Below are 72,089 nucleotides of genomic sequence, written 5' to 3' on the forward strand. Positions count from 1 at the left end.
ATGAATGAAAAGTTGATGGCACATTTTGAGCCCAGTCAGCAAATCAATTTAATTTATAAACTCGTAGCATATTTGATATTTAATATAATGATTAGAACTGGTTACCTGTGTGCGCATGCGTCTTTGTGAAAGTATTTAAAGGGCAGGATGAACCTTTCGAACCTACACCGATCAGCCATAACATTAAAGCCACCTCCTTGTTTCTACACTTACTGTTCATTTTATCAGCTCTACTTACCATATAGAAGCACTTTGTAGTTCTACAATTACTGACTGTAGTCCATGTATTTCTCTACATACTTTTTTAGCCTGCTTTCTTTCTGTTCTTCAATGGTCAGGACCCCCACAGAGCAGGTATTATTTAGGTGGTGGATCATTCTCAGCACAGCAGTGACACTGACATGGTGGCGGTGTGTTAGTGTGTGTTGTGCTGGTATGAGTGGATCAGACAAAGCAGCGCTACTGGAGTTTTTAAATACCGTGTCCACTCACACCGTGACACTCCTACCTTGGAGACTGGTCCACCTTGTAGATGTAAAGTCAGAGATAATCACTTTATAATCTATTGCTGCTGTTTGAGCTGGTCATCTTCTAGACCTTCATCAGTGGTCACAGGACAGTATTTTTGGTTGGTGGTCTTATCCACTCATACCAGCACAACACACACTAACACACCACCACCATGTCAGTGTCACTGCAGTGCTGAGAATGACCCACCACCTAAATAATACCTGCTCTGTAGAGGTCCTGGGAGAGTCCTGACCATTGAAGAACGGCATGAAAGCGGGCTAACAAAGCATGCAGAGAAACAGATGAACTACAGTCAGTAATTGTAGAACTACAAAGTGCTTCTATATGGTAAGTGGAGCTGATAAAATGGACAGTGAGTGTAGAAACAAGGAGGTGCGTTGTGCTGCGTTCAAGTACTGTACAATGCTTCATTTTAAACACCCGGTGGCAGTATCTTAATGTTTACAACCTCCGCTAAAAAAAAAGCTGTACTGACACGAAAACCCTGTAAAAGTGCTCTATCAGCAGGAGGCGTCCATTTCCCACTTAATGTTACTCAGTCGTTTAAAGTCAGAAGAAGCTAGAAACGCCTCTCCTCATCCTTTGTAGGTGAGAGCGGAAGTTACAGTTACCGCATCAGTTTAATGAACGCAGCACGTCTGGCTGTCACTGCTGTTTAACAACAGTCGCGAGTTTTTTAGTTTGTTTGTTTTATGGTTCGAATTTTGAGATAATTGGCAGATTAGACAAGATGAGCAGTTTTAATGAAAATAAAGACTTGGGGCCGTCTGGAGAGCTTAATGATGTGGGCTGCCCTGATGAACTGGAGTTTGATGACCTTTTTAACTATGAGCCACCTGACAGCAACTTTCACACTGGAGATCATTCAGGTCTGTCATTAATAACGTTATTACTCTATTTCTCTTATTCCTCTGTCTCTCTCTCTCTCTCTCTCTCTCTCTCTCTGTGTGTGTGTGTGTATGTCTGTGTGTGTGTGTGTGTGTGTTGATGGGTGGGTGTGACGCACTGATGTCTTCAGCAGGGTTGTAGCTTCACCCTCAACTATCATAAAACACAAGAGCTAAATAACATATATTTACTTAACAGACGCTTTTATCCAAAGCGACTTACAGTACTGTGACAGTATACTGTCTGAGCAATTGAGTGTTAAGGGCCTTGCTCAGGGGCCCAACCAGATCTCTCAAGTTTTCAAGTTTGCTTGGAGTGAGGTGGTGGTGGTGGTGGTTGGGGGGGGGGTTGTCAGAGGTTGTTCATTTTTTTTTTAATGAACTTTATTGAACAACAAATATATTACAAAAGAATACATCAATCACAGCCAAGATGTAACATACACAATGAAAATTAGACAATTATTAACTAAAAATTGCTCGAGGTTATAGAAATACAAATAAAATAAATTATCAATAAAATTAGCTAAAGCAGGAATTTTAGATAATACCATTTAATGATTTTCTAAAAAGACCTTAAGGGATAGAGACGTTTTCTAACAGTGTTAAAGTACGTCTTGCCTTCACATTTTTACAGTCTTAACGAATTAATGTACGATATAAAGGATGCCTTAAAAGTGTTGAAGTTTGGTCTATTATTCATAAATTTACAACAATTAATGTGATATTTGGATAATATTAAGAGAAGGTTGACAATATAAGTCTCATCTGAATTCAATATGTCACTTTTAGTTATTCCAAATAGAATAAATTCAGTTTTCAATTTAAAGTTATAGTAAATTTTTCTATTAATAAAATTATTTAAATCAGTCCACAAAAATGAGCAAAATGAACAATCGCAAAATAAGTGAGTAAGGGATTCTTCATATTTGTGACAAAATGAACATTCAGTATTTATATCTTTTTTTTAATTTAGCAATAATTTTATTGATAGGGTAACATCTATGCAGAATCCTTAGAGTTACTTCCCTTACCTTATTTGTGATTAAAAAATTATTTGGTAAAAGCCATGTTATTTTCCAATCTATATCATAATATAAGTTATTCCTAAAGAATACTGCAGCTGGTTTAGATATTATATTCCTTTGAACAATGTTCCTAATACACAGGTTAGGTTCTCTTCCACCTCCAGCACGCATTCAGAGCATAGGTTAGGTCCACTGCGCATTCATGGAACGTGTGCTTGCAGCTGAAACCTATTTCACCTATTTCTACCTCACCCAGAAACAAGAAATTCTATTTTTCTGATTGGCCGATAGGTCGCTAATTCAAGACAGCTGTATGAGCGCAGAGTAGTCTGCCTTTGACTCGTGTGTAGGATAGGCTATATTAATTTCTGTGCGGCAAAGTTAATCATTTCTCAGAGTGAGAAATACCATGTGCACCAATACAATGCGTGAGACTTGAGAGCCCTGGGCCCAACAGTGGAACCTGGCAGCGATCTCGATTACTAGTCCAGTACCTTAACCTCTAGGCTACAACTGCCCAATTCATTCAGGCAACGTTTACAGACAGGGAGGGTACGTCATTGCAGTTCTGGCACAGTTTTTCTGACACAACCCTCCCTATTTATCCGGGCATGGGACCGGCACTACAATGCACTGGTTTATGCATCCTAATTCAGTGTCTCCAATTAGCCTGGCTGCATGTTTTTGGACTGTGGGAGGAAACCAGAGCACCCGGAGGAAACCCACACAGACACAGGGAGAACATGCAAACTCTGCCCGCCTGGGGATCGAACCCGGGAACTTCTTGCTGTGAGGCGACAGTGCTACCCACAAAAAAGTCATTTAAGCAACTTAAAATGCTTAGTTCTTGGTAATGAATGTTCTATTGTGTCATTAAACTTGTGGTTTAATGACACTATAAACGTAGTGCATGGAACAGTTGTCCTTTTGCCACTTGTCACTTGATCTTGGAGAACACACAATTCATCCGGCCATTTGAACTTCTTCCAATACTCCTATGTTCAGTTCCGATGCCTGCATGCTCATTATGGGTGTGTTCAACAATCAAGAGATGACTGGCCCACACGTAAAAGGGTTGCACTGTGTTGTGATACATGATGTGGGCAGTGATAGCTTTTTGGTTAAGGTACTGGACTTGTAATCAGAAGGTTGCCGGTTCAAGCCCCACCATGACCAAGTTTTCACAGTTAAGCCCCTAACTCAATATGGGTATTTTCCAGTTCAGTTCAAAGATGCAAGAGTGATTCCTTTACATAAGAAGGGTAGTAAATTAAATGAAGAGAACTACAGGCCGATATCTATTCTGAATACTTTATCAAAAATAATTGAAAGGATTATCTTTGAACAGATAGATGGTTATTTGACTGGCCAAAATCTTATTTATGAATTTCAGTCTGGTTTTAGGAAGTCTCATTCTACTGATACATGTTTACTTTATTTAACTGATTTTATTAGAAGTGAGATAGATAAAAGGAATTTATGCGGCATGGTAACGTTGGACTTGCAGAAGGCTTTTGATACTGTTGACCATGACATTTTACTGACAAAGTTAAAAGCTATTGGTTTTAAGGATAAAATGGGTTGCTTCATATTTAAAAGGACGTAAACAGCAGGTGGATGTAGGGGGTGTTTTATCTATACCTAGATTTATTAATTGTGGGGTTCCCCAAGGAAGTGTATTGGGTCCACTCTTTTTCCTTTTGTATATCAATGATTTAAAGTCGGTATGTTCATGTTAACTTCTTTTGTACGCCGATGATTCAGCACTCTTATTTTCTGACAAAGATAAAAATATTATCGAAGGTACATTGAGCGATGAATTATTGAAGGTTAGTAGGTGGTTGTCCGAGAATAGGTTGTCACTTCATTTGGGGAAATCAGAATCAATTTTATTTGGTACGAGAGTGAAATTAAATAAGATCTCAGTTTTTAATGTGGTTGTGGGGGACACAGGGATTCAGTTATTTATTTAGGATGTATTTTAGATAGATATATATCAGGCAGGGATCAGGCAGATAAGATTTTAACTAAGATTAATCAAAGAATTAGGTTTTTTGCAAGAATTTCAAAGCTCTTAGATAGGAAAACTATGATTACCTTGTCGGGGGCTTTGGTTCAGCCTTATTTTGACTATGCCTGTTGTTCATGGTATAATGGCATTGCAAAACAGATTAAAACAAGGCTTCAAACATCTCAAAATAAATTAGTTAGGGTTATTTTAAATCTTCCTATGAGAACATTTTCAAATGATTGGGTGGTTAAAAGTTCAGGATAGGGATGCTTTAATAGAATTGTGTAATGTGTACAAGATTGTACATGGAGCTGTTCCACAATATTTTAAAAATTATTTTATTCAGGTGAGGGATGTTCATGCTCATTTTACAAGAAGATCATCCACATATTTAGTACTGCCATGCTGTAAAAGTAAAGTGGGTAGGGATTCTTTTAAGTAAGGAATTGTTTGCCAGGGCATTTTAAAATATGTGACAGTTTGCGAGGGTTTAGACGGGCCGTAAAGAAATGGTTACATGAAAAGGAAAATTTTGCTAATTAAAAAGCTCTAATAATGTTTATGAATTAAAATGAATACATTGTATTGTTATGTTTTAGTGACTGTATTATGATGTCAAGCTTGCTATGCTGCTTATTGTTGGACTGAATTATGTATAGGGACCACAATGGAAACAAGTTTTCTGACTTTTTGTGTTATCCCTGACTATTTCTGTTTTTTTTTTTAAGAGGCACTGCAGTTAGAGGCACTGTAACTATAAAAAAAAATAAAATGAAATGGTTTAATGAAAATCAATCAATCATTCAATCAATCAATCAATCAAGCAAGGCTTTAACCCGCAATTACTTAAAAATTGTGTTTAGGCTTAATTGTAAGTCGCTTTGGATAAAAGTGTATGCTAAATGCCAAAAATGTAATGTAAAAATGCATTCACCTCATCACCATCAAAATTATATATGCAAGTTATATGTCACACACCATAGCCTTCATGTCCGCTGGCATCAATGAGTCTTGGCTGCCCAACAACCCTGTCGTGGTTTTGTGGCTTGTTTGTCCTCAGACCACTTACCAGTGTCGGAGATACTCTAGCTCTTCTGGTCATAACAATTTGGCCCCAATCAAAGTCCTTCAGATCTTTAGGTTGCTCATATCAGCAACATTGAGCACATGTACTATGATTAACTACCATCATGATAAATGTTTGATCAAAACTTTTTGCCATGCATATTTTTAGGGGGTTGGTCCTCATTCAGTCAAAGGAATAGAACAGTTACAAATATAATTGAAATCCCAAGACTTCAGCCATATGTTATATTATATATATATATATATATATATACAGTACCAGTCAAAAGTTTGGACACACCTTCTCTTCAGTGAGAAGGAACACATATGGAATTATGTAGTGAACAAAAAAATGTTAAACAAACCAGAATATGTTTTATATTTTACCAACTCTACCTCTGCACAACACAACTGATGGTCTCAAACACATTAAAAAAGCAAGAAATTCCAGAAATTAACTCTAGACAAAGCACAAACATTAATTGAAAACCATTCCAGGTAACTACCTCATGAAGCTGATTGAGAAAATGCCAAAAAGTTTGTAAAGCTGTCATCAAAGCAAAAGATGGCTACTTTAAAGAATATAAAATATAAAACATATTCTGGTTTGTTTAACACTTTTTTGTTTACTACATAATTCCATATGTGTTCCTTCATAGTTTGGATGTCTTCATTATTAATCTACATGTTGAAAATTAAAAAAAGATCAAGAAAAACCACAGGAATGAGAAAGTGTGTCCAAACCTTTGACTGGTACTGTGTATATATATATATATATTTGTAATATTTTATTTCATATTTCATTTTTTTCAGTACCAGTATTTACTTATAACAGGGTATACTGGCAGTGCAGAAAGGGTGGCGAGTCAAATTAGAGTCCAAAGCATGATGGGTGTCATGCAGTTAGGCTACTTACATCTTGATTGGGCCTCATAAATCATTGCTTGGCATTAAAAAACACATCTGCTGCACATCAGGATATAATATTTCAGAAGATGCCAAATAGTGGCTGTCTAGATTAAAAAAGGCAGCAAACACAAAGAGATACAAGAACATATGTACCGGGGGAAGTGTCTTCAAAGGAATGGTAGCATCAGCATGGAGGAACAGTGGTCCAAATTGGGAGCTCAATGACTGAAGCAGGTAGAGCTTTACAAAAGAGTTGCTAAATGCCCCACAGAATTAAATGAACACACCTGGGTCTTAACAGAAACAGTACATAATGAGCTGCGTATAGATTATTTGAGGCAAAGTTGTGATCTGGAATCCTTCTTGTATCAAAAGCCAATGTTGGCAGATACTTACGTTGAAAAAACCTGGTCTGATGTGGTCTGAAAAAGCCATATGGTCTGATAACTCTATCTCTATATTTTCCAAATCTTAATGGACTTATCTGAAAGATGCCAACTGATGTTTCTAACCCACGGTCAAAATCATCAGGTTGAATAATTACAAGATGATAATTCCACAGTACATAGTTCCAGTGTCACTTTGAGCCACGCAGTATGGCATTAAACGTGTGTGAACATTTCTTCTATTTATTGGGTCCAGCTGTTTCAACCACACGTGTTACTAAAATAAATACATGACACGTCTTTAACTCTGTAACAGTGGTTTTGAAGGATCACATTGAGACGGCGATTGTGAATCATGCCGGCTTGTCTTCTGTAAGTACATGATCTAACAAAAGCTCTCCTGACTAACTGTGGGCAGTGATAGTTCAGTGGTTAAGGTACTGCACTAGTAACCAGAAGGAGAACAAGGCCCTTAACCCTCAATCACTCAAAAATCACTGGAGGGTCCAGCAAGCTTATGGTTAGGTGTTTAAATAGTCTTGGCCATAAAGTGTATTGTGTATTCTAATAAAAAATACATTGATCATTGATCCATGTTTGCAACCACATTACAGTAACTGACCATTTGACAGTTTGACGATTAGTTTCTTTATGCTGACAAGGTTTGTCTTGGTATAATTGATCCCATGTGTTATTAACCAGTTTACTTTCACTGCCCAGCTGATTGCTCGATGCAGAATGTATTAAGGTACGAAATGACTTGACTATTGCCTGACAATATACACCGATCGATCAGCCATAACACTGTCTACACTCACTGTCCATGTTATCAGCTCCACTTACCATATAGAAGCACTTTGTAGTTCTACAATTACTGACTGTAGTCCATCTATTTCTCTACATACTTTTTTAGCCTGCTTTCACCCTGTTCTTCAATGGTCAGGACCCCCACAGAGCAGGTATTATTTAGGTGGTGGATCATTCTCAGCACTGCAGTGACACTGACATGGTGGTGGTGTGTTAGTGTGTGTTGTGCTGGTATGAGTGGATCAGACACAACACTCCTACCTAGTTGGTCCATCTTGTAGATGTAAAGTCAGACACGATCGCTCATCTATTGCTGCTGTTTGAGTTGTTCATCTTCTAGACCTTCATCATTGGTCACAGGATGCTGCCCACGGGGTGCTGTTGGCTGGATATATTTTTGGTTGGTGGACTATTCTCAGTCCAGCAGTGACAGTGAGGTGTTTAATAACTCCAGCAGTGCTGCTGTGTCTTATCCACTCATACCAGCACAACACACACTAACACACCACCACCATGTCAGTGTCACTGCAGTGCTGAGAATGATCCACCACCTAAATAATACCTGCTCTGTGGGGGTTCTGACCATTGAAGAACAGGATGAAAGGGGGCTAAGAAAGCATGCAGAGGTACAGATGGACTACAGTCAGTAATTGTAGAACTACAAAGTGCTTTTATATGGTAAGTGGAGCTGATAAAATGGACAGTGAGTGTAGAAACAAGGAGGTTCAGTTGTATACATTTGTATACAATTAGTTGAATTGAATGATCCGAGAATCCAAGCCAATCTGGGTAGCCAATCTAACGTACTGGTTGATTTTCTGCATGAACGTCATATTATCCTGACAGTTTTTTACTAACTCTACAAAGACTTCACCAGGAAATGCCCAGCACTGTGGGCGCTGGTTCCTCATTTATATCTTCCCCATAACTATTGTGTAAGTAACTCTGTGTTCGCACTATCAGATTACAGATCACCGAGGTTGCTCATAGTGTGTCTGTCGTGAACGTGTAGAATTCTGCTGTTGTTGTTGCTTGTGGCTGGGCACCAACCAGGAAATGCTCATAGCCAAAACGTATCCAGTCTACTAAGTAGTTATTACACACTACTTTGCTACTACTACTTCTGTTCTAAAATGCACCTAAGACTACTGAATAGCGCTTCATTGAGAAAAGAAACAGGAGCTGTGCTTGGACGATTTGTCCATAAATGACCTCAGACCCTTGGACCACGAGATTGGTTTACTGTATGTTGGATATAATGAAACCAATTACTGGGATTTGTTGCTTTTCAGCACCATACCTAATTTGCATACCATTTAAACGATCTAAACGTACATGCCGCAATTAAATTGTATCTCAGTGTTGAGCTTTTACATAGGAAATCAATGGTTGTCTGTTGCTTTATGGCTCTATAGTGTGAAAACCAGTATGCTTGCCCAGCACCTCAAGATTTACACCCTGATTCTTTAGCAACACCATTTACAAAAAAGCTGAGACAGGATGTCACACAAATTTAAACCAAAAGCATTTATTTGTAAACTCAATTTTGCAGATAATTACAAACCCAATTTCCGAAAAAGTTGGGACATCTTGTAAAATGCAATAAAAAGAACGATCTGTGTTTGTTAATTCTCTTGATTGAAATGATAAAAAAAGGAAGAAAATATTTCCAATGTTTTCACCGATCAACTTGATTGTACATGGATTAGGCATAACATTATGACCACCTTCGTAATATTATGTTGGTTCCCCTTTTGCTGCCAAAACGACCCTGTAACTGAGATGCACTGTGTATTCTGACAGCTTTCTATCAGAACCAGCATTAACTTCTTTAGCAATTTGAGCTACAGTAGCTCGTCTGTTGGATCGGACCACACGTGCATCAATGAGCCTTGGCCGCCCATGATCCTGTCGCCGGTTTACCACTGTTCCTTCCTTGGACCACTTTTGATAGATACTGACCACTGCGCACAAGAGCTGCAGTTTTGGGAATGCTCTGACCCAGTCGTCTAGCCATCACAATTTGGCCCTTGTCAAACTCGCTCAAATCCTTACGCTTGTCCATTTTTCCTGCTTCTAACACATCAACTATGAGGATAAAATGTTCACTTGCTGCCTAATATATCCCACCCACTAACAGGTGCTGTGATGAAGAGATAATAAGTGTTATTCACTTCACCTGTCAGTGGTCATGATGTTATACCTAGTTGGTGTATTTTGTAAATATACTCACATTTAGAACTTAATGCCTGCAACACGTATTTAGGGTATTTAGGGTATTTAGGGTGTTCCATCACCTTTCCTATTAATGACACTATTTACTAGTTTGGGAACTGAGGACACTACTTGTAGCAGTTTTGCAAGTGAGACTTAAGCTGCTCAACCATCCGTGGTCACTGTTGTCTGATTCTTTGTTCAACAGACAAGATCACACAAACTCCATGTCACAAACTCTATGTGTTAGTGTGTGTATGAGTGGATCAGACACAGCAGCGCTGATGGAGTTTTTAAACACCTCACTGTCACTGCTGGACTGAGAATAGTCCACCAACCAAAAACATCCAGCCAACAGCGCCCCGTGGGCAGCGTCCTGTGACCACTGATAAAGGTCTATCAGAGATGATAAACTCAAACAGCAGCAATAGATGAGCGATCGTCTCTGACTTTACATCTACGAGGTGGACCAACTAGGTAGGAGTATCTAATAGAGTGGACAGTGAGTGGACACGGTATTTAAAAACTCCAGCAGCGCTGCTGTGTCTTATCCACTCATACCAGCACAACACACACTAACACACCACCACCTTGTCAGTGTCACTGTAGTCCTTAGAATGACCCACCACCTAAATAATACCTACTCTGTAGTGGTCCTGGGAGAGTCCTGACCATTAAAGAACAGCACGAAAGGGGGCTAACAAAGTATGTAGAGAAACAGATGGACTACAGTCAGTAATTGTAGGACTACAAAGTGCTTCTATATGGTAAGTGGAGCTGATAAAATGGACAGGGAGTGTAGAAACAAGGAGGTGGTTTTAATGTTATGGCTGATCAGTGTGTATATATTTGGAATTGGGGTTGCAGTGGGGTTATATTTATTGTAAATACACAATATGGCCAAAAGTTTTTGGACACCCGGCCATGAGCTTGTTGGATATCTGTGTATGTGTGTTATAATCCGGGTATGTCCAGGCATTCTAGTAGTGCAACATCTGGAGCTCGGGGGATTAAAGATACGGTATGAAATGTCTTTCCTGACCCTCTGTCTTCCTCTCTTTTTTAGATGAAACCAATCTACCCCCACACAAAGTCCTCACACACCCTTACCTTTTGGAGGAACCCTCTGCCTACTCTGAAACCAGTTCAGAAGCTCTGTCTGCCTATGAGCTTCTGGAGCCTAAAAATTACCTAGACTATGCCAGGCCTGGTGCCCAAGCAGTGAGCCCCAGGATCGAGATAACACCATCACGTGAGTACCACAGCCACGGGCACAACTCGCTCCTCGACCAGCTGGTGAATGCCAGCACCAGGCCTACACTCACCGTGCCCGGCCTGGACTCTTCGGCCTACCGCGAGCCTTTGTGCCTCAGCCCAGCCAGCAGCAACTCCTCGGCCTCGTGTCATTCCGAATCCTATTCGCCCTTCACTTCACCCTGTGTGTCTCCGGGCAACGGGCAGGTTGTGTCTGGAGAGCTGTGCCCTCGATTCCAAAACATCCACACGGGTTCGCCTCGTACCAGCCCGGGCACCTCACCTCTCACCAACCAGGCCGAGGAGAGCTGCTCGTCCCCGAGGCCCGGCTCCCGCTCCACGTCACCTCAGGGCAAGCGCACCTACGAGATGTACAGGAATCCAAATCTGGTGGCCTCAGCTCGATCGAGAAGTCCTTCGCCGATCAGCGGGCATAACGAGCGCCAATCGAACAGCCATTATGTTTACAGCATGCCAGAGGTTGCTAACGGGCTCGGCCAGCCAGCTTCAGTGCCCACGAAGATAGTGAGAGCCAACCACCAAGCCTACACCATGTACCCAGATGGCCATGCCGAGAACTACCTGGTGGAGCAAGACATCAAGACCAAAACAGAGCCTTTCTATGTTATTCCGTCAATCTGGTCCAAGCAGTTGGTGCCTGGAATCTGCAGGTAGATAAATAATACAACATTTATATTGTAGTGGCTTTTACACCTTAAAGAATTGATTTATTGGAAAATTAATGGGATTTTTTAAACCACAGTATCCCGGTGACCTCGCTGCCTCCTTTGGAGTGGCCACTGCCCAGCCGCACCGATCAGTACAAGCTACATATTGAGGTGCAACCCAAACCACACCACAGGGCACACTATGAGACCGAGGGCAGCCGCGGGGCTGTCAAAGCCCCCACTGGTGGACATCCAGTGGTGCAGGTGAGTGCTATTTCTTATTTATCAAGAGCAGTTTCTTCCCACAGGCGACTGACAATACAGACTTTAGCGTGGCAATATTCACCTGCTGCCAATTGACTAAATATTGTAGTACTCATCCTACATGCTGCTACTTAACTGTTATTTATGTGAATATTCCACACACTGCTAGCTTACATTATCTGTATATTACCGTATACTGCCATCGGTATGTTACCATATGTTGTGTACCGCTGCTTATATGTACATACATACATTGGTCACTGAATACTGTACATACTTACATGCACACGTCCATACATTTTCTATATATTGCCTGTATATAGTCTTATAGTTTGTATAGTTAGTCTGCAACTTGTACATTGCTTGTGTACTGGATTTATACTAGAGAGATCCCATCAGCCGGAACCTGAATACTATTTAGACCCAAGGCACTGTGCTTTGTGAAAACGCCACAACCTGGACATAACTGTCTAAGCAGAGCTAAAACCTGAGCTCTGAATTACCACCCGCACTAGTCAAGGTGTGCCATGACTAGCACCCGTCATTTCCAATGTATAAGACTGCTGCGCCACCTGAATGCACCTCACACTTCATGCATTATTCTGGTTGGGGTCGGGTGGCTCTGGTTTCCTTGGAACCACTGGACGTAATGCAGCAATCCATCGCAGGGTCTTGATCATTTCCTCTCAGGCACAACCAACCATGTCTGTATGTAGATGCCTGAATGGCTGATAGCACCAGTGGGGATTTGAACCCTGGATCTCAGTGGTAGTGGGTTAGCATAATTTACCACTGCATCATTCACACGTACTGAGTTTCAGTTGCATCACTTTTCTACGTAGTCAGGAAATGCATAAACAATACGTATATATATATATATATATATATATATATGTAAATATATATATATATATATATACTGTATATATATACTGTATATATACAGTGTATCACAAAAGTGAGTACACCCCTCACATTTCTGCAAATATTTTATTATATCTTTTCATGGGACAACACTATAGAAATAAAACTTGGATATAACTTAGAGTAGTCAGTGTACAACTTGTATAGCAGTGTAGATTTACTGTCTTCTGAAAATAACTCAACACACAGCCATTAATGTCTAAATAGCTGGCAACATAAGTGAGTACACCCAATATTCAATATTTTGTGTGACCACCATTATTATCCAGCACTGCCTTAACCCTCCTGGGCATGGAATTCACCAGAGCTGCACAGGTTGCTACTGGAATCCTCTTCCACTCCTCCATGATGACATCACGGAGCTGGTGGATGTTAGACACCTTGAACTCCTCCACCTTCCACTTGAGGATGCGCCACAGGTGCTCAATTGGGTTTAGTCCATCACCTTTACCTTCAGCTTCCTCAGCAAGGCAGTTGTCATCTTGGAGGTTGTGTTTGGGGTCGTTATCCTGTTGGAAAACTGCCATGAGGCCCAGTTTTCGAAGGGAGGGGATCATGCTCTGTTTCAGAATGTCACAGTACATGTTGGAATTCATGTTTCCCTCAATGAACTGCAGCTCCCCAGTGCCAGCAACACTCATGCAGCCCAAGACCATGATGCTACCACCACCATGCTTGACTGTAGGCAAGATACAGTTGTCTTGGTACTTCTCACCAGGGCGCCGCCACACATGCTGGACACCATCTGAGCCAAACAAGTTTATCTTGGTCTCGTCAGACCACAGGGCATTCCAATAATCCATGTTCTTGGACTGCTTGTCTTCAGCAAACCGTTTGCTGGCTTTCTTGTGCGTCAGCTTCCTTCTGGGATGACGACCATGCAGACCGAGTTGATGCAGTGTGCGGTGTATGGTCTGAGCACTGACAGGCTGACCTCCCACGTCTTCAACCTCTGCAGCAATGCTGGCAGCACTCATGTGTCTATTTTTTAAAGCCAACCTCTGGATATGACGGCGAACACGTGGACTCAACTTCTTTGGTCGACCCTGGCGAAGCCTGTTCCGAGTGGAACCTGTCCTGGAAAACCGCTGTATGACCTTGGCCACCATGCTGTAGCTCAGTTTCAGGGTGTTAGCAATCTTCTTATAGCCCAGGCCATCTTTGTGGAGAGCAACAATTCTATTTCTCACATCCTCAGAGAGTTCTTTGCCATGAGGTGCCATGTTGAATATCCAGTGGCCAGTATGAGAGAATTGTACCCAAAACACCAAATTTAACAGCCCTGCTCCCCATTTACACCTGGGACCTTGACACATGACACCAGGGAGGGACAACGACACATTTGGGCACAATTTGGACATGTTCACTGTGGGGTGTACTCACTTATGTTGCCAGCCATTTAGACATTAATGGCTGTGTGTTGAGTTATTTTCAGAAGACAGTAAATCTACACTGCTATACAAGCTGTACACTGACTACTCTAAGTTATATCCAAGTTTTATTTCTATAGTGTTGTCCCATGAAAAGGTATAATGAAATATTTGCAGAAATGTGAGGGGTGTACTCACTTTTGTGATACACTGTATATATATATATGTATGTATGTAAAAAGTATTTAGTATTTAGTCAGCCACTGATTGTGCAAGTTCTCCTACTTAGAAAGATGAGAGAGGTCTGTAATTTTCATCATAGGTACACTTCAACTATGAGAGACAAAATGAGGGAAAAAAAATCCAGGAAATCACATTATAGGATTTTTAAAGAATTTATTCGTAAATTATGGTGGAAAATAAGTATTTGGTCAATAACAAACAAGCAAGATTTCTGGCTCTCACAGGCCTGTAACTTCTTCTTTAAGAAGCTCTTCTGTCCTCCACTCATTACCTGTATTAATGGCACCTGTTTGACCTCGTTATCTGTATAAAAGACACCTGTCCACAGCCTCAAACAGTCAGACTCCAAACTCAACCATGGCCAAGACCAAAGAGCTGTCGAAGGACACCAGGAAGAAAATTGTAGACCTGCACCAGGCTGGGAAGAGTGAATCTACAATAGGCAAGCAGGTTGGTGTGAATAAATCAACTGTGGGAGCAATTGTAAGAAAATGGAAGACATACAAGACCATTGATAATCTCCCTTGGGGTCAAGATCTCATCCCGTGTGGTCAAAATGATCATGAGAACGGTGAGCAAAAATCCCAGAACTACACGGAGGGACCTGATGAATGACCTGCAGAGAGCTGGGACCGAAGTAACAAAGGCTACCATCAGTAAACACACTAAGCCGAGAGGGACTCAAATCCTGCAGTGCCAGGCGTGTCCCCCTGCTTAAGCCAGTACATGTCCAGGCCCGTCTGATGTTTGCCAGAGAGCATATGGATGATCCAGAAGAGGATTGGGAGAATATTATGTGGTCAGATGAAACCAAAATGGAACTTTTTGGTAAAAACTCAACTCGTCGTGTTTGGAGGAAGAAGAAAAACCCAAGAACACCATACCTACTGTGAAGCATGGGGGTGGAAACATCATGCTTTGGGGCTGTTTTTCTGCAAAGGGGACAGGACGACTGATCCGTGTTAAGGGAAGAATGAACGGGGCCATGTATCGTGAGATTTTAAGCCAAAACCTCCTTCCATCAGTGAGAGCATTGAAGATGGAACGTGGCTGGGTCTTCCAGCATGACAATGATCCCAAACACACCGCTCGGGCAACGAAGGAGTGGCTCCGTAAAAAGCATTTCAAGGTCCTGGAGTGGCCTAGCCAGTCTCCAGACCTCAACCCCATAGAAAATTTGTGGAGTCCGTGTTGCCCAGCGACAGTCCCAAAACATCACTGCTCTAGAGGAGATCTGCATGGAGGAATTGGCCAAAATACCAGCTACAGTGTGTGCAAACCTGGTGAAGACTTACAGGAAACGTTTGACCTCTGTCATTGCCAACAAAGGTTATGTCACAAAGTATTGAGTTGAACTTTTGTTATTGACCAAATACTTATTTTCCACCATAATTTACAAATAAATTCTTTAAACAATGTGATTTCCTGGATTTTTTTAAAAATCATTTTGTCTCTCATAGTTGAAGTGTACCTATGATGAAAATTACAGACCTCTCTCATCTTTCTAAGTAGGAGAACTTGCACAATCAGTGGCTGACTAAATACTTTTTGGCCCCACTGTATATATATATATATATATATATATATTTTTTTTTTATATTTATATATATCTATATATAAACACATACATAATATATATACATATATACATATATATATATATATACATACGTATATATGTGTGTGTACATATATATACAGTATATATATATATATATATATATTAGGGCTGACAAACGATTAAAAATTTTAATCGCGATTAATCTCAGAATTTCATAGTTAATCGCGATTAATCGCATTAAAAAAAATCTGTGTAAATGTTATAGAAAACAAGGATTTTTAAGTGAAATGTTAAAGTTAAAATGGTGAACACATTTTATGCTAAATGTACTGATGTTAAAAACTGCTGGGACAAGAGAAAACTGTAAGGGAGTTTTATTCACTCACATACTAGGCAGTAATACTATCCAATGGTTTAATGGACGTTTCTACACGAAGTGAGTGTGTTTTGACCCTTTGGGGCTTCCATAGTTCATGGACAACGTGCTTGACTCAGCTGTCCGGTATTCTTTACCGTAACAGAATAAGTTTATTAAAGTGTTCTGCTCCCGACAACTTGTGAATATAGCGTGTATTTATTATGCAAGTGCAGATGCTACGACGCGCTTTTACATTTTGTTAACAAACCGCAAATGAAAAACGGTGACATGTCCGACATTAAAACGTTTGTTCTACCAGTCAAGTCTCAACATGAACTAGAATTTGCGTTAATGGCACTATTTTTTTTAATCGCGTTAAATTGAGATTGCGTTAATGCGTTATTATCGCGTTAACTTTGACAGCCCTAATATATATATATATATATATATATATACATATACGTATATTGTTTATGTATTTTCTCCCCCTTTTCTTCCTCTTTACTGATGCTGATCCCACCCTTATTGAGGAGAACAAGACTGACACACGCCCCCCTCCGACACGTGTGCACTAGCCGACTGCATAGTTTCGAGTTCATATGCGGATCAGCTTTGTGTACAGAGCCACACCCTGATCAACACGTTATTCCTCGACTCTTGTGCAGGTGCCATCAATCAGCCAGCAGAGGTCGTAATTGCATAAGTTATGTGAGTCCCTTTCCGGCTCCCATCCTGTATGAACAACAGCCAATCGTTGTAGGCACCCACCCTAGCCAGAAATTCCGAACCCGACGAGTTCGAAAGTACCAACTTTTTAATGCCATCAGCAAAAAATGTTTTTGGTTGAGCGTGTAGTCACTGATGCACCACTGCTTTCACATCAACACATGAAAATCTTCTTCCCCTTAAAGCTTCTTTGAGCGTCCAAAAAGGTGGAAATCAGATGGCGCTAAATCCAGACTATAATCTCTCTCAAAGTCTCTCAGACATGACCGATTACTACTCCTCCCGCCCTCACTGTTTCCAATCAAAGTATAAAAGTGTGGAAACTTTGAAAAAGCTTTACTAAACCCGATCTTAATCCCGATCTTTTGTGTTACGTCAGCATGTCCGCTGTGTGGAAATACTTTAAATTGAAAAGTAAAACAAGTCCAACAGTGAAGTGTAACGTCTGCAATGTGAGCGTTTCACGAGGCGGTGGGAGCAGAGCTGCGTTCATGTGTGAGAGTGTGTGTGAGTTAAGGATCACACCGGTTTACAAAACAACGTAGTGATGCACTCGTTTAATAAAGAAATAAATGCACGGTATATTCACATATTGTCGGGAGCAGAACACTTTATTAACTTCTTCTGTTACGGTACCGAATAGCCGACAGTTGAGTCAAGCACGCGGTTTCATGTTCTATGGAAGGCCGAAAGGGTCAAAACACACTCACTTCGTGTACAAACGTCCATCAAACCATTGTCACAATACAAGCACTTTAAGAACTGGCTTTCCTTCATAACAAAAGAGCCTTTCCATTTTATTTTGGTATTCAGGTTTTACTGTAATGCTTTTAAGTAACTTTTTTTCTTATATTCAAGTTAAGCTGCTACACAGATTTCTGTTAATTTTTAGTGTATCACTCCATGAAACATTTTTTTTCTTTGAATGTAAAGTTTAAAGTAAAACTGTAATTATCTCACTCATTTTGATTGATTTTGTAAAAATACAAAAACATTAAGCAATAGCTTGGATGCAGCATTTTTCCCTTCAGCACTGCAGAGCTATTTAGTTGTTAAACGTATACACTGGATTAATTTGAATAACTGTAATGTACTTGAAGTGTGCACTGTGTGAACAGTATTATCTAGTTCTTATCTAGACAATATCTAGAAAATACAAGTATCGGTTTGAGAATTGGTATCGGATCGGGATCAAAATTAATAATCGGGATCGGGATCGGGAACAAAAAAACGTGATCGGGACATCCCTAGATAATAGGGTAGAATTGTCACGGCTTGTGAACTCTCCCAAAGCTCTGTCACAATCTGGAGGGTCGTAATCTGAGTATGCAGCATTACACAGACTGTAAGGAATTCGATTGATTTGCTTTGTAAACACTTACTCATTTTCAACCTTTAGTTTAGGTGAGCTGTCATAAAATGTTTAAGATACATCCTCTAAAAGAACTTCATCCTTGAGTGCTTGTAGACGCTCGTCCTGACAGCTTTATTCTCATCTGCCTCTGATATCATCATCTTCAGTTTGTTTTTTTGCTGTAAGCTTGGGTTCCCCACAGCAACAGCTTCCCTGAGCAGTCTTCTGGGTTATTTTTTTATCTACCAGTGTAAACCTTCTTTCTGTTTGTAAGCACAGTTTGAAGAAAGCTTTTGATGTAATATCTAGGCATGTGTTATACAATCATCACCGTCATGCTTTTTTTTTGTTTAATTGCTGTCTGGGCTGTGCTAGGTCTGCCACCTCTTCAAAACTCTGGGTTTTTTTATCCAAAGCGACTTACAGTACTGTGACAGCATATTGTCTAAGCAATTGAGGGTTAAGGGCCTTGCTCAAGGGCCCAACATCAGCTTGAACCAGCAACCTTCTTATTACTAGTCTAGTACCTTAACCACTAGGCTACGACGTCCCTTAATACAACATAGAGGACCACACGTTTACCTTTTCACTATTTGAGAAGTTAAGAGTGTCCAGTCTATTTAAGTAGAAGATGTACACCGACCAGGCATAACATTATGACCACTGACAGGTGAAGTGAATAACACTGATTATCTCTTAGTGGTGGGATCTATTAGGCAGCAAGTGAACCTTTTATCCTCAAAGTTGATGTGTTAGAAGCAGGAAAAATGGACAAGCGTAAGGATTTGAGCGAGTTTGACAAGGGCCAAATTGTGATGGCTAGACGACCGGGTCAGAGCATCTCCAAAACTGCAGCTCTTGTGGTGTGTATCTATCAAAAGTGGTCCAAGTTAGGAACAGTGGTAAACCGGCGACAGGGTCATGGGCGGCCAAGGCTCATTAATGCATGTGGGGAGCGAAGGCTGGCCCGTGTGGTTCGATCCAACAGACGAGCAACTGTACATCTTGGTGTCAGATACCACAGCATACCTTCTGGGGTCTAGTGGAGTCCATGCCATGACGGGTCAGGGCTGTTTTGGCAGCAAAAGGGGGACCAACACAATATTAGGAAGGTGGTCAGAATGTCTCCTTTGTTTTCATTTAGCCAGGCAGTTGTAGCCTAGCGGTTAAGGTACTGCACTAGTAATTAAAAGGTCGCTGGGTCAAGCCCCACCACTGCCAGGTTGCTGCAGTTGGGCCCTTGAGCAAGGCCTTTAACCATCAATTGCTCAGACAATATACTGTCACAGTACTGGATGTTGCTTTTTTAATTCTGGTTTTATGTGACAATAGCAATGTTCCTATCTGGGGGATGACCTTCCACTGATTGGCATACTGCAGACACCCCAAGTCTCCCGGAAGTTCCGGGAGTCTCCCGCATATACATAGCGGCTCCCTGATGCCCGCAAGTCAGATAAAATCTCCCGGAATCTAGAACGAGCGGCCAAGAGCGACACACACACACACACGCGCACACAGGCGACACAGACTTTTTTCCCCCGATCGCATATTAAATCCGTTATTTGATATACAATCAAGTGCACTGTGTAGGGAACATAATTAATTATGTAATACACTATCTAGTGCACTATGTAGGGAACATAAATCCGTTATCTGATATACAATTTAGTGCACTATGTAGGGAACATAATTAATTATGTAATACACTATCTAGTGCACTATGTAAGGAACACAAATCATCATCTAGTTATACTTTCTAGTGCACTATGTAGTGAAGATGAATTCATATCTAATACACTATCTAGTGCACTATGTAAGAAACATAAATCCGTGATGTGATATACAATCTAGCGCACTGTGTAGGGAACATAAACCAATTATCTAATTCACTATGTAGTGCACTACGTAGGGAACATAAATTCATATCTAAAATACTATCTAGTGCACTATGTAGGGAACATAAATCCATTATCTGATATACAATTTACTGCACTATGTAGGGAACCTAAATCCGTTAACTAATACGCTACCTAAAGCATTATGTATGAAACATAAGTCTATTATCTAGTACACTATCTAGTGCAGGAACATAAATTCTTTTCTGATATACAATCTAGTGCACTATGTAGGGAACATAAATCTATTATCTTTCACACTATCTAGTGCACTATGTAGTACACATTAATGTGTTTGTGACGCGAACAGTTAGCTTAGTAGCTCAGTTAGCAGCTCCTAAAAGTTCTGTTATCACCCATATCCTTTGGTGTGTGCGAGAGGTTTTTTAGCTTTTTTTTTTTCTTTTTTGGGGTTTAGGGGGTTGGGGTCGAGGTCCGGGTCTGGGGGTACCTTCCTGAAATGAGTTTTTGCAACTTGGGATGTCTGTATACTGTCCGAAGTGCTGCTGCATTGTGCCCAGTGATTTTGTAAAAAATGAACCCATAATGACCCTGACCAGGATAAATCAGTGGCAAAAACATGAAAATGTGATTTCAAATGTAATGCTTATGGTAAAAAAGGGAGTATGTAATGTTTTGGGTGTCCATATACTTTTCACACAAATGTATAGCGTCGTTGATAATATTCCTCGTCTATGGTACCTGGTTCCTGTCAGTATTCATGCTAATCGGTGAGCTACTGTACATTTGTGCTTTTGGAGGGGGGGGGTTTGGATAAATATAGTCACTTCTTCATGCTTTGTGGTTTTTGCACACTTCCTTCCGATGTCATCTCTCAGTTTTTGTTGAGTGTTCATGTTGTTTGTGTATAAATGTGTCAGGGGGCATCGCAGTAACAATTTTTTGCTTAGAATTTACGCTACATGTCTAGACTTGTTTCATGAATGAAGGATTTTTTAATGGTTTGTTTTGTTTGAACCTGCTGACATATTAACAGTGTTGGTACAAGCACATTTATTTAAAATGAAATAGAATTTAAGGCACGCTTGCATGGATTTCTTGAGTGTTTAAAAAAAGAATCCATTAAAATCACTTAATACACTTACATATGAAAATAGGTGCACAAATAAAATAAACGCTAACCTACCAGTGGTGAAATCTCGAGCTCTCAAGTTTAAATATCAGCTCTGATATCAGCCATTCGAGGGCTTACACGGTTTACACGACAATTGCTAAACAGGGTTTTCCTCATAACTAATGCAATTGTGGCCTCTGATTCTGTCTGATTGTCGCCTGCACAGTGAGATGGGGGATAATGGGGATCAGTGCGTGACGCCGTCAACCTACTGTTTACTAGTCCATTACCTTAACCACTGAGCTATCACTGCCCATATGAACTGATCTCGTGCAGGTGAAAAGATGGGTCGGTGCTGCAGATGTGTCGGAGGGTGTGAGGGTTGCAACTTTCCTCGGATACTTTCCTGCAAGTATAATAAATTAATAAAAATTATAAAAAAGTGAAGGTGTCCGCTGGAGCACTGGTCTATTTTGCTTGCACACCACTGCTGAGATCTGGGTTTGAATCTCAGCTGTGCTACTGGCCAGCTATGTGTATATATACACAGACATGATTGGCACCATGATCGCACCTCCCAATGCCTTGGCTGTTTAGTCAGACATAGCCAATCATGTGCATGTAGACTCCCATCCAGCTGATAGCACTATACCTAGCTCCAGCACCCGAACTTCAATGCTGGGGTCATACGGCGAGTCTCGTATACTGCAAGAACGTCTAAACACACATGTATAAACCGGGTGCTGCATTCTGATTGGCTGAACTGGATGTCACTCACATAACGCCGCTACAATATTGTAATATAATATTAACGACCTTGCGAATGCAGCCAATGGGGAGACCGGTTGGGGGTTGAGTTCATGTTGTGGAGGGCACCCCCCAACCCTGGGCCCCAGTGCACCTGCCCCCATGGTAGTTACGCCCCTGGCTCAGAGTAACTTGTTCAGTGAGAATTTTTAGTGAGTTTCATATTTGATCATGTTTGCATTGCTTCGTAACTATGGTTATTTTCAGATCTGAACCAAATGATGCTTCCCATAACCTGTAATATCCCCTTCCGCCCTACATAATTATAGCTGCCTCAAGGATTCTGGGAATGCGTTTCAAAAGATCTTTTGGAATTCGTGTCCATTCAGTTAAAAAAAAAAACAGTAGTGCGGTCAGACTCTGATGTTGCCACCAATTTGGAAGCATAAAATGTCTTTTATTGACCTGAGAATTCATTTTATACACCTGCTATGACAATGTGGACAAATGTGAAGTGCAAGCTGTCAACATCTGTGGAAAACAAAATGCATAAAGGCAAAGACGGACCAACAGCACAGAATATATTGCTGACATTTCAAAAATGCATCTTAAACAAGTGGTTAAACCAAAAATGTACCCTTAATATAGCCTCTTTCTCACCACAGTAAGTGCGACCATGGTGCGAAATGCACAGCAGATTACTATCTGCTGGTTGTTTGAAGTTACCATGTGTTTTTACACACGTAAAGTTGATAAACCAGGACCTAAGTTTCCATTCTGGTCGTATTCTGGGTTTAGTAGTAATAATAATAAAAAAAAGGCACTCGGGTGGTGCAGAGGTAAACACGCTGGCCCACTAATGCTAGGATCCAGGGCTGATCAGGCGTCTACATACAGACAAGCCAAGTGATATATTGGCGTCCTGATTGGGATCTGGGGAACACAAACATATCACGACCCAGACCGTGATACAGTAAATAATAATTATAATAATAATACCAGTCATATGTTATATGCTGTCTCTCATGACTCATGTATTTCCTGCCAACTTTGAAAGATTAAAGCGCTGTACCTTCTAAGACAGCACAGGCGCTCTTGGCCAGCATTCAATGTTGCAGAAGATACGAAAGTTTCCAGCAGTGCTTCTGTGCAACCAAGTGTGCACTGCTAGGGCTAAATTAGTACACTACTTAGTAGTAGAGGAAAGTGAATTGCATTTGATTGTGCTTTTGCACTCCTGATGATCTTGAAAGGATATAGTAAGAAGTAATAGCTGTTGAACATATTTTTGTTGTTCAAGCTAAATTATTGCACACTTTTAACATAATTATGGGATTACCAGTATTACAGACATCCCAAGTTGCAAAAACTCATTTTTTTTGCAACTTGGACACACACACACACACACACACAAAAAAAAGGAAAAGGAAGCTAAAAAACCTCTCGCACACACCAAAGGATATGGGTGATAACAGAACTTTTAGGAGCTGCTAACTGAGCTACTAAGTTAACTGTTCGTGTCACAAACACATAGTGCACTAGATAGTGTGAAAGATAATAAATTTATGTTCCCTACATAGTGCACTAGTTTGTATATTAGAAAAGAATTTATGTTCCTTACTTAGTGCACTAGATAGTGTACTAGATAATAGACTTATGTGTCTTACATAATGCTTTAGGTAGCGTATTAGTTAACGGATTTAGGTTCCCTACATAGTGCACTAAATGGTATATCAGATAACGGATTTATCTTCCCTACATAGTGCACTAGATTGTATTTTAGATATGAATTTATGTTTCCTACGTAGTGCACTAGATAGTGAATTAGACAATTGGTTTATGTTCCCTACACAGTGCACTAGATTGTATATCAGATCACGGATTTATGTTCCCTACATAGTGCACTAGACAGTGTATTAGATTAACGCATTCATGTTCACTACATAGTGCACTAGAAAGTATAACTAGATGATGATTTGTGTTCCTTACATAGTGCACTAGATAGTGTATTACATAATTAATTATGTTCCCTACATAGTGCACTAGAAAGTATAACTAGATGATGATTTGTGTTCCTTACATAGTGCACTAGATAGTGTATTACATAATTAATTATGTTCCCTACATAGTGCACTAGATTGTATATTCGATCATAGATTTACGTATGTTCCCTACTTAGTGCACTAGACCGTATATTAGACAATTAATTTATGTTCCCTACGGATTTAATACGCGATCGGGAATGAAGTCTGTGTCGCCTGTGTGCGCGTGTGTGTCGCTCTTGGCCGCTCGTTCTAGATTCCGGGAGATTTTATCTGACTTGCGGGCATCAGGGAGCCGCTATGTATATGCGGGAGACTCCCGGAACTTCCGGGAGACTTGGGATGTCTGGTATTATGTTATATAGACTTTGTCTCAACAAGACAGTATTTGGCAAAATTAAGCTTTTTTTACATTTTACTCAGCAACAAACTCCCTTAACATGAGTAAAACTTGGGTCATGTCACTATTGTACTACAAATTGCTTGAAACAAGAATGCCTGTCAATTCATTGTGTGGAAAAGTCTCCTTAGACCCAAGGCTGTGTCCCAAACCCCATACTTCTTACATAAAAGTTGACACTGTGGACTGTAAATCTGTTAAAACTGAACAACAGATGCCGCTCAGGTGGCGCAGCGGTAAAAAGCACACGCTGCAACCAGAGCTGGATCTTGAATACATCGTATCGAATCCAGCTCTGCCTTACCGGCTTGAGGCCGAGTGGCAATATGAACAACGATTGGCCTGTTGTTCAGTTGGGGGGGCGGGACAAAAAGCCGGATGTGGGTCTCTCTCTGTCAGAATGGTGCAATTACGACCTCTGCTGGCTGATTAGAGGCGCCTACGCAGAGATGAGGAAGGAGTGCTCTTAGGGTGTGTCTCTCGGTGGCACAACACTCATCAATGTGTGGGTGGCAAGATACATACGGCTTGCTGCTCATATGTCGGAGGGGATGTGGGTTGGCTTCGATCTCCTCGGTCAGGGCAGGGTTCGGCATAGGCAGAGAGGAAATAGATGCAAATTGGACAATTGGACGCGCTAAAGGGGGAGAAAAGGGGGAGAAAATGCAAAAAAAAAAAAAAAAACAGACCACAGTACTCGCTATTTTAGAGGAGCTTTAAGCCCAGAGAAGTCACAACAAATCTGAATGTTGTTAATATATGGTTGTCACTTTGTGTAGTAGAGTCTTAACTTGCATTTGTAGAGGAAAATACAAAGTGTGTTTACTAACGATGGCTTTCTAAAGTATCCCTCCATGTGGTTATAATTATTTATTAATGTTATAGACTGTAGATTCTGAAATTCCAAAATTACTTTCAGTTGTGCATTGAGAGATCTTGCTTATACACTATTGGACTAGTTGCTTATGCACTGGCTGCACATATGCGTTAATGTATAGAAATAAAAAGCTTATAGCATATAAGGACAGGTGGCAATTCCATGTGTCGTCAGACTGCTTAGTGAGGTTTTGGACGCTTTATATTTGTCTCTTTATTTGTATAGCGAGAATCCAGGACCCGCAGACCTAAAACTCCTGTTGAGCAAGCCAAGGGTGTTAGTGGCAAAGAAAAACTACCCTAAAATTACAGGAAGGAACCAGACTCAGCATGGACCCCTATCCTCCTTGGGTGTCCTGAGGAGAAGTACTACATGAACCCATTTACACATTCATACCGAACAGTCAGTAGAGAACGTAGGCAACAATTCGATAGTAGAGCATAGTGAGTTTCCAACCACCCGAAAGCCTTAAAAGTCAGTTTGGAAGAAAGTGTGAACGAGGGTCTTGGATCCAAGGTACCTTCAGTGTTTCTGGTTTGAAATATTGATGTAATGATTGGTCTGTATGTTTCTCCTGTTGTTCAGCTGCTTGGATATAGAGGCAAAGAGCCTCTGGGCTTGCAGATCTTCATTGGGACAGCAGACGAGCGGATCCTAAAGCCCCATGCCTTCTACCAGGTGCATCGTATTACAGGCAAAACTGTGACCACGACCAGCTATGAGAAGATTATCAATGGCACCAAGGTCTTGGAGATTCCCCTAGAGCCCAAGAACAACATGAAGGCAATGTAAGTTAGTTTCATTTATTGCTGCATTTCATTATAATCTGGTTAAATCTGGTGTAGGAATATAAGGTACAATTTTAAGTGTAGATGGATTGTGGAGCTCTAGTGTAGATGGAACTCTAGTGCCAAGCTGATGAATGACCAAAGAAAACTGGACATCTTTGTCACCTCATATACACCGATCAGGCATAACATAATAACCACCTTCCTAATATTTTCATCTTATGACCCGTCAAGACATGGACTCCACTAGACCCCTGCTCATAGTTGGCGCTTTTGGTGGTGGACACGGGTCAGCATGGGACACCCATACGCAACAAACTGCGATGACTGTGTATTCTGACACCTTTCTGTCAGAACCAGCATTAACTTCTTCAGCAATCTGAGCTACAGTAGCTCGTCTGTTGGGTCGGACCACACGGGCCAGCCTTCGCTCCCCACGTGCATCAATGAGTCTTGGCCGCCCATGACCCATGACCACTTTTGATAGATACTGACCACTGCAGACCGGGAACACTCCACAAGAGCTGCACTTTTGGAGATGCTCTGACCCAGTCGTCTAGCCATCACAATTTGGACCTTGTCAAACTGGCTCAAATCCTTACCTTACGCATTTTTCATGTCAGTGGTCATAATGTTATGCCTGGTCGGTGTGTATACCTCATTAAGACAGCAATCCATGGATTACTGCTTGAATGTTCCTAGAACTCAGATTAGCCTCATTTCATTTCCAAAAACTCCTTTATACTGGTCAGGGTCATGGCGAATCCATCGCAGGGCTTCGGCCACACCTCCTCCCTTCAGACATGGCCAATCATGTCTGTGTAGATGCACAGCCGGCTGATAGCCCACCACCGCTGAGATTCGGGTTTTAATCTTGGCAGGGTTATCAGCCAGCCGTGTGTGTACACAGACATTATGCCTGAAGTGGAGATGGACTGGCACCCTGTCAAGGGTGTTTCCAAGTGGAACCGGGCCCATTAAATAAATTAACAAATGCAAATGTGGATTAATATGTAATTTCAACACTGTACATTGATTTTACATTGATATTAACATATCCTTTAATGTATTCTTTCTAGAATTGACTGTGCTGGAATTCTGAAGCTTAGGAACGCTGATATAGAGCTGAGGAAGGGCGAGACGGATATCGGACGGAAGAACACTCGCGTTCGGCTGGTTTACCGCATCCACATACCCCAGCCAGGGGGGCAATATGTGTCTCTCCAAGCAGCATCTCATCCTATTGAGTGTTGTAAGTAACTATAGGTCTTGTTTTACTGTATTAAAATAATTTTTTAGGTGCTTGGGGGGATCCAGGGTTTGAATCTTTAATGGTCTTTGGGGGGAAGGTTCTGGCCCCACAGGGGTTTGGCGTCCTGTCTAGGGTGTGTTACTGCACCCAGTTATTTCAAGGAAACCGGAGCCACCACAACCTTGACCAGAATAAAGCGGTAGTAAAAAAAAAATAAAAAAATGAATCTGTGCTGTCATCATTTATCAAGGTTAATAATATTCACCGTACAAGTGAAGCAAAATATTTTAACGTTCCTAAACTTACACTGAGCTACTGTGCTTAGATAAACAAGCTTTAAAAGTTGTTGCCATGGAGAGTCCTTGTTCAGGAAAATATTTGCTTTGCTATCCTAGATTCAGATTTATATTTTTACATCCGTCTTAAATGTCTCATTTTCTCATTTACAGTATCCTGTGTCATTGAGGAAAAGGCAGGATCTGGCGGGGGTAGTTCCTCCTCGGTTAGAAATGATGTGTTTTCGTTAGGTTTGATGTGAAGTAGAAAGTAAACACGATCTGGGCACTGAGTGGTTCCTCCTGGTCACTGCTTATAGGCTCCCTTTTGTGTCCTTTTCTTTATTAACTGCTAGAAAATGCAGATGAAGAGTGAAACAAATATAAGCTATTGACTCATTTACAACTAAAACTGTTATAGTATTTTTTTAACCTATAAAACTGAAGTTGTCGTCGGCTCGAAACTAAGCTCTGCTATCCGGCTGGGCTGGGCGGCTACATGAACAACATTTACATTTACATTTTCAGCATTTAGCAGACGCTTTTATCCAAAGCGACTTACAGTACTGTGACAGTATACAGTCTAAGCAATTGAGGGTTAAGGGCCTTTCTCAAGGGCCCAACAGTGGCAACCTGACAGTGGTATGCCTTGAACCGGCAAACCTTTGGATTACTAGTCCTGTACCCTAACCAGTAGGCTACAACGCTTGGCTGTTGTTCATACAGGGTGGAGAGCCAGATAAGAACCTCATAACTGATGCAATTTGGACCTATGCTGGCTGTTTGATGGCACCTGCACAGAGTCGAGGCATAATGCAACGATCAGGGTGTGGCTCTCCGTACACAAAAAGGCTGATCCACATATGAACTCGCCTCGTGCAGGTGAAAAGATGCAGTCGGCTACTGCACAAGTGTGTCAGTCTCGCTCTCCTCAATCACAAGTGGGGATCAGCATCAGTTGAGAAGAATTGTAATGCGTTGTCTACTAAGCTAGACCACCACTGCTGGAATCCTGGTTTGAATATCAGTGGTTCTATTAGTTGGCCAGGCATCTATACAGACATGATTAGCTATGTCTGAGCTTCAGCATATTATCTTAAAAGACTACAGGTTCTAGTAGTTGCCCAAGGTGGCTTAGCTAAGTACACAATGGGGCAAATACTTATGATTTGGTAATATTGCTTTGATTACACTATATATATACAGTATATATATATATATATATATATATATATATATATATATATATAATGTATATACACAGTGGGGGAAAATAAGTATTTGATCCCCTGCTGATTTTGTAAGTTTACCCCTTTACTTGAACAGTCTATAATTTTTATGGAAGGTTTATTTTAACAGAGAGAGACAGAATATCAACAAAAAATCCAGAAAAAAAAACATTAAATAAAGGTTATAAATTAATTTGTATTTAATTAAGGGAAGTATTTGATCCCCTACCATCCAGCAAGAATTCTGACCCCCACAGACCGGTTATGTGCCCATGAGGCACACAAATTAGTCCTGTCCCTGTATAAAAGACACCTGTCACAGAATCAGTTTCTTCCATTCAAATCACTCGAGCGCCATGGGCAAGACCAAAGAGCTATCAAAGGACGTCAGGAACAAGATTGTAGACCTGCACAAGGCTGGAATGGGCTACAAGACCATCAGCAAGAAGCTTGGTGAGAAAGAGACCACTGTTGGTGCGATAATTCGAAAATGGAAGAAATACAAGATCACAGTCAATCACCCTCACTCTGGAGCTCCATGCAAGATCTCACCTGGTGGGGTAAGAATGATTCTGAGAAAGGTGAGGTCAGTCCAGAATTACACGGGAGGAGCTTGTCAATGATCTCAAGGGAGAATCATTAAAATAAACCTTCCATAAAAATTATAGACTGTTCAAGTCTTTGTAAGGGGGTAAACTTACAAAATCAGCAGGGGATCAAATACTTATTTTCCCCACTGTATATGTATATATATATATATATATATATATACTCTGTATATATATATATATATATATACGTATATATATACTTATTTACTTGATGATGGATTGGTGTCCTGTTTAGGGTGTGTTATGCCTAGTTGCATTGAGCTTAGTGATTCCAGGGATGCCAGACCCACCAAAACCATGATAAAGCAGTAATAAAACATAAAAAACATATATATTTTTTCTATTATTTTAGCATTTAGTTCTCACTGGAGCAAAAAAGATGAATAACACAATCTGAATAACACAAGTCTGTGTAGACCAACCATGGCCGGGACCATGATGTCACGGCTTAATGTAAGAGCAATGTTTTTTTAAAGAATTATCCACCTGACCGACTCCTGTGGTTGTGCACCTCACTACATCTGTCCAAAGGTCATTGTTATTTGGTTGAATTAGGTTCAGCGGATATTGAATCAGAGTTGCTAGATGATAAGCCTGGAGAAGGTAGTTCATGATTTTATGGTTTCGACAGTTGGCGGCTTGTTTTTGTGATTGTTCAAATAAGACTTACACTGATCAGCCATAATATTAAAACCACCTCCTTTTTTCTACACTCACTGTCCATTTTATCAGCTCCACTTACCATATAGGAGCACTTTGTAGTTCTGCAATTACTGACTGTAGTCCAGCTGTTTCTCTACATACTTTTTTAGCCTGCTTTCACCCTGTTCTTCAATGGTCAGGACCACCACAGAGCAGGTATTATTTAGGTGGTGGATCATTCTAAGCACTGCAGTGACACTGACATGGTGGTGGTGTGTTAGTGTGTGTTGTGCTGGTATGAGTGGATCAGACACAGCAGCGCTGCTGGAGTCTTTAAATACCGTGTCCACTCACTGTCCACTCTATTAGACACTCCTACCTAGTTGGTTCACCTTGTAGATGTAAAGTCAGAGACGATCGCTCACCTATTGCTGCTGTTTGAGTTGGTCATCTTCTAGACCTTCATCAGTGGTCACAGGACACTGCCCACTGGGCGCTGTTGGCTGGATATTTTGGGTTGGTGGACTGTTCTCAGTCCAGCAGTGACAGTGAGGTGTTTAAAAACTCCATTAGCATTGTTGTGTTTTATCCACTTATACCAGCACAACACACACTAACACACCACCACCATGTCAGTGTCACTGCAGTGCTGAGAATGATCCAACACCCAAATAATACCTGCTCTGTGGGGGTCCTGACCATTGAAGGACAGCATGAAAGGGGGCTAACAAAGCATGCAGAGAAACAGATGGACTACAGTCAGGAATTGTAGAACTACAAAGTGCTTCTATATGGTAAGTGGAGCTGATAAAATGGACAGTGAGTGTAGAAACAAGGAGGTGGTTTTAATGGTATTGTACTGTTTCAAATGTTAATTTAATTTAGTAAATATCAGTAACTATTCATTATTTAAGCTCTGGTTGACAATGCTGCTACATTGAAATGTATTTAGTACCCGAATATAAAAAACCCAGAATCACAGAATACAGGAACATCTCCTTCAGTACCTATCCAGCGAATACAGCAGTCTCTACGTCCAGAGGTCAGCGAGTTTGTTTGAACTCAGTCTGCACTGTGTAATGTTGTGGTACAAGTACAGACTTTTCCACTGAAAAGCAAAAAAATGACCACCAACATATTCAATTCATGTACTTAAAACAAATAGAAATTAATAATCATCCAAATGTGCTCGGTCTGTTTCTTCTCCAGCACAAAGATCAGCACATGAGCTGCCTATGGTGGAGAAGCAGGACATGGACAGCTGTTCGGTGCTTGGAGGACAACAGATGATCCTGACCGGGCAGAATTTCAGTGCTGACTCGAAAGTGATTTTCACTGAGAAGACACATGGTGAGTTAACATCCTGGATACTAATGCAGCACACTGATGTAGCTTAAGTCACATCTAAAAAATTATTAGTGATCAGTCAAGGTGTTGATGATAATCGCTGGTCAACATTTAGCATTTAACACCATTTAATGATTTATATACTCATATTTTATACTAACTTTTAGTTAAGTGACATATTATATTGAGTCAGAGAAATCTTCTTATATTAATAACCACACTGTAGAGACTGTATATCTAACTCTAGTGTCTTCATACATACACCGATCAGGCATAACATTATGACCACCTTCCTAATATTATGTTGTTAATATTGACCTACAGTAGCTCGTCTGTTGGATCGGACCACACGGGCCAGCCTTTGCTTTTGCTCCACCCATGAACCTGTTGCCGGTTTACCACTGTTCCTTCCTTGGACCACTTTTGATAGATAATGACCACTGCAGACCGGGAACACCCCACAAGAGCTGCAGTTTTGGAGATGCTCTGACCCAGTCGTTTAGTCATCACAATTTGGCCCTTGTCAAACTTGCTCAAATCCTTTTTCCTGCTTCTAACACATCAACTTTGAGGATAAAATGTTCACTTGCTGCCTGATATATCCCACTCACTAACAGGTGCCGTGATGAAGAGATAATCATTGTTATTCACTTCACCTGTCAGTGGTCATATTGTTATGCCTGGTCAGTGTATGTTTATATTGTGGTGTTGGATTTGCAGCAAGTATCCAATATATTGCTTAAGTTATCCAACAAATATATAAAGTTCAGGTATCTTTCAATCTCGGTTGATATCCATCTATCTATATATCTATTCCGTATTCTGTATTCCGATATTTTTGGTTGGTGGACTATTCTCAGTCCAGCAGTGACAGTGAGGTGTTTAAAAACTCCAGCAGCATTGCTGTTTCTTATCCACTCATACCAGCACAACACACGCTAACACACCACCACCCATGTCAGTGTCACTGCAGTGCTGAGAATGATCCACCACCTAAATAATACCTGCTCTGTAGTGGTCCTGGGAGAGTCCTGACCATTGAAGAACAGCATGAAAGGGGGCTAACAAAGCATCCAGAGAAACAGATGGACTACAGTCAGTAATTGTAGAACTGCAAAGTGCAGGAGGTGGTTTTAATGTTATGGCTGATGGGTGTATACAATTAGTATAATAGAACTGAATTGAAAATGCATTTATGAACATAACCAGAAGCCTGACTCTTGCATATCAGCATGAGGAATATTATTTGAATCGTGACCTTTTCTAATTTGCCTAAATTACATTTGCATGAGATTTAGATTTTTGAAACAATGCAGCGTTATGTTCACCACATAAGCTTGTTTGGATATTGGATATTGGATCTTTTCAGCCACATTTGCAAATATTGAACAGAGCTCTTACTACTCAACAATACTACAATTTTAACGTGCCCGGTTGGAGCGAGTGTTTGCAATCAGCAAGGCGTAGGTGTTTATGAATGATGGAGCAGGTGTCAGTGTTATTGTGTAGACATATTGGCCCTTCATGCATGATGAGAATGGCTCAGAAACAGATGGTCTGTCACCGCTTCGCCCTGGTCATGTGACAATAGTTAGATTTTTGTTTGAACGGTGGCAGCTTTGCTTATAAATGTGGGTATCTCAGGTCAACTTAAGTGCAAGTTCCAGTGTTGACAAATGTCGATTCTCTAGACCATACAATGCCTGTTTTGTTTTGACTCCTTCGTAGCATTGCTTTTGAGCTACTCATAACGTTGCTTCAAAAATTCCAAAATCCGTCTGGCGTATCCAAGGTGCGTCGTCTATTTCTTGTTTGTTGTTTGGTTTATGTCTAGATTTTGTTTATGGATGTCTTTGGTGTCTGAGGATACAGCATTAGGGTAAGGTAAGAGTAAGTCTGTCAGTGTGTAGGTGACTCAGAGAATCCAGAGACCGCCCGTTCTACACAAGGCCTGCTTTCAGTAGTTTAGACATGAACTCTCTGGGGTCTTCTCTAACAGGAACTCTTTCACTCTTCTGTGTGCGCTTACTTGCTTACTCATATTTAATAAAATAGCGGGTTCCCTGCTGTATCATTTTACTCTTCTGTGATGGATGATTAAGAAGAAAGTACGAGATCCAGGAGGGGTTTCCTTTGTTTTGGAGGGTTTCTCAGAATGACAAAATGTGTTGGAACGGTATACCTCCGAAATCCCCCTAAATTTGACCCAGCTGTCTTTGGCCAGAGATTTTTTTTGGCGTACACTTATGTTGCTTCATGCAGTAGGCCAAAAAACGATCCCAAACTGGGCGTTCATCCCTAAAAACATTAATGCTGAATTATCTCAAAGGGAAAATTGATCTCCTGTAAATAAATGAGTCCGCAAAAGAACGCAAAAATGGCCAACGGTCATTAAGAATGACCCTGCATCATATCATCAGATCATCATATTGATTGTAATTATGGTCTCGAGAAGTGAACCTGGCAAACCGCGTGGAATCCCCCTGTCTTCTGCTGACTCATTTGAGACACATGTCTCATTTTCAACCCGAGCAGGGGTTTCCCAGAATCATAAAAAAGTAAAATTTATTATTGCCGGTTGGGATGTTGTGTGTGGTTAATTTGGAGCATTTACAAAAAATGTGTTAACAATCTAACAACTACGCTACACTTGGACGTCACATTCCAAACTATAGTCAGATATACAGTATATAAAGATATCCCCAACATCTGGAATAATAATAATAATAGTGGGGATTCCCTTCTGGTTGGCCACAACTGCATTAATGATGGAAGGCCTGGCTTATAGTCAGCATTCTGATTATTATGGCTAGATCTTGAAATGTGATTTATTACTTCATTGAACATATTTCCGCTGCTTTGGAAAATAACAACAGTGTAATTTATACCACGTTTGCCAACTTTCTGATCTGATCTTCAGATAGCCGCTTAGCAAGGAAAGTTTAAATCGTAACGTTTCTTGTGTTCAGTGTATTAACTCATATTTAATAAAATAGGGACAGTGATAGCCTAGTAGGTTGAGTAGTGGCTGACCCTGCGCTATGATCCCAGCTTCTAAAACAAGTTATGTATATACACCTATCAGCCATAACATTAGAACCACTTACTGTGCATTTTATCAGCTCCACTTACCATATAGAAGCACTTTGTAGTTCTACACTTACTGACTGTAGTCCATCTATTTCTCTACATACTTTTTTAACCTGCTTTTACCTTGTTCTTCAATAGTCAGGACCACCATAGAGCTAGGTATAAGTTAGGTGGTGGATCATTCTCAGCACTGCAGTGACTGCAGTGCTGGTATGAGTGGATCAGACACAGCAGCGCTGCTGGAGTTTTTAAATACCGTGTCCACTCACTGTCCACTCTATTAGACACTCCTACCTAGTTGGTCCACCTTGTAGATGTAAAGACAGAGTTGGTCATCTTCTAGACCTTTATCGGTTGTCACAGGACATGCCCATGGTGTGCTGTTGGCTGGATTTTTTTGGTTGGTGGACTGTTCTCAGTCCAGCAGTGACAGTGAGGTGTTTTAAAACTTCAGCAGTGCTGCTGTGTCTGATCAACTCATACCATCGATCCCAGGACCTTCTTGCTGTGAGGCAACAGTGCTACCCACTTAGCCACTGTGCCGCCCTAGATGATTTTCATTTAAATTAAATTTTCATTTAATTCTATACACATCACGCTAATACATTGTTTGCCCAACAAATACAAATTGTCAGCCTTCAACCAGTTTGAACCGTATTAGACTTTTTCTTATTTATAAATCAGATATCTTGTCACTTTGCCTTGAGTTCTGCCAGGCACATTAGAGGAAGTGGTTGAGTCTAAAGATAGGATCTCTTACTGCGTTTTCTGTATTGTAGGGGGCATATAAGGTAAACTATGCATGATGTTAGCAATCTTTAAGCTATGGTAACACACACGATTAAAAATCGCTTACATTTACGACTGATTTCATTGTTTAGGAGTTGATTTGTTAGTTTTAAGAAAAAAAGAGGATGTCAGAAAGGTCAAACCACTTCTGAGGATATGAACAAACCTGTAAGGTGAACATGTATTTCCCCATACTGTTATAGCACAATATCAGTATTAAGTATCTAAGCTCTTGAACAAAAAGTTGACACATAATAAATAAAAAAATGTCCACTGATTTATCTTATGAACTTTGATTTTAATTTCTTTCTCTGTCACTCTTTGCTTTTTAGATGGACAGCAAATTTGGGAGTTGGAGGCGACAATCGACAAGGATAAAAGTCAAGCCGTAAGTGCAGTGATAAAAGTGAAAGCTTTAAACGCCCGCTACCAACATTAGATCAGCTTCCTCTTAACTGACACCTGTCCATTGGTTAATGTTTTGCTTTGCATTTGAATATTTGAAGCCGCAAAACTGAGTCAACCCATATATAGATTTGCTTATTTATGACTGTCACTATGCACTATGAGTCCATAGTAAATTCTAGAAGCCGTCACATAGCCTGGTGTGTAGAATAATGACATTTGCATTAAATAATAGACTGCTCATGACTGTTCTGCTTATCACACTATCTGTCAGTGGTTTGTTTAACTAGGTTCACTCAATTATTATCCTGTTAGATTTCACAACCACTCTTGCTTATGCCTAGTTTAACAGACTCAACTCATAATAATATACACACATATATTGACGTTTTAGAGCCTGCTGTTTATTGAGGTGCCTCCTTATCGGGATCCATCCATTTGCCATCCAGCTAAAGTGAACTTTTATGTAATCAATGGGAAGCGGAAACGCAGTCAGCCTCAGCACTTCACGTATACACCTCTTCCAGGTACACGCTCTCTTTCTTTCAGTAACATTTATGTTAAAAGACTTCTAACAGTAACATTGCATTTACTGTCACTAATTATACATGGGCTTTGAGCCAGCTTAAAAAAGCTGCCCAAATTACAAGAAAATAGTTTTTAATTTATTTTTTACTATGATATTTATTGTCATTAATGAAGTATATGTAGGATTGGGAGAATTTTAATGTATTTTATTATACTTCCAGCTAGGTTTAATAAACCTAACTGATGGGCAAAAGTATTTAGAGCCTTCACATGAATGTATGTATTATTAATTTTATTTATTTATTTATTTCTTTAAATTCAAATTACAGTTATATCTGCAGCCCCGTGTCATGATGCTTCCACCTCTGTAGTATATACACCGATTAGACATAACATTATGACCACCTTCCTAATATTGTGTTGGTCCCCCTTTTGCTGCCAAAACAGCCCTGCAACTGTGATGCACTGTGTATTCTGACACCTTTCTATCAGAACCAGCATTAACTTCTTCAGCAATTTGAGCTACAGTAGCTCGTCTGTTGGAACAGTTCGCTCCCCACTTGCATCAATGAGCCTTGGCCGCCCATGACCCTGTCGCCGGTTTACCACTGTTTCATCCTTGGACCACTTTTGATAGATACTGACCACTGCAGACCGGGAACACCCCACAAGAGCTGCAGTTTTGGAGATGCTCTGACTCAAGTCGTCTAGCCATCACAATTTGGCCCTTGTCAAACTGGCTCAAATCCTTACACTTACACTTACATTTTTCAGGTAATCAGTGTTATTCACTTCACCTGTCAGTGGTCATAATGTTATGCCTGTTCGGTGTACAATTATCTCTAATTGCCCAAACCTCTATAAAAATTGAACATATAATTTCATTTGCCATAACATTTTGAACATCTCTAATATTTTCACTCCTTTTAGTTGGTACTTAATGGTTTTTGTGATTATACTCTCATAATGTGTATGCATAAGGGATCTGCTAAATGAATTTGACAAACCACACCTTAGGCAATATAAATAAATGTAAAAATGAAGTAATTGTTCCACATGTTGAATCTGTTTTCGAATATACCTCAGTGATTTCTTTATTTTCTTACATCCCTCAGTCTCATCCATCAAAACAGAACCAGTGGATGAATATGAGTCTAGACAGCTGGGCTATCCAATTTCCCAGACCATGGGTGTGTCCCCTCACTCCTATTATCACCCTCGATCCGTCCTCAACTCGGATACTAACCTGCTCCCCAACATGACATCCTGTCCTCAGAATCATTCGGGAATCTCCCCTTCAGAAGCCTGTTTCCAGCAGCACATCGTCTATTCCCGTGCTGAGAAGAACATAGGGCCTAGCTTCTACATCCAAACTGGAGTCATGATGCCAGAAGCCCATCGTTCAGTCCTGGTCCATACCGGTTCCCCAGCCAAATCCTCTCACCTGATTGGCCAGCATCCTGTCATTCAGTTCTCTCCCACCAACCACCACATTTTACGAGGGGGAGATTCCATTCCTCCACCACCTCCGGAGAATCAAAATGTCTACTGTGACAGTTACAACCAGCCTGAGACTCAAGCAGCACCAGCTACACGTTCACCTGTTCCATCGCAGGCCCCTGAAACCCAGAATTACCCTACAGTCATCCAGCAACAGCCCTACTCACAAAGGCTTCCCAAAGACAGATCTCCTCCCAGCCAGGTCCATCCACAAAGGTGTTCCTCCGCTGAAGAACAGAAAGCTTCTGTTCCTGGACGAGTCACCGTCAAGCAGGAGAACCTGGATCAGGCCTACCTGGATGATGGTGAGTCAATCTGGCTTTGATATTCTACTGATATGTCTTGTACCTATATTACGCTTAGCAGTTTACCACCATCAAAAGGTTTCAGAACTGACACAGTAGCAGGAAATGTGCAGATTAGGTTTGTCTCCTCCAGACCTCAAGCATCTCTTTTTTAGAGACCACTTCTGCATTTTTACCTTTTACCACACACATCTGCAAGAAATTGCTGTTAAAAGTGGTTTATTCTTTATTTAAGTTAGTTATGGACTAACACAGTCTATTTAGTCTAAATTTAGAAATTATGTGAACCTGTAGACTACCAACCTTTAAAAGTTGGGGATATATTAGGCAGCAAGTGAACATTTTATCCTCGAAGTTGATGTGTAAGAAGCAGGAAAAATGTCCAAGCGTAAGGATTTGATCAAGTTTGACAAGGGCCAAATTGTGATGCCTAGACGACTGGCTCAGAGCATCTCCAAAACTGCAGTTCTTGTGGGGTGTTCCCGGTCTGCAGTGGTCAGTATCTATCAAACGTGGTCCAAGGAAGGAAGGAACAGTGGTAAACCTGCAACAGGGTCATGGGCGGCCAAGGCTCGTTGATGCACGTGGGGAGCGAAGGCTGGCCCGTGTGGTTCGATCCAACAGACGAGCAACTGTAGCTCAAATTGCTGAAGAAGTTAATGCTGGTTCTGATAGAAAGGTGTCAGAATACACAGTGCACCACAGTTGCAGGGCAGCAAATTGGCAGCAAAAGGGGGACCAACATAATATTAGGAAGGTGGTCATAATTTAATGCCTTATTAGTGTACATTTCAAAGGCAAAGAGAGATTAGTTTGTATTATCCATGACCCAGAAACATGTAAGACCACCTTATAAGACTTATACAGAGAGAAATAAAGCTGGAAATGCCTACAAAGGCAGGTCTGAAGACCTGGGTGTTTAGTCAGTAATAAGACAGATTGTATTTATGTCCAGGAAATTAGCTTCCTGTTTTTTTACGCATTTTCTCCTGCACTGGCAACCCTGATTGCATCCAAGGAAGGCATATTTGCCTGACACATGCTCCCTCTTATATTTTACATTTACATTTTAATGCACAATGAGCTGAACACGATGAGCAATTGAGGGTTAAGGGCCTTGCTCAGGGACCCAACAGTGGCAACTTGGTGGTGGCGGGACTTGAACCGGCAACCTTCTGATTACTAGTCCAGTACCTTAACCACTGAGCTATCACTGCCCTTCTTATTCGCCCATATTGTGGTGGATTCACGTGTGAGACCAGTCTCACGCATGGAGAGTCACACATTGATCTCCAAATTACTCTACTTACTTACGTACAGCCACGTACAGTAGCCCGCTATTACCTAAATGTCAATGACCCCACCCTCTTTTTAGCCTGGTTATTTCCCACCCAGCAGACTAGTGGTCAATTTTGTCTGCTGCATGAACTGCATTAGATGGCATTGGATGACAAAACAATGACCCAAAACATATTGGAAAGTCAATGGCAAAGTGTTGCTCTTTTGCAATATGTTTTGTACACATTTATGTATGTGTACAAAGGGTCAGGGGTCAGGCGCCAACCAAAACCACTCTGCGTAAGGTGTGAAGGCACCCTGGATAGCATGCCAGTCCATCGCAGGCTCAGTTTAGTTTAGATATACACCGATCAAGCATAACGTTATGACCACCTTCCTAACTTACTGGTCTGCGGCTATGCAGCCCCATACACAACAGACTGTGATGCACTGTGTATTGACACCTTTCTATCAGAACCAGCATTAATTTTTTCAGCAATTTGTGCTACAGTAGCTCGTCAGCTTTCGCTCCCTACGTGCATCAATGAGCCTTGACCGCCCAAGACCCTGTCGCCGGTTTACCACTTTTCCTTCCTTGAACCACTTTTGATAGATACTGACCACTGCAGACCGGGAACACCCCACAAGAGCTGCAGTTTTGGAGATGCTCTGACCCAGTCGTCTAGCCATCACAATTTGGCCCATTTTTCCGTCTTTTAACACATCAACTTTGAGGATAAAATGTTCCCTGGCTGCCTATCCCACCCACTAACAGGTGCCGTGATGAAGAGATAATCAGTGTTATTCACTTCACCTGTCAGTGGTTATAATGTTATGCCTGGTCGGTGTCATTAATGCACTGATTACTTCTTAGCTTCTATCTTTGTTCATTAAGTTTAGATGATTACTTTATTTCTTTGTGGGTATCCAAACTGTTAAACCCTTTTTGTGGGTACTTTTAAAAAGCTTAAAACTCTTTGGATATGTTAACCCTGTTATGATGTGCAAAACAACTTCCATGGAAACCATTGTTGACCAGTGGAATGAACTGCTTGGCAGGGCTGAGGGAAGCTCTTTGTTTGTTATACTTGGCCAGGGCTTTCCCTTGGCCTTACACCCCTCAGTTCTGCAAGGGGAACCCAGTGAAGGATTTTTTTCCACTGAGCGTGCTCCTCTCAATGTGGCATGTCGAATTCTTATTTGCAGCTGTTACACTTCTCCAGAAAGCCAGTAAACTCTGTCAGATAGTGATTGCTTGGAGAAGGAAGAGGGGAGGGCATGCTGGATGGAAAATATGAACGTTTTGAGGAAAAAAATGACAAGAGATGGAATTTCTTCTGGATAGCTAAGTAGGATTTCCTTCGCTAAACAGAAACAGAGATGCCGTTGCTGCATTAATGCTGACTTATTATATCAGCCGCACTTCAACTGTTTATGTTCCTATTACAATGCTTGACCTGGGAACTCCCACCAAGCGTTTCATGACTTTCTGACTCGCCGTGGTTTTATGTCCGAGTGAATCTGGTAGCAAAGTTTGGATTTTATCACCGCTTTGGAAATGTCATTAAACCACTAATTGGGGAATTCCCTCATTAAGTAGATTTTATTGCTTTTTAAAGCGAGGCTGTATGCCAGTGCACTGTAGACCGAATGCGAATGCTCACTAGAGACACGGTAGCACGTACAGTATGGGGGAGGTCTGGGTCATAAGGGACGGGAAGCATAAAAATAAAAAAAAGTCCCAAGTGCAGGGGTGTCAAGGTATTGGTTTCACCTACAAACATTTCAGTGTTTGATGTCTCCAAAGCTTGAGACGAACACTCACTTTTAATATGAGTCATCCATAACGCCTTTCTTATCGTTCACTCTATTGGCGGCTCTGCTAAGGGGCATGAGGGTTTCTGTGGTCGCCTCTGATATGAATCTTTCTGCAGAAACTTTCTTGACACACATTTCAGCAAACAATGACATTACTTAAACAGGATTTGATCAAATATCCATCTAACAATTCATGACTTTAGTAAAAAACAGCATGGTGATGCAGCTGGCTAGAATAAGTTTGTTGGTAAGCTCCGGCTACTTCGGTTTTCTCCCCTCTCTCAAATCAAGCAGGTAGTGGACTAGCAGACGGTGGGTTCTAAATTGCTCCTATTGTAAGTGAGTGTGTGCTTCCCTGTCCTGCCCTGCAGTGGTTTGGCTTCATACACTATATTGTCAAAAGTATTCCCTCGCTCATCCAAATCATTGAATTCAGTTGTTCCAATCACTTCCAATTGCCACAGGTGTATACAACCAAGCACGTAGGCATGCAGACTGCTTCTACAAACATTAGTGAAAGAATGGGTCGCTCTCAGGAGCTCAGTGAATTCCAGCGTGGTACCGTGATAGGATGCCACCTGTGCAACAAGTCCAGTCGTGAAATTTCCTTGCTACTAAATATTCCACAGTCGACTGTCAGTGGTATTATAAAAAAGTGGAAGCGATTGGGAATGACAGCAACTCAGCCACGAAGTGGTAGGTCATGTAAAATGACAGAGCGAGGTCAGCGGATGCTGAGGCACATAGTGCGCAATGGTCGCCAACTTTCTGCAGAGTCAATCGCTACAGACCTCCAAACTTCATGTGGCCTTCAGATTAGCTCAAGAACAGTGTGTAGAGAGCTTCATGGAATGTATTTCCATGGCCGAGCAGCTGCATCCAACCAAGCGCAATGCAAAGTGTCGGATGCAGTGGTGTAAAGCACGCCGCCACTGGACTCTAGAGCAGTGGAGACGTGTTCTCTGGAGTGACGAATCACGCTTCTCTGTCTGGCAATCCGCTGTGTACGGAGAGCCACACCCTCTACCGCACTCCTTTCCCATCTCCGTGCAGGCGCCACCAACCAGCCAGCAGAGGTCGTAATCGCACTAGTCTGAGAGAGAGTCCCCATCCGGGTTAAACCCGCCCCATCTGGCTCGGCCGCTCAGCCTCAGCTGGCAGGCAGAGCCAAGATTCGATACGATGTATTAGAGAGCTCAGCTCCGGTGAACAGCGTGTGTCACTAGGCACACTGTAGCCTAGTGGTTAAGGTACTGGACTAGTAATCAGAAGGTTGCTGGTTCAAGCCCCACCACTGCTAGGTTAATGCTGTTGGGCCCTGGAGCAAGGCCCTTAACCCTAAATTGCTCAGACTGTATACTGTAATGTAAGTCGCTTTGGATAAAGGCGTCTGCTAAATGCAGAAAATGTAAATGTAAATGTTTTTACAGCTGCGCCACCTGAGCCATTTTTTATGGCCATTGTGACCTCCACATCTCCCTTCAGTTGTGTAATTGTTCATGTCATTTATATGTAGTGTATAAATGTGTATAAATCTGGATCTGTTGCTGTAGAGCATTCTACCAGCCGCACCACTGGGCTGCCCAATAGTTCATAATGATTCATTAACATACCTGTATTAGCTCAGCACGTCTCTAGTTTTTTCTATTAGCACTTCAGTTTTTATGGTAATTTTGGTCCCCATTTGGCACTTAAACACACCAGTCTCTGTCTACCAGTCAGAGTCACTGTCATGCACTGTATTTCACACAGTTTGCTGCTTAATTCTGCATCCACACAGATGGATACCTAATGATTATTCTTTTTTCCATTCCCCCACTAAGGCACAGTGGCCATCAGGGAATGAATCAGTCCCCCTGTTTCAACTTTCCACCACTGCTTAGTAAACAAATGTTTTTTACTGCTTCTCAACTCTCTGGCATGTCCTCATTCCTCCTTTTCCAATATTTAATAGTGAGCCCTTGCCAAAACTTCATGCCTCTCCCTGTAGCCCCTTTGTGTCGTACGTTAGTCAGTTATGCCCTGGCTCGACCATGGCTCGTTGCCCTGTCTGCTTTGCATGTTGGAAAATCCTGTGGTCATGGTCACTAAGAAGAAAACCTTCTTTTTGGCTGGGAGGTAAGAGAGGGACTTGGCAGCAGTAGCTATTCAAAACAGGAATCTAAGGACTGTGATGACAGTAAGGCCTTTGGATTTACTTTCTTGATGATTGTGGTCATAAAACTGCACACAGGGAGGCATTTGCCAAATAATTAAATTACAGATTACATAAACCAGGCTGTACTATATTGCAGCTGGTGGACATAGATTACTTTCTTGGCTTTAGTCACTTAGTTTGGAATTCTGCATGTTGTCCTTGTGACTATGTGGGTATTCGCCGGGTACTCATTAATTCCAGGTTAAAAAATGACATAGTTGGATTAGCTTCTCTGGTTTGAACCTGGGTACTTGGGTACCACATTAAAAAAGTGACAATGGTTGGATTAGCTGCTCTGGTTTGAACCTGGGTACTTGGGTACCACATTAAAAAATGACAGTGGTTGAACTAGCTGCTCTGGTTTGAACATGGGTACTTGGGTACCACATTAAAAAAGTGACAATGGTTGGATTAGCTGCTCTGGATTGAACCTGGGTACTTGGGTACCACATTAAAAAAGTGACAATGGTTGGATTAGCTGCTCTGGATTGAACCTGGGTGTCCAGGTACCACATTAAAAAAATGACAATGGTTGGATTAGCTGCTCTGGATTTAACCTGGGTGTCCGTGTACCATGTTAAAAATGACAATGGTTGGATTGGCTGCTTTGGTTTGAACCTGGCTGTATACATGGATGTGAGTGTCTGTTGCAACAACGAGTGTAGAAACAAGGAGATGGTTTTAATGTTATACTGAAGGGAGAATACATAATAAATAATAGCTTGTATATATATATATACAGTGTATCACAAAAGTGAGTACACCCCTCACATTTCTGCAAATATTTCATTATATCTTTTCATGGGACAACACTATAGACATGAAACTTGGATATAACTTAGAGTAGTCAGTGTACAACTTGTATAGCAGTGTAGATTTACTGTCTTCTGAAAATAACTCAACACACAGCCATTAATGTCTAAATGGCTGGCAACATAAGTGAGTACACCCCACAGTGAACATGTCCAAATTGTGCCCAAAGTGTCAATATTTTGTGTGACCACCATTATTATCCAGCACTGCCTTAACCCTCCTGGGCATGGAATTCACCAGAGCTGCACAGGTTGCTACTGGAATCCTCTTCCACTCCTCCATGATGACATCACGGAGCTGGTGGATGTTAGACACCTTGAACTCCTCCACCTTCCACTTGAGGATGCGCCACAGGTGCTCAATTGGGTTTAGTCCATCACCTTTACCTTCAGCTTCCTCAGCAAGGCAGTTGTCATCTTGGAGGTTGTGTTTGGGGTCATTATCCTGTTTGAAAACTGCCATGAGGCCCAGTTTTCGAAGGGAGGGGATCATGCTCTGTTTCAGAATGTCACAGTACATGTTGGAATTCATGTTTCCCTCAATGAACTGCAGCTCCCCAGTGCCAGCAACACTCATGCAGCCCAAGACCATGATGCTACCACCACCATGCTTGACTGTAGGCAAGATACAGTTGTCTTGGTACTTCTCACCAGGGCGCCGCCACACATGCTGGACACCATCTGAGCCAAACAAGTTTATCTTGGTCTCGTCAGACCACAGGGCATTCCAGTAATCCATGTTCTTGGACTGCTTGTCTTCAGCAAACTGTTTGCGGGCTTTCTTGTGCGTCAGCTTCCTTCTGGGATGACGACCATGCAGACCGAGTTGATGTAGTGTGCGGCGTATGGTCTGAGCACTGACAGGCTGACCTTCCACGTCTTCAACCTCTGCAGCAATGCTGGCAGCACTCATGTGTCTATTTTTTAAAGCCAACCTCTGGATATGACGCCGAACACGTGGACTCAACTTCTTTGGTCGACCCTGGCGAAGCCTGTTCCGAGTGGAACCTGTCCTGGAAAACCGCTGTATGACCTTGGCCACCATGCTGTAGCTCAGTTTCAGGGTGTTAGCAATCTTCTTATAGCCCAGGCCATCTTTGTGGAGAGCAACAATTCTATTTCTCACATCCTCAGAGAGTTCTTTGCCATGAGGTGCCATGTTGAATATCCAGTGGCCAGTATGAGAGAATTGTACCCAAAACACCAAATTTAACAGCCCTGCTCCCCATTTACACCTGGGACCTTGACACATGACACCAGGGAGGGACAACGACACATTTGGGCACAATTTGGACATGTTCACTGTGGGGTGTACTCACTTATGTTGCCAGCTATTTAGACATTAATGGCTGTGTGTTGAGTTATTTTCAGAAGACAGTAAATCTACACTGCTATACAAGCTGTACACTGACTACTCTAAGTTATATCCAAGTTTCATGTCTATAGTGTTGTCCCATGAAAATATATAATGAAATATTTGCAGAAATGTGAGGGGTGTACTCACTTTTGTGATACACTGTATATATGATTCACTAGCTTGTAATGTAGTTAGTGCAGGTTAGTGTATCATTTGTCTCTTGCCCTCGTATTATGGTTAAGACATGAACACAAACATCTGCTTCTTTGTTTGTGGTATAATGACCCTCTGCAGGTCAGCGGTAGAAAGAGAAAGTGAATAAATATGAAGCTCACCAAGCAGGCCTTCACCACAAGGCACCCAGATTGTCACAGAGGGCTTTCAGTTTTGCTCATCTCTTCCTGATTGGTTGACAGATGTTGCTGTTTTCCCCTGTTGTACATATTTCATTTGCGAGCATTGTGAATGCTTTGTTGATAAACATGATTCATAACGTGAAAGGCTATGGAGCTTCTCGAGAAACTGATACGCTCTGCCCTGTCTAAATAACTGTCACTTATTTTCTTTCATTATTTATTGATTCATCAATAATTAAGACTAGTGTCACATAAATAAATCACGTTTGTATCAATGCGGCTAAAAAGGGAACTGATGTCTGTTGTTCCTGTCTGGTTTCAGTAATTTTCATGTATGAGCATTGTTCTGAGGACATGCTGGTTGTAATGTCATAATGTGGGAACTGTGATCTAACATAGTGTTGCAAAGTCAAGGGACAACGTCAGAGCAGGTGCTGCCTCATACTTATGAAGACATTTGCATCTCGGAGGAAGTGGCTGGATAGCATGTTCCCTAATGCTCCTTTATTTGCTCTGATATCCGGTTCTTAAAACTAGAACTAGTAGCAATTTTAGAACGTTTCTTCTAGCACATTTCTGTAGTCCAGTTTCTTTTTTGCCCATTCTTGCTTGGTGAAAGACTTCAGATGAAAATACACATACATTTTCAGTAGGAGACAGATCTGGACTGCAGACAGGCCAGTCCAGCACAGATACTCTTTGTCTCTACAACCATTTCGTTATAGCAGGTTCAGAATTAAACCTGGCAATGTTTCACCCATATAGATATATTTATCACACCAGCATGACAATCTGTCTGAGGGCTTGATTGTTACACACATACAACACTTGTTTTGGCTTTGCCCTAGATGAACTAAGATATTGCCAGATCCACTGAATCTTTTTACAACATTATGTAAAGTAGATGGTAAAATACCTAAATTATTTCCACTATTGCGATTAATTTTATTTTATTTTTTTACCTTCTTTATTTGCAAAGACTGAGCTTTTGGTGGAACCACATATGGGCTGAGATATTGCCAGATTCCCTGAATCTTTTTACAATATTATGTACAGTAGATGGTAAAAGACCTAAATTATTTCCACTTTTGCAATAAGAAATGTTTTATTTTGACTTTCTTTACTTGCAAAGACTGAGCTTTTGGAGGATCCATATATGGCATTTCTCTAAATGGGCTAAGATATTGCCAGATTCCCTGAATCTTTTTACAATATTATGTACAGTAGATGGTAAAAGACCTACATTATGTACACTTTTGCAATAAGAAATGTTTTATTTTTACTTTCTTTACTTGCAAAGCCTGAGCTTTTGATGGAACCACATATGGGCTGAGATATTGCCAGATTCCCTGAATCTTTTTACAATATTATGTACAGTAGATGGTAAAAGACCTAAATTATTTCCACTCTTGCGATGAGAATTGTTTTTTTTAACCTTCTTCACTTGCAAAGACTGAGCTTTTGGTGGATCCATATATGGCCTTGCTGTAGATGGGCTGAGATATTGCCAGATTTCCTGAATCTTTTTACAATATTATGTACAGTAGATGGTAAAAGACCTAAATTATTTCCACTATTGCAATGATAATTGTTTTTTTTAACCTTCTTCACTTGCAAAGCCTGAGCTTTTGGTGGATCCTTCTTTTATATAAAATAAAACCCTAACATTTTACCAATTCACATGCTTATTATGGAATGTTTTAAAACTGGGTAACTAAAATGATGGGTAAACTTTTCAGTCCCATTTTGCCCCTGTCCCCACTTTTCTTCAATGTGTTAAATTCAAAATTTGTTATATTTACAAAATACAATTAGGTTGGTCAGCAAAAAAAATTTAAAGTAATTTATTTTGTCAGGTAAATAAAGGATAGAATTAACAAATAACAATTTTTTTTATGTGTTTTATAAAATGTCCTAACTTTTCCAGAAATGGGGTTTGTATTACAACTAGAATGAATTTTATTGAACATACAGGTTAATAGAAAATGTCAAATTAGTTTTTCATTTATTGTTTGTTTAGTTGAATTGTCCTGCCCATTGAAAGGCTCATATACACTATATTGACAAAAGTATTGGGACACCACTTCTAATTATTGAATCCATGTACTGTATATTTCAAAATAATTCAGTGTTGTGAAAAGCCTTCTCAGAGGAGTGGCCATTCTATTTTGAAATTAGATGTCCATAAAGGTCATGGTCAGGTGTCAAAAAACACTTTTGGAACCATTGGCCCTAAAAATAAATTGTTAGACAGTTCTATAAAAGCAGTTGTCAATACATGGATGTTTTTGATCCATAATAAGACTAAAAAATAGCAAAACCGGATCAGTTCAATACATGTTAAAGATCATTTACAAATCACTGCTTTCTTTTTTATAAGCTTTATACACACTGTCCAAGCTTTTTTGGAATGCAGGTTTGTGATTTAACCCAATTTTATTATAGTAAAGTAACCACAATAATACTGTAACGCCGTTGTAGCCAAGTCCCCTTATAAAACAGTTGTGTTAGACTTTTTAAACTTCCAACAGTGTTGTTGGATCAAAACGTTACTTGAAGTCGCATTTCTTTGCTGGTAGGTCCCTGCTCTCCTGTGTCCTGATAATGTAAAACACTCCATACACCTTGTTGCTATTCTTAGCATGTTGAGGCCATAAAAGTTTCCATTTATGCCCTGTTGGCTAATGGAGTCAAAGAAACACAGCAAAGCAGCAAACCTTTATTGAGCAGGCTAAAGCAAACTGAAGGCCTGAAGATGCCCTCCATCTAGTGGACAACTCATGTCAGTGCATTCTTTTTCAGAACTTATTGGGAAGTATTGGGACGTCCCTTCTATTTTGAATGAATAGGTTATAATCACAAAATGCTAACAAGTGTAATAAATCACTTATATAACAGGAATTATATGATTCCAGCTTTAAAGCCCCTTTCCTGTTTCAGCATAAAAAGCAAGGACGATAAAGACATAAAGATAAGCTTGGTTTAAAGAAACTCTAGTGACCTGCACAGAGCCCCTCTGAACAGCTCTGGGATTGGCTGGAATATCAGATAAGGTTTTCCAGTCATATAAAAGCTCTTTTGACTAAATGGGCTCAAATTCCCACATACTTCAAAGTCTTGTGAGAAGAGACACCATAGAGGTTACTCTATTTAATACCATTTGTTTTTTGTTTTTTGGTCAGGTGTCCAAATACTTTTGGTCATATATGTGTCAAAAAATATGTGACCACTCCTTCTAATGATCCAGTTTAGTTGTTTCTGCCACACCCACGGCTACCATGTTTAAACAGTCATCTATTTTAAATGATATTAGTTTGATATTAGTACACAAAGTGAGGTCCATACAGACATGTTTTGGTAAACCTGGTGTTAGGACCTCCAGTAGCCTGACCACAACCCCACAGAAAATCTTTGGAATAAACTGAAGCCTTAAATGCAACCAGAACTTCTCGTTTTTTAGTATGAATGGGCACAGTTTCGGAACGGAATGTCTATTAAGCACATAATCAGGTGTCCGCATACTTTTGGCTATATCGTGGTCAAAGAGCTGAGAGCCACTGATGGACCCTTGTAGTCTGGGGGCAGGTTGTGTCCCAAAAAAGTAATAACTGTGTACTTGTACCACACACATAATGTGGGTAACGGTCCATGTGCTGTTTTCCTGTTTTTATCAACTACTTTATCCTGGTCAGGGTTGCGATGGGTCCGGTTCCATTAGGAATTACTGGGCTCAAGTTAAGAACATACCCTGGAAAAGATGCCAATCCATCGATGGGCTGTGATGGGTCTGGTTCCATTAGGAGTCATCGGGCACAAGTCAAGAACACACCCTGGACAGGATGCCAATCTATCAATGGGTTGTGATAAGTCCGGTTCCATAAGGATTTATAGACACCCAATCCGGCTGATAGCCATTGAGATCCAATCAGTGATGGGCTAGTTTAAAAGACTTGGACCCTACCTGGTGGAGGACCTGGGTCCATTGCTGTTATGTATAGACATAAATACACTTTAAAGTTATCTTTGGGCCTTTAAAATAAGATCCTTACTTTTATGTTTGGAATATTTGGCCCCACATGGACATTACTATGGAGGAAACTGGGTTCCTTAAATTCTGCTCGCTGGGATCCATGATTCGAATCCCTAGCAGTGATATTGGCAGATCGGCCAACCTCATACAGATAAGATTGGCTATGTCTGGCATTGGGAGGGAGGGGGGTGCTTGGTAGGGGGCTGTTCGAGCCCGCAAGGTGGATTGTTATTCTGTCCGGGATGTGGTGATAAACCATGAAAAATAATAATAACGTTAAGTTTAAATGTATGATTTATTATTTCTTTATTAATGCTATACGTCTTGGTATATCATCAATAAAGAAATTATAATTAATATAATATAAATAGAAACAACCCTTTTTTTTACTAACAACCCTTTTTCTCTTCCGCAGTGAACGAGATCATAAGGAAGGATCTGACAGGACTTCCTGGACGAGCACAGACATAAAGGAACGATGCAGGAAATGCGTGGGACTTGCACTAGTGCCTTCTTCTACATGGATCATATTACATTTCCTACACAACACCATCAATCCCATTTTCATATTTCAAAATCAAAATACTTTTCGACCTGAGATTCATCTGACGGCAACTAGATAATGCTTCACAGTCCGGGCAAACAATTACCATCTGAAGCAGCTGATTAAATAGCCTTGCAGTTCCAGAATGCACCAGCTCGTATGTCCTTGTGTTCGTGAGTTACGTTCTTAAGACCCTGTAAAACCGTTTAAGGTCGACTAAAATGAATTCAATCCATTTCCCTCTACTCTGATTTCACGCTTCATTGCAATCCGGCTCACTTTGCTGACTTCTCGGTCCAGCATGTCTGGAACATTAGTTATAACGAAGAGTTTTGAATGTAGATCAGATTTGTTCATTCTATTTATAAAACTGGGGGGTTTAGATGGCTGAGATGGATTGGCGCCCTGTCTGGGGTGTGTTAGTGCACTGTACCCAGTAATTCGAGGGAAGTTACAGTTCCTGCATTTGATAAGTGGGACCAATCTTAATAAAATTTCTGGTTGCCAAATATTCTGATGCCTAGTGCTTTTAATTCTGAGCATTGCACTGTTCTCGTGGAGAATCCTATTAATGCAGCATGTGCACTTCTTCCAGTGAATACTGACTTGTGTATATAGTTGAAATACGTCCCAACACCTGTCTTTTTATTCTACTGCATTAACATCTGGATGGTTCTTTTATCAGAGGTGCATATTGGCAGCAATATATTAGCAGCAAGTAATAACGTGATGAATTATTATCTACCATTCTGATTCTTCTTAAATACCTGAAGTTATATTTGTCATATTTCCATATTAGGGGTTATTATAGGTCATAGACAACACAGCAAGACCAACAAGAACCATACACAATGATTTACATTTACAATTGCGGCATTTACTCGCTCACTTTCTTAACCGCTTATCCAATTAGGGTCGCGAGGGGGTGCTTGAGCCTATCCCAGCTTTTCAATAAGCGCAAGGCACACAGTAACACCCTGGGCAGGGCAGACACACATACACCTATAGGCCAATTCAGTGTCTCCAATTAACCTGACTGCATGTTTTTGGACTGTGGGAAGAAACCCGGACCGCCCTGCCTGGGGATCGAACCCAGGACCTTCTGGCTGTGAGGCGACAGTGCTACCCACCGAGCCACCGTGACGCCCATTTGCGGCGTTTAGCAGACGCTTTTATCCAAAGTGACTTACAATTGTGATCGGACACGATCTAAGCAGTAGAGGGTTAAGGGCCCTGCTCAAGCGCTGGCAAATGCAGGGCTTGAACCTGCAACCTTGTGATCACTAGTTCAGTACCTTAACCCCTGAGCTTGATTTTTCTCAAAGGATAGTTTTAGAAGGAATGTAAACAGACTATTTACAATAAATTCTTCTTATTTAAATATTGAGGGTGCTCTAGTGGAACAGTGGTGAAGTACGCTAGCCCACTACTGCCGAGATCCAGGGTTCGATTGGCTAGTGTCTGTAAGTAAAGAGCCGTAGCCTAGTGGTTAAAGTACTAGACTAGTCCCACTACTGCCAGGTTGCTGCTATTGAGTCCTTGAGCAAGGCCCTTAACCCTCAACTGCCCAGACTGTACACTGTAACAGTACTGTAAGTCGCTTTGGTTAAAGGCGTCTGCTAAATACCGAAAATGTAAATGTAAAATGAAGACTGCCTTGCCTTTAGGAGTGCCAGTCCCAAGCCCAGATAATAAGAGGAGTGTTGCGTCAGAATGGACATCTGTTGTAAAAACAGTGCCAAGACTGGTTTGTGGACCAGATCCACTCTGGCAGCCCCACAAGTCTTCATATGACCATATGGACCTAAACTTGTCAAAGACACATCACTTGACTGGTTTTGGACATTAATATGGTGTCATTCATTTGGATATTAAATGAATATCCATTTATATCCCCCCCCTTTGCGACTATAACAGCATATAAGAGCCACCCTTTTTTGGGAAGGAATTTTTATACCCTATTTAGTCCAAAGAACATTTGTGCCTGGCTCGATCAGGTCTAGCTTGCAACTGACATTCATCCATCCCAAAGGTAAAAGTTTAGTAGGGTTGAGGTCAGGGCTCTGTAGTTTATGGGTCTTACTTTTGCACAGAGACCCCAATTTCTCCCCCTAATCAAGTCGTATCCAATTACCCTGATTGTGTTACGCTTCACCTCTACCGATACAACCCTTCCCTGCTGACTGAGGAGCTTCGCAACTGACACACGCCCCATCCGACACACGCTCAGTACCGACTGCCTCTTTTCACCTGCACGAGGCGAGTTCATATGCGGATCAGCCTTGTGCACATAGAGCCTTACCCTGATCAGCATTATTCCTTAACAATCAGCCAGCAGAGGTCACAAAAGCACCAGTTATAAGGAACCCTGAACAACAGCCAATTGTTGTTCATGTTGCCGCCCTGCCCAGCCGGATGGCAGAGCTGAGATTCGATATGATATATTCGAAATCCCAGCTCTGGTGCGCTAGCGTGTTTTACCGCTGCGCCACCTGAGCAGCAATATATTGTCATTTTATTAATAAAAAAATATATATATTTAACTTTTATAATTTCTAAACTGACCTCCGGTTTATGGGCCTACATGGTTTTTCATGGTCTGATGACATTTAAAATTCAAGAAAAAGTTCCACTGCTTACAATATAGATTTAAATTGAGCACAAAAAAAAAAAAGCCGGGATTACGCCGGATGGGGACTCTCTCTCAGACTAGTGCAATTACGACCTCTGCTGGCCGGGTTGGTGGCGCCTGCACTGAGATGGGAATGGGGTGCGGTAGAGCGTGTGGCTCTCCGTACACAGCGCTGTACTGCACTGCACTTGTCAAGTGTAGGTGATAAGATGTTCGATTGCTGTGCACGTGTCGGAGGGGGCGTGGAGCAGCCTCGTCCTCCCCGATCAGGTGCAGGGACCAGCATTAGTGAGAGGATGATTGACGGGGAGAAATCGGATGCGCTAAAGTGGGAGAAATGGGGAAAAAAAAAAAGAATGGAAAATCAGTGTGAATTCTGAGCTTTTTTCGATGCAACGAGATGCTCCCACCCCGATCTCTAATCATTTATTCTTTTTGTGTGGCCCGGTAATAAATGACCCATGGCCCGGTGGTTGGGGACCACTGATCTAGATCATATTGTGCTTTGTATATCTACGCCTTATTTAATTTCTTCCATGCTTTTTATGTTTGCACATGACATGTTTGTGTTGTAAATGTTTTGATTAGCTTAAAGCCTTACCATCCAACCTGCAGTATGGATATTGTGTTTCATCTCACAGTGTTTTTTGCCTTAAGAAATATGCTGAGCATATACATGACAGTTATTGATTTTTATAATCTTAAATATTCAGGGCTTTTGGAAATGATATACACGTATATGACCATACATTTTCTGTATAAACCAAAGTTTTTTTTTTTTTGGTTTAAATATGCATTTTCTTAACAGAAATATATATGATAACACCAATGGAACGAATCATTTGTCAGCGAATCAGTTGAGTTTGTGTTATTAAGAAAGTTTTATGTGCTAACCCCTTTCTTTTTCTTCTGTAAATATACTTGCAAGAATATATATAAAAATATATCTTTAACTCTTTTTTAATATTTCTTTTTAGCTCTAGAAGTAGAGAAAAAATATTTTATGGACCAAAAATGTGTTTTTTATGTAACCAAGGGTGACAACTCTTTTATGACTTTAATATGATGCAGATGTTTGCCAAAGAGAGGGTGTTATATCTTTTTTAACTTCTTGTAAATGGTTGTATACATGTCACTTATTCATGCAATGAATGTTACTTTTGAAAGTTGATGCTTTTTAAAAATATAAGCAATAAATCTAACTGAAAAGTTACTCAGTGTGAAATTGTTTTGAATCAATGCTCTACAATTAAAATCATTTTTTAAAAGATTAAAATTCATTTGGAATATTATTTTATTTTTTTCTATTCAGTCAGCCAGCAGGGGCCGCAGTTGCACCAGTTATGAGGACCAGTTATGATCCGACTTTTTACCGCTATGAACAACAGCCAGTCGTTGTTTATGCCTTACTCGGTGTAAAATTGTATTAAATCAATGCTCTAAATCAGCAGTCCCAAACCTTTTTTGCACCACGGACCGGTTTCATATAAGATATAATTTCACGAATTGGCAGAGGCGGGAGAATTTCAAATAGAATAACTGTACTACTCACAAATGAGGGTGGTACGGTGGCTAAGTGTGTGGCACTGTCGCCTCACAGCAAGAAGGTCCCGGGTTCGATCCCCAGGTGGGGCGGTCCGGGTCCTTTCTGTGTGTCCTCCGGATGCTCCGGTTTCCTTCCACAGTCCAAAGACATGCAAGTGAGGTGAATTGGAGACACTACATTTTCCATGACTGTGTTCGATATAACTTTGTGTATGAGTAACTACTGTTCTTGTCATGAATGTAACCAGTGTGTAAATAAAAACAACACAACTACTCAAAAATGAGCTTCTTTCGCTGCAACGAGACGCTTCCCCCACCTAGGGGTGATTACAAACAATAACACCCGTAAAAAGTAGTGTTTTAATTGCTGATGTGGCCTGGTGGTTGGAGACCACTGCTCTAAATCAGTGGTTCTGAAATTGTAGGATTTAAATTCAAATAATTAAAAATATTAAAATTCATTTGTAATATTAAATGTTAAATGTAAATGTGATTCAATTATTATTTAAAAACTAAAAATATAAGCAATAAATCTAACTGAAAAGTTACTTTGTCTTGAAGTGATGTATATCAATGGTTCTAAAAACAAGAGATTTGAATAAAAATAATTAAAAAATATAAAAGTTCATTTGAAATACTAAATGGTAAATGTAACTAATTAAATAATAAAATAAAAAAACAAGCAATAAAACTGAAAAGTTACTCAGTGTGAAATTGTCTTGAATTGATGCTCTACATCAGGGGTTCTGAAATTGTAGGATTTAAATTAAAATAATTTAAAAATATTAAAGGCACCCTGGGTGCCCAGGTGGTGCAGCGGGATATTCCGCTAGCACACCAGAACCAGATTCTGAACGTGTCGGAAGAGGCGTGTGCAGCGACATGCTCCCCTCTGATGCAATCGGGTATCCCTCAGCAGCAGAAGACAAATTGACTGCGCTAAATCGGGAGGAAAAAAAAATCAAAATTTGTGATTAAAAACAAAACAATAACATTTTAAAATCAATAGTGTAGCTGACTAATAGCCAGTGTAAGAAACCGGAAAATGCTGAGATGATGATGTGTTCACTTATGTTTGGGCTTTATCTGCATAGCTGTGATAAATAAAATAGGGCAGTTGTAGCCTAGTGGTTAAGGTACTGGACTAGTAATAACTAGTAAACTAGCGAAAGGTCGCTGGTTCAAGCCCCACCACTGCCAGGTTGGGTCCTTGAGCAAGGCCCTGAACCCTCAATTGCTTACACAATATACTGTCACAGTACTGTACGTGTCTGCTAAATGCCAAGCCGACACCAAGATTATTGGTCAATAAAGCTAATGATCCATAGCTGATCCTCATTTCAGGATAAGTGCTCAAGGTATTTAAGGAGCGGCTGTAGCTCATTCTGCAGGGGCTGAATTTTTTGGTTCTCATGTTCATGATTCTTGTCTTGCATTTTTGGTTCATCTTATTTAGTAATACTGCCTTGTCTCATATTGTCTACTTTATGTTGTGTTAGCTTAGCTTAGAGTTTAGGTTCATGTTTCATGTGTTTAGCATTTAGCGCAGTTATTACACACATCTCTGCGTGTGCGTCCGCCCCCCTCGTCTCCGTCTGTAGCCCAATTGTTATACATATTGATGTAACTAGGAGCTTGATTTGAGTTTTCGGCTTTAAGACAACCAGACTCACTTATTCACTTAATAAAAGTAAATACATAAAATAAGACAAAAAATACACATATAAGACAAAAATAAAACATGCGTAGAGTATTATTAATTAATTGAGTTTTATTTGATTTAATAATTTTTATGTATTATTTTTTAATACTTATCCTGTCAACTGCTATTGCTCAGATCTTTTAAAGCTAATCACATGATGTTGGTCAGGCACGTGGTCAGCAGAGGGGGATAAAGTAACAACATATGAAGTTAAAGCCTTAGTACATGTAACTGCATACATGAAATACAGTCCTTTAATTTCTTTAACATACATAAACACATTTTTCAGTGTATAGTTTCATAGTTTAATAATATAAAATTTATTTTATTTAATAATCATGGTTAGCAATTTTAGAACTCTGATTTATACCTTTATACTATGTTTCCTTCACCTTGGAAAGTGAATGTACATGTACATTTATCAGCTTCACTTACCATATAGAAGCACTTTGTAGTTCTACAATCACTGACTGTAGTCCATCTGTTTCTCTACATACTTTCTTAGCCCCCTTTCATGCTGTTCTTCAATAGTCATGACCCTTACAGGACCACTACAGAGCAGGTTGTATTTGGATGGTGGATCATTCTCAGCACTGTAGTGACACTGACATGGTGGTGGTGTGTTAGTGTGTGTTGTGCTGGTATGAGTGGATCAGACACAGCAATGCTGATGGAGTTTTTAAACACCTCACTGTCACTGCTGGACTGAAAATAGTCCACCAACCAAAAATATCCAGCCAACAGCGCCCCGTGGGCAGCGTCCTGTGACCACTGATGAAGGTCACATGACCCTCTTCCCATTGAAAAAACTAAAGTTGGATCCAAAATGGCCGACTTCAAAATAGCCGCCATGGTCACCACCCATCTTGAAAAGTTTTCCCCCTCCCATGCACTAATGTGCCACAAACAGGAAGTTAATATCACCAACCATTCCCATTTTATTTAGGTATATCCATATAAATGGCCCACCCTGTATATTAGTCCTAAGTTTCTGCCCTTGTTTCTACACTCACTGTCCATTTGATCAGCTCCACTTACCATATAGAAGCACTGAAGTTCTACAATTACTGACTGTAGTCTATCTATTTCTCTACATACCTTTTTAGCCTGCTTTCACCCTGTTCACAGGACCACCACAGAGCAGGTATTATTTGGGTGGTGGATCATTCTCGGCACTGCAGTGACACTGACATGGTGGTGGTGTGTTAGTGTGTGTTGTGCTGGTATGAGTGGATCAGACACAGCAGCACTGCTGGAGTTTTTAAATACCATGTCCACTCACTGTCCACTCTATTAAACACTCCTACCTAGTTGGTCCACCTTGTAGACGTAAAGTCAGAGACGATCGCTCATCTATTGCTGCTGTTTGAGTTGGTCATCTTCTAAACCTTCATCAGTGTCATATGACGCTGCCCATTGGGCACTGTTGGATGGATATTTTTGGTTGGTGGACTATTCTCAGTCCAGCAGTGACAGTGAGGTGTTTAAAAACTCCATCAGCATTTCTGTGTCTGATCCACTCATGCCAGCACAACACACACTAACACACCACCACCATGTCAGTGTCACTGCAGTGCTGAGAATGATCCACCACCCAAATAATACCTGCTCTGTAGTGGTCCTGGACTTTGAAGAACAGCATGAAAGGGGGCTAATAAAGCATGCAGAGAAACAGATGGACTACAGTCAGTAATTGTATGACTACAAAGTGCTTTTATATGGTAAGTGGAGCTGATAAAATGGACAGTGAGTGTAGAAACAAGAAGGTGGTTGTTAGCCATGCAACTCCCATAGTTTACCTGTCTTTTACTACTGACATTGACCTAATCTGAGGCAAGGCCTACAGTTCTCTAAATATTAATCTGTGTTCTTTTGTGGCTTCCAACAGTTCTTCCAATGTGGTAAACCTACTTCACATTGCTTGAAAGATTAGATTAAAGTGATGTTTAGATTTAACAGGGCTGAGAGTAATTTGTCCTGGGTGAATCTAGTCTAATTAAACCCAGTTATTAATAAAATTGTAGTATTTTTTTTAAAGAATGATCATTTCATATTTACTTCAGTCCTTTCCAATGCATTTAGTTTAAAAACTTAAGATATTAAGAAGACATCAGGAAGAGATGAAAACAAATCCCAGTGTACAGCCCGTCAGCAAAATCTGGCTTTGATTGACTACAAAGTAAGCGAGCACTAGCCTCTTGTTTTCTTGAGTACCTTCAAGTTTCACTGTGTACTCCTCCTACACTGGATTCGTGCCTGGACTACAGTGAGCTGTGATGATCGCTTGGCAATCTCTCTCTGGCATTTGGTCCAGCGCAGACTTAATTCCATAATCAACAAACTGAGTTGGCTGTCGATTTTGTTCAGGTGGCTGAGGATGGCAAACATCCATGTGTGACAAACAAGCAAAGAGGAAAATTACAAGTCTGGAAGGAATTGACTTAAGTCTAATGAAATATGATCAGAATCGACTGTTCAAAAACAAGCTTTATGGACTTTTAGCCATTAAGTTTGCTATACAGCCCATATTAAAACCATGGATAATTATATGGAGTTGCGATTTTTGCGTCTGTAACTGCCTCCATTCTTCAGGTCAGGCCCTAATGAGAATGACATGAGAATGAGACAAGAACCTGGTTTAAATTGGTAAATATATTGATTATATTATTATATAAAGGTGTTTACTTAGGTTAAGATTAGGGCTCTGTGCAAGCCACTGAAGTTCCTCCTTGGTTCCCCAGGTTCCCCAGGTTCGAATCTCACCTCTGCTACCGGTCGGCTGGGCGCCCTCTAGCAGGCATAATTGGCTAAAGCCTGCAGCAGACAAAATTGGCCTCCAGTCTGCTGTGAGGGAAATGACCGGATTAAAAGAGGGGTGGGGCCGTGTAAGAATCCTGGTTGCCCAGGGCGGGGCGTGGCTCTCCATGCACGAAGCCGACCACACACGGAAATCCACTAATGTCTGGGTGAATAAGAAAGGGATCGGTAAGACTGCACACACATTGGAGGGAGTGGGTGTCAGTCAAGACCCCCAGGAGTCCCCAGGAATGGATTGGCTACACTAAATTGGGAGAAAAAGAAGGTCAAATGCAAAATAGCTAAACAAAAAAACATATATACAGTGTATCACAAAAGTGAGTACACCCCTCACATTTCTGCAGATATTTAAGTATATCTTTTCATGGGACAACACTGACAAAATGACACTTTGACACAATGAAAAGTAGTCTGTGTGCAGCTTATATAACAGTGTACATTTATTCTTCCCTCAAAATAACTCAATATACAGCCATTAATGTCTAAACCACCGGCAACAAAAGTGAGTACACCCCTAAGAGACTACACCCCTAAATGTCCAAATTGAGCACTGCTTGTCATTTTCCCTCCAAAATGTCATGTGACTTGTTAGTGTTACTAGGTCTCAGGTGTGCATAGGGAGCAGGTGTGTTCAATTTAGTAGTACAGCTCTCACACTCTCTCATACTGGTCACTGAAAGTTCCAACATGGCACCTCATGGCAAAGAACTCTCTGAGGATCTTAAAAGACGAATTGTTGCGCTACATGAAGATGGCCAAGGCTACAAGAAGATTGCCAACACCCTGAAACTGAGCTGCAGCACAGTGGCCAAGATCATCCAGCGTTTTAAAAGAGCAGGGTCCATTCAGAACAGACCTCGCGTTGGTCGTCCAAAGAAGCTGAGTGCACGTGCTCAGCGTCACATCCAACTGCTGTCTTTGAAAGATAGGCGCAGGAGTGCTGTCAGCATTGCTGCAGAGATTGAAAAGGTGGGGGGTCAGCCTGTCAGTGCTCAGACCATACGCCGCACACTACATCAAATTGGTCTGCATGGCTGTCACCCCAGAAGGAAGCCTCTTCTGAAGTCTCTACACAAGAAAGCCCGCAAACAGTTTGCTGAAGACATGTCAACAAAGGACATGGATTACTGGAACCATGTCCTATGGTCTGATGAGACCAAGATTAATTTGTTTGGTTCAGATGGTCTCAAGCATGTGTGGCGGCAATCAGGTGAGGAGTACAAAGATAAGTGTGTCATGCCTACAGTCAAGCATGGTGGTGGGAATGCCATGGTCTGGGGCTGCATGAGTGCAGCAGGTGTTGGGGAGTTACATTTCATTGAGGGACACATGAACTCCAATATGTACTGTGAAATACTGAAGCAGAGCATGATCCCCTCCCTCCGGAAACTGGGTCGCAGGGCAGTGTTCCAGCATGATAATGACCCCAAACACACCTCTAAGACGACCACTGCTTTATTGAAGAGGCTGAGGGTAAAGGTGATGGACTGGCCAAGCATGTCTCCAGACCTAAACCCAATAGAACATCTTTGGGGCATCCTCAAGCGGAAGGTGGAGGAGCGCAAAGTCTCGAATATCCGCCAGCTCCGTGATGTCGTCATGGAGGAGTGGAAAAGCATTCCAGTGGCAACCTGTGAAGCTCTGGTAAACTCCATGCCCAGGAGAGTTAAGGCAGTTCTGGGAAATAATGGTGGCCACACAAAATATTGACACTTCAGGAACTTTCACTAAGGGGTGTACTCACTTTTGTTGCCGGTGGTTTAGACATTAATGGCTGTATATTGAGTTATTTTGAGGGAAGAATAAATTTACACTGTTATATAAGCTGCACACAGACTACTTTTCATTGTGTCAAAGTGTCATTTTGTCAGTGTTGTCCCATGAAAAGATATACTTAAATATCTGCAGAAATGTGAGGGGTGTACTCACTTTTGTGATACACTGTATATGTATGTATGTGTGTGTGTGGCTTGCTTTGTACACGGGGGCACAGTAATGCTGGAAGGGGCTTTCCATTTATTTTAAAGAGTTTTACTGTTGGACACAACAACAAGGCAATTTTACATATTTAAAATATTGGTTACCATGACCACCAGCTGTGTTTCCACTCAACAGCAGCAGACGTCAATACTGCAACAAGATAAAAATGTTTTTTACTACTGAGTGAGGACAAAATTGCTGCGTAAGATCTGTAAAATTGGTAGCTAAAATTGCTATGGAAACTGGGATCTCGAATACATCGTATCAAATCTCAGCTCTGCCATCCAGCTGGGCTGAGCGGCCACATGAACAACGATTGGCCTGTTGTTCATATAGGGGTGGGGTATTAAGGCGGATAGGGGCTCCTCGTGACTGATGCAACTACGACCTCTGCTGGCTGATTGATGGCGCCTGCACAGAGGCGAGGAAAAAGTGCGTTGATCAGGGTGTGTATATGCACTCGCCTAGTGTGGGTGAAAAAATGTATACGGCTGGTGCCCACGTGTCGGAGGGGGCGTGGGTTAGCTTCGTTCTCCTCAAATCAGAGCGGGTGTCGGCATTAGTGGAAAGGAAGCATGACACAATCGGGCAATTGGACGTGCTAAAAAGTCAGGAGAAAAAGGGGATAAAATGCATAAACAAATAAAAATGCATAACAAAGTGGACAGTAAGTGGACACGGCATTTAGAAACTCCACCAGAGCTGCTGTGTCTGATCCACTCATACCAGCACAACACACACTTAAACATCACCACTGAGAATGATCCACCACCCAAATAATACCTGCTCTGTGGTTGTCCTGTGAGAGTCCTGACCATTGAAGAACAGGGTGAAAGCAGGTTAAAAAAGTATGTAGAGAAACAGATGGACTACAGTCAGTTATTGTAGAACTAAAAAGTGGAGCTGATAAACTATATAAATATGCAATGTGCAGTTTCAGCTTGTCCCCTGTATTATGCAGCATGTGAACCATGCAGTTTGATCCTTGTTCCCCCTTATGTGATTAATTTTTGGACACTGATTTGCGAACCCTAAATAATCTGGTTCAATACTGCATTATTTTTATGGTCACTGTAAATGTCAAATATTTTGTTCTATAAATCAAGCTTTGGGATGTAAAATTGCAGTGCTAACAGCTCGTGTTAGAAATATCTCTTGATCATAAGTGTTAGGGATTCTGGCCACTGGTCCACACTGGAAGAGAAGAGCAGATGATTCCTATTCAGCCTCCCCAGCATCAAACACATCCAAATTATGTTTAAGTGCCTGACAAGGCAGGTGGCACCACTGAGGCTGAACTCTCGACTTTTAGTAGTGATGAGTTAGCTAATAAAACCGCTGCGCCACCTGATGCCCGTGTTTTACCCCATCAAATATCATTTATTTTTACAAGCCTATTTATCCTGGTGGGTATGGCACCACCTGGTATTACCGGGTGCAAGGCAGCAATACAGCCTGGAATCCCTTGTAAGGCAACACACATCTACACATTTACTAATTTACTTCCACCTTTAAAACAGCTGTAGACTTTCTCACATTCAGTTTTATAACTAGGTATTATTCTAAAAATTAATGAATCCCATTTTGATTCATATGCTTATTATTATAATTACTTTTATGTATATACGTAGTACTATGTACATATACATAAAATGATATATGTAAATAGCTACACTGATCCGCCATAACATTAAAACCACCACCTTGTTTCTACACTTACTGTCCATTTTATCAGCTCCACTTACCATATAGAAGCACTTTGTAGTTCTACAATTACTGACTGTAGTCCATCTGTTTTTCTGCATGCTTTGTTAGCCCTCTTTCATGCTGTTCCTCAATGGTCAGGACCCCCACAGGACCACTACAGAGCAGGTATTATTTAGGTGGTGGATCATTCTCAGCACTGCAGTGACAATGACATGGTGGTGGTGTGTTAGTGTGTGTTGTGCTGGTATGAATGGATCAGACACAGCAATGCTGCTGGAGTTTTTAAATACCATGTCCACTCACTGTCCACTCTATTAGACACTCCTACCTAGTTGGTCCACCTTGTAGATGTAAAGTCAGAGACGATCACTCATCTATTGCTGCTGTTTGAGTTGGTCATCTTCTAGACCTTCATCAGTGGTCACAGGACGCTGCCCACGGGGCACTGTTGGCTGGATATATGTTTAGTTGGTGGACTATTCTCAATCCAGCAGTGACAGTGAGGCGTTTAAAAACTCCAGCAGCGCTGCTGTGTCTGATCTACTCATACCAGCACAACACACACTAACACACCACAAAATTTTGACCAAATGGTGTTACTGCATGGTGTCAATTTTGTGTTACATGAGTACCCTTTAGTTGTAGTATTTAAAGATGCAATCATGGTTTTTAAAATGCTTATATACCTAAAAAAAAAAACACACAATAGGTGCTAACTAAATCTCTTTACTCTTTATATTTTGTACTGCATCAAGACAAATCATCACTATGGACAATATGAGTAATTATGTTCATCCGAGACACACTTGCTGTCTTTGAGTTTGCTCATGCCAGTACCTTGTAAACTGGGAATTTAGAGTTTCTATATGGACACAAACTATAGTGTAAACATTTTAGACTCATGGGAGAAAAGAGTTGGCGAGTGCAGCCATGATAGAGCATCTTTGCATGTGCAGCCATCTGCTTGACTTCATCAAGTCCTTTCACCCAAAGGTAAGTGAATGTAAAAAATCCTGATTTGGCACTAATCCCTTTTTGATTACATATTTTGTGTGGAATTGTAATAAATGCGTTATTATTATTCATCATAATATTCCGTTGATTACACACAGATGTTTCAGGCCTCTCGTGTACCGAAGGTCACACAGCTGCTGAATCTGAGAACTCGAAATTACATGCTATCTCTTTGTTCAAATTATCCTCTGTCCTCAGTCATTTAGGGCTCGGACGAGCTATGGTGACCAGTAATCACACACATTACACACACAGGCACTGATTAGGCTCTCCGAAGTGGCAGCAGAGCCTTAATTACACACCCCCTTATCTCATTTGTACATGCTCTTTTAATGTGTATAATTAAATTCATCTGGTATCTGGTCTTTTTTGTACACTCAGTAGTTCCTTAATAGAAACAAGTTGAAATAAAAATAATTATATGTTTTTGTAGTTTTCTTTTTCTGCACAAGTGTATAAATATTTAATAAATAGCATTTAAAATTACACACATCTTGTACAACATTATTTCTTTCATTTTTTTAAAAATTTTTTAAAAAGTATGAGGTCAGTATTTTTTCCTCACAGTTGAAATATTTTAAAGGTTTTAATAAAATGGTTAGTATGTAAAGCTGCAGTAAAAGTTAATATATAGTAGTGACACTGACATGGTGGTGGTGTGTTATTGTGCGTTGTGCTGGTATGAGTGGATAAGACACAGCGACGCTTCTGGAGTTTTAAAACACCTCACTGTCACTGCTGGACTGAGAATAGTCCACCAACCAAAAATATCAAGCCAACAGCATCCCATGGGCAGCGTCCTGTGACCACTGATGAAGGTCTAGAAGAAGACCAACTCAAACAGCAGCAATAGATGAGCGATCGTCTCTGACTTCATGTCTACAAGGTGGACCAACTAGGTAGGAGTGTCTAATAGAGTGGACAGCGAGTGGACACGGTATTTAAAAGCTCCAGCAGTGCTGCTGTGTCTGATCCACTCATACCAGCACAACATACACTAACACACCACCACCATGTCAGTGTCACTGCAGTGCTGAGAATGATCCACCACCTAAATAAAGGTAAGTAGAGAAACAGATGGACTACAGTCAGTAATTGTAGGACTACAAAGTGATTCTATATGGTAAGTGGAGCTGATAAAATGGACAGTGAGTGTAGAAACAAGGAGGTGGTTTTAATGTTATGGCTGATCAGTGTATATGGTTTCATTCCACATATATCAGTTTTTGTTCCATATATATCAGTGTTTGCTATATATTTTCTGTCTGGCTTGCCATATATACTGTATATTCATCTACTATGTCACCAGTGCAGCTGTGTGCATTATGAGTCCAAAGAGCTCACAGGCAACCCAACACTAGCCTAAATTAAAGCAGCAGTAGTTAAAATGAAAATAATATGTGACAATATGTTTTATCTATGGTATAATGACCATACATGTGCAAAAAGTAGGGATGTAACGATACACTCTACACACGATGTGATAGGATTCACGATACTGGGTTCACGATACGATTTTTTCCTGATTTTTTAAACAAAATGAAATTGAAGACAAATTATGACAAAGTTTCCTTTTATTATTTCTCTTAAAAAATAAAATTAATCTATTATTTATCTAAATAATGAACGCCCTTTTATTTCTAAGGTGGGTACAAACTATGCAAAACAATGCTGCACATTCCCCTTTTTGTGTAAAAAAAAACAAATGAAATTTTAAAACAAATCTCACATTATATAAATAAATGAATAATACAAAATACACATACATAAATTTGGCTGGAGTAGTGACGTCAACCAGGCGAGGTGAATAGCGCCAGTGCCCTCTGCTGTTTAAAGTGAATATCGATTCTTTTTGAATGAATTACTGATTCGAATCGTGGCACATGTGCACTGATTCTTAACTGCCTTGTGGTGCATTGTTACATCCCTAGCAAAAAGTGAGTATAACTGAGTATAAACCACCCGATTATAAAAGCTAAATCTTTAATAGAGAATAATAACAGTAATCCTAGATCAGCTTTTGGGACAGTATCCAAACTTAACAGAAATGCCACAGATATTGAATCTAATAAACCATCCCATTGTACTAGTGAGGATGTTTTTTTTTTATTCTTTAGTGATAAAAAATATGTACCTGGAGCAGCATGACTGATAATTATGGCTTATCCAAGAATGTCATCCAACCAAATTTATTTAATCCAATCTGCCAATGAGCTAACCTAATTGTTTAAATCATCAAACTCATATATGTGTTAATTTGTCATATACTTCACCCTATTCCAACACGCTTACTTAAAGATTTACTCTGTCATTATAGAGCTCCTGCTTACCTTAATGAATATTGCATGCCAAAGCCTTAAATATGTTCCCAAATCATTTCAATAAGCGTTAATTAAATCCCTGATTAAAAACCCTATCTTGATTAACTTGTGCCGTCTAATTATAGGCCTAAAAACCTTATCTTGATTAACTTGTGCTATCTAATTATTAGCCAGTTTCAAACTCTCCTTTTGTCTTCAGGATTCTAGGACAAAAATGTTGCCAACGATTGTGTTATCTGTACAGCAACATTTCATCACAAATCTTTTATTTGTACAACCCCAAATCAGAAAATGTTAAGGCAGCATGTGGTTTTGCATGGACGTCCCTGGAAAAGATGACGTCTTGAAGGCAGCACATGTTGCTCTAAGATCTCAATGTACTTTTCTGCATAAATGCTGCATCACAGAAGTGTGAATGACCTTTCCCAAGGGCACTGACACAGCTCCATACCATGACAGACCCTGGATTTTGGACTTGTTGCTGGTAACAGTCTGGATGGTCCTTTTCGTCTTTGGTCCGGAGCACACAGCGTCCATTTTTTCCAAAAAAGACCTGGAATGCTGATTCATCTGACCACAATACACATTTCCACTGTGTGATGGTCCATCCTAGATGCCTCAGAGCCCAGAGAAATCGACGCCGCTTCTGGACATGGTTAACATAAGGCTTCTTATTTTGCGCAGTAATGTTTAAAGTGGCATTTGTGCATGTAACTCTGTATTGTAGTGCTTGACAAAGGTTTGCCAAAGTAATCCCTCACCCATGTGGTTATATCAGCTATTGTTGAGTGGCAGTTCTTGATGACGTGCCGTCTGAGAGGTCAAAGATCACGGGCGTTCAGCTTAAGCTTGCACCCTTGGCCTTTACACACTGTAGAGGGAGAAATATGCAAATTTACATTGTTTTTAAACATTTCAATCATTTTCTCACACATTTGTTGACAAACTGAAGATCCTCTGATCATCTTTGCTCATCAAAGTCATCAGCTCAGCCTTTCCTGGATGCTGCCTTTGTACCAAACCATGATTACAATCACCTGTTGACATCATCATCATTAATTAGTTTTTTCACCTCAATACTATCCCTAAATTGCCCCCGTCCCAGCTTTTTTTGGAATGTGTTGCAGGCCTGAAATGCAGGAATGGAGGTACTGTATATTAACAAATGAAATTAAATCCAGCAGACAAAGCATGAAATATCTCAGGTTTAAGCTCTAATATATTACAGGAAGGAATGCATCTATGTGTCAGGTTGAAGCTGGCTACTCCCAGCTCTCTGTTTTTTTAAGGCTCTTGACAAATTCAAATCAAGTAGGGCATACAATTCCGACAGAAGAAACGTAGGTGTGATGAAGTCTTTTTTCGTGTGTGTGTTGAGAGAGAGGGAGATGGTGTGAATAACCTTGGCCTTGATGAAAATCATGGCCGAACGGACTCCTGTTTCACTATCTGTCTTTTCTATCATTTATATATATACGTGTGTGTGTGTGTGTGTGTGTGTGTGTGTGTGTGTGTTTATTAAAATCATCTGTGGAGCTTGTTTGTGCAGCGTTTTGTGGGAAATGATTTGTCCATCTTATATGGCAATTTATCAAACAAAGTAAACTACCTGCTAGATTTCTTATGTCATGCATATTCTCCCTTCTTCTCCCAAGTTAGCATAGCCAATTAGTCTTCTGCTGCTCGGGATCCTGATCGTATCAGAGGAGGGTATACTAACCTGACACATGCTCCTTTTTCATTTTCACCTGTACTTTGGTAGATTCGCACGAGGCCAGTCTTGCTCACGGAGAGTCATGCACTGATCTCTGCATTCCTCCACTTATGTACAGGCACCTCAGGCTACTAACCAGGGTCCTTACACAGTGTCAAAGACACCATCCATTTTTTTGGTCTGTTCTTTTTCCACCCAGCAGACTAGTGGCCAATTTTGTCAGCTGAAGGCATTGTCAGTTGTGCCTGCCGGTGGGCGCCCTGCAAACCGGCAGCAGAGCTAAGATCGAACTCATGGACTTTAGAATCCCAGCTCTGGGCGCCCAGGTGGCGCAGCGGGATAATCTGCTAGCACATCAGTGCCGAGATTCTGGTCGGCTGGGCGCCATCTAGCGGGCATAATTGGCAGTGCCTGCAGAGAGGGATGGCCGGAATATGTGGGCGGGGTCTTTGAACGCTGTGTAAGGACCCTGATCGGCGGATAGAGGCGCCTGTGCAGAGTGCATGGGTGATAAAGGGTTCCAGTAAGGGCTGCTCGTGGGTCGGAGGATGCGTGAGCAGCAATATAGGTTGCCACCCATTGCAATGTGATGGCGACATGTAAGACATCATAAATTTGTGCATCATGAAAGCTGCATCTAAAAAATGAACCAGTTCATAGATTCTGGTCAGCTGGGCACCATCTAGCGGACATAATTGGTAGTGCCTGCAGGGAGGGATGACCAGAACACACACACAATGTTAGGGCTGAATAATAAGTGTACAAGCAAGGGTCACAACAGTTGAAAGGTTGGCACTCACTGCAATGTGATGGCGACATGTATGACATCATACATTTTTGCATCTAAAAAATTTTTTTATTAAATGAGTAATGTTTTTACATTTTATATTAATATAATTAATTAATACTAATGACTTAACCAAGTACAACTAATACATTATAGTGTAGCGTTGTTGGTAAGATGAATGACCCAATCATGGCACAGTGGGCGTGACTTCCCTAGCCCACTGACAGTATCAATTACAAAATGAACGTGTTTACATATAAACTTGTTAAATACTTGTTAAATATTCCGCTAGTGCACCGACGCCGAGATTCTGAACTCCTCAGTTGCCACCACCATCGGTCGCCTGGGCCCCATCTAGCAGGGATAAATGGTAGTGCCTGCAGCAGACACGTTTCTGCTAGGGCGGGATGACCGGACTATGTGGGTGGGGTCTTCAAACGATGTGTAAGGACCCTGATTGGCAGATAGAGAGGCGTCTGTGCGGAGTGGATTGGTGAAAAAGGGTTCCGCTAAGGGCTGTGTGTGGAAAAATACCCACCTCGACTGCAATCAGAGATCACCCAGTAGCGGAAAATGGGAAAAATGGGAAAAAATGAATACAATAAAATTCACTAACTTTAATCATATTAAAATGTTGTTAAAATGCCGCTCAGGTGGCGCAGCGGTAAAACACACGCTGTTCCCCAGAACTGAGATCTCGAATACATCGTATCGAATCTTGCGCACTGCCTTGCCGGCTGAGGCTGAGCGGCCACATGAACAACGATTGGCCTGTTGTTCAGATAAGAGGAGGGATTAGGCCGGATGGGGACGCTCTCTCAGACTGGTGCGATTACGACCTCTCACCGCTTGCTGGCTGGTTGGTTGTGCCCGCATGGAGATGGGAAAGGAGTGCAGTGGAGTGTGTGGATCTCCGTACACAGTGCTGTACTGCACTGCACTCGTTAAGTGTAGGTGCAGCCTCGTCCTACCCAATCAGGAGCAGGGACCAGCATTAGTGAGAGGAGGATTGATGGGCAGAAATTGGACTTGCTAAAGTGGGAGAAAAGGGAAAAAAAATTTTTTTGTTGTGGCTTCAGAATGACAGAATTTTTGATTCTTGATAAAATTCCTAATATTAGGTCCTTAGCTGCTACACAATTAAGTCCACAATTAATTAAAGTCCATCTCTAGAGCCTGGATTCTACAAGCATCGCGTTTACCAAAATTAAAGCCGTTCTCTTCCAGTACAGCGGGACGCGGACATGTGGCCCAGACAGGTGGCAATATTGCCGCTGGTGATTGTCAGTATGAGGCTGTAATCAGATGGACCACAAATTGAGTTTCATTTTGTGAGTGGAGTGCATGTGCTGTTCAAAGTCAGACCACATGCCACACGGATATTCCAATCGCTCTGTCACATAGCAACACTGTTGTATCCATAGAAACAGCTTTAAACTTAAAACAAAGTGTATTTATAACTGTTTTCTTCGTTTTGCCGAACAGGATTCCTCTAAATTGGATTGCTAGGTGTTTCTGTAACTGGCTTCTGCTAGCAGTTCTGCTGCAGTCTTCAGCAGGGGAGCAAGTGGGTTAATGCAAAATTTCAGATAAGCCCTAATTACAAACATTGTTTAATTTAGTACATCTTTCCCTGATAAAAAAACGTCCTTTCCTGTCTGTCTGTCTGTCTGTCTGTCTGTCTGTCTGTCTGTCTGTCTGTCTGTCTGTCTGTCTGTCTGTCTGTCTGTCTGTCTGTCTGTCTGTCTGTCTGTCTTCTTGCCCTGCCCTTAACACCCCTTTCTGTCACATCACTACTTTGGCTGACTTTGGCCTTCTTCTCAGCACCCTTCATCCAATATACAGTAACTCTCATCCTTCTTCTGCACATGCCCAAACCATCCTAATCTCTCCTCCCCAGAGATGGAGTTGCACGTAAGTCATACACACAGCGACTTCAGACTCGACTCGGACTCGTTTTAAATGACTCGGACCCGACTCGTGACTCACAAAAAATGACTTGTGGACAACAAAAGTCAGCAATATATATTATGGCAAGCCAAACAGGAAATATATAGCAAACCCTGATATATCTAAAATGAAACTTGATATATCTAAAATGAAACTTGATATATCTAAAATGAAACTTGATATATATAAAATGAAACTTGATATATCTAAAATGAAACTTGATATATACAGTATATAAAATGAAACTCGATATATATAAAATGAAACTCGATATATCTAAAATGAAACTTGATATAAAAATAAAATGAAACTTGATATATGTAAAATAAAACTTGATATATATAAAATGAAACATATATAAAATGAACACTGATATATATAAAATGAAACTCGATATATCTAAAATGAAACTTGATATATATATAAAATGACTCTTGATATATATAAAATGAAACTCGATATATATAAAATGAAACTTGATATATATATAAAATGAAACTTGATATATATATTAAATGAAACTCGATATATCTAAAATGAAACTTGATATATATATAAAATGAAACTCGATATATCTAAAATGAAACTTGATATATATAAAATTAAACTTGACATATATAAAATGAAACTTGATATATATAAAATGAAACTCATATCTAAAGTTAAACTTGAGATATATATAAAATGAAACTCGACATATCTAAAATTAAACTTGAGATATATATAAAATGAAACTTGATATATATAAAATTAAACTTGATATATGTAAAATAAAACTTGATATATATATAAAATGAAAACTGATATATATAAAATGAAACTCGATATATCTAAAATTAAACTTGAGATATATATAAAATGAAACTCGATATATCTAAAATTAAACTTGAGATATATATAAAATGAAACTTGATATATATAAAATGAAACTTGATATATGTAAAATAAAACTTTATATACTGTATATTAAATGAAACATATAAAATGAAACTCGATATATATAAAATGAAACTTGATATATATAAAATGAAACTTGATATATATAAAATGAAACTCGATATATATAAAATGAAACTTGATGTATATAAAATTAAAACTGATATTTATAAAAAAAAACTTATATATACAGTATCTCACAAAAGTGAGTACACCCCTCACATTTCTGCAAATA

General features: G+C 40.6%; 1 protein-coding gene across 1 annotated transcript; it reads left to right on the forward strand.

Annotated features, from left to right (window-relative positions):
• Positions 1–1,261: 1,261 nt before the first annotated feature.
• On the forward strand, positions 1,262–51,037 carry nfatc2a (nuclear factor of activated T cells 2a). Its single transcript, XM_063015433.1, has 10 exons — positions 1,262–1,400; positions 10,905–11,763; positions 11,856–12,024; positions 26,182–26,384; positions 27,464–27,636; positions 31,603–31,743; positions 35,952–36,007; positions 36,419–36,551; positions 37,668–38,357; positions 50,621–51,037. Exons 1-10 carry the CDS (start codon positions 1,262–1,264, stop codon positions 50,674–50,676), a joined length of 2,619 nt encoding a protein of 872 aa, XP_062871503.1. The 3' UTR covers positions 50,677–51,037.
• Positions 51,038–72,089: the final 21,052 nt, after the last annotated feature.

Source organism: Trichomycterus rosablanca, chromosome 19, assembly GCF_030014385.1.
Source record: "Trichomycterus rosablanca isolate fTriRos1 chromosome 19, fTriRos1.hap1, whole genome shotgun sequence".
Classification (NCBI taxonomy): domain Eukaryota; kingdom Metazoa; phylum Chordata; class Actinopteri; order Siluriformes; family Trichomycteridae; genus Trichomycterus; species Trichomycterus rosablanca.

Coding starts and splice junctions, on each gene's coding strand:
- nfatc2a (XM_063015433.1), top strand. CDS start 1,262: ATGAGCAGTTTTAATGAAAATAAAGACTTGGGGCCGTCTGGAGAGCTT. Junction 12,025..26,181: donor GTGGACATCCAGTGGTGCAG/GTGAGTGCTATT, acceptor CCTGTTGTTCAG/CTGCTTGGATATAGAGGCAA. Junction 36,552..37,667: donor CACGTATACACCTCTTCCAG/GTACACGCTCTC, acceptor TACATCCCTCAG/TCTCATCCATCAAAACAGAA.